This window comes from Onychostruthus taczanowskii, unplaced genomic scaffold (genome assembly GCF_017590055.1).
Source record: "Onychostruthus taczanowskii isolate IOZ18803 unplaced genomic scaffold, ASM1759005v1 scaffold1, whole genome shotgun sequence".
Classification (NCBI taxonomy): Eukaryota; Metazoa; Chordata; class Aves; order Passeriformes; family Passeridae; genus Onychostruthus; species Onychostruthus taczanowskii.
This window is the reverse complement of record NW_024496525.1, coordinates 27,269,742-27,341,830: the sequence shown is the minus strand read 5'-3', so window position 1 is coordinate 27,341,830 and position 72,089 is coordinate 27,269,742. Positions and strand designations below refer to the sequence as shown.

General features: G+C 37.8%; 1 protein-coding gene across 2 annotated transcripts; it reads right to left on the bottom strand.

Annotated features, from left to right (window-relative positions):
* Window positions 1-25,044: 25,044 nt before the first annotated feature.
* VRK1 (VRK serine/threonine kinase 1) lies at window positions 25,045-55,787 on the bottom strand. 2 transcript variants are annotated; one of them, XM_041402020.1, is made up of 13 exons: window positions 55,702-55,787; window positions 50,303-50,461; window positions 48,780-48,835; window positions 44,554-44,623; window positions 44,069-44,156; window positions 42,528-42,636; window positions 42,294-42,386; window positions 41,165-41,297; window positions 39,853-39,973; window positions 38,920-38,978; window positions 37,910-38,088; window positions 33,918-34,011; window positions 25,045-26,736 (listed from the first exon to the last, which is right to left on the bottom strand). In XM_041402020.1, exons 2-13 carry the CDS (start codon window positions 50,454-50,456, stop codon window positions 26,654-26,656), a joined length of 1,239 nt encoding a protein of 412 aa, XP_041257954.1. In that variant the 5' UTR covers window positions 50,457-50,461; window positions 55,702-55,787; the 3' UTR covers window positions 25,045-26,653. The 2 variants fall into 2 exon arrangements, with proteins under 2 accessions (XP_041257954.1, XP_041257962.1); XM_041402028.1 differs by lacking the exon at window positions 55,702-55,787 and adding an exon at window positions 55,183-55,307.
* Window positions 55,788-72,089: the final 16,302 nt, after the last annotated feature.

The window sequence follows — 72,089 nt, the reverse complement described above, 5'->3', positions numbered from 1 at the left end:
TTTCATTTCTGGCCTAGTTTCTGAATTTGAGTGAGCTAAATTGACTAACTCAAACACCAAACACCTGAGCCAAACCCATCCAAACTAAGCAACATATGTACAGTTCTGAGCCAGACTAGTTAGGGTACAGGAGAGTTAAGCTCCACTCCTTGACCATTATGATCTAGTACATTGGCTTAGATGTCCTGAAAATATGCCTTGTGACACAGAAAACTGAAATTACTACAAGGTAATTCCAATGAAAATTTTGGTGAAAGTTATACCTCACCATTCTCAAAAGAAGGAGATCCCACTAAGCCAGCTAAATTGATGAATCAACAGGAGGAAAACCATAAGAAAAAATGGGTTTACCTAGCATAAAGATATGACTTAGCACAACAAAATAAAGAATAATTGTCAAGCTAGGCCGTGGGAGAGGACCAGAGTACAAAAAAAAAAGTGACAACAAAAGCAAAAGTTGCTAGTCATGGTTTAGAGATTCACCTGGTGCTTCCATGCTCACCCACCTCTTATCTGAATGCCTGCAGCCACCTCAATACATTTCATTAACCTCTCTGTGAGGTATCTAAGATCTCCCATGTCTTGCAGATGGTGAATTGAAACAGAGTACTCAAAAAAAAAAAAAAAAAAAAACAGTTCTTCCTGGAATGTGAACTAAAGATCTACCAGGTTCTCTGGTTTTAACAAGTTACTCCTGGTTCTGACGGCAATGATGGAACTTACATCAAAAATCCACACTCACCACACTCCTCATAGACTCATAGAAGCCTTGATTATTCAAGGCATACTGTGTTCCTTCACAATGTTTGTATTATTAAACAAAATATTTAATGTTAAAGATTTTAAGGAAAAAAACTTCAGTTAAGTACATTGAGAAAGCAGCAAATGCACTTCAAGCAGGAAGCTGCCTTTATCATTATAATAATAGTATGGAAGAACTTTATGAAAAAAAAAAATCAAGTGTACAAATTATCCGACATTCATTCCATGACATCCTGAGAGCTATGTTAGTCCTGATAAAAATATCCAGGAGGACAGCACATTGCAGATGGCACTTCATAATGCGTTCACTTAAAAGCAGTCATTCCCTACCTCAGAGAGAGCGCAGCTTGATGAAGGCCATAGGACACTTGGTTCAGCCAGTAAAAGCTGCTTGATGAGGCATCTTTAGTTAGTTAGTTAGTAACTTATTCATTCATTCATCTTATGCAGAAAAATTTGATGAAACTTGAAGAAAAAATCACAGCCTTGCACCTTCTTTGTGAAATTCAGAATCCAGAATCTTGTTCAAATAATGTCTGCTTCTCTGAAAATTACAAGTGTGGAAAATGGGTTAAATTGCCCTAGACTTTCACCTCTGGAAACATGAGCTCAAGCCTTACTTCCTATAGGCTACCATTGGAATGATTGACTATTTGTCAGTGCTACAAAGCCAATAAATTACTGGGCAACTTGATAGGATTGATTGTCAAAAGATGCTCAGGAATGGAATATCCTGTCCAGGATGAGGTGCCTAAGCAAAACCCTATAAGTGACCTTCAGGAACAGTCCATCTCACAGCCCACCCTGCTCTTATCTCCATTCTGCTTTTCAAAAGAAAACCAGTTTGCCTACAATATCATACAGAAGATGATGTTAATAAATACCAAGTACAGAATATAATTTTCTTTGTAAACAAGATGTCAACTCAACACCACAAATGTCATATTTACATTCATCTTGTTAAGATTTACACCATTTAATGTTGGGCTTTAAGAATTACACTATAAATGGAATATAATTTTCATATAAAAGGGACAGTGTATTTTTAAATCAAGCCTGTAGAAACTCAGTCATCAGTGGTTTATGAAACTTGAGTACACTGATGCTTCAGTACTCAATTAATGTCAGGCAATATGGATTTCAATCTGGCTTGAAATATATTTAAACAAATGAAGTAGATACAAATGCTGGCTCTTTGGCCAGCCAGAGCTAAAAATCCATTTTCTACCCCATTTATAATAAGAAGTAATCGGAATGTAATTTATCTAAAGCACAATATGTTTCCCTAATTTTTACATGTAACCATTACTTATAGTTTAAGTAATAGTTATATCCACAGATCTTCATGCGCTTAATTGAAAATGCATGGTATTAAAACATAAGGCTCCATCCTTCAAAAATAAAAGCATTATCCTAAGGAATAATTGAAGTGGGGAGCAGGGCTGGGAAAAGGCAAAGCAAGGAAAACTTAACAAAAATCCTTAAATGAAAACATTTCTTCCCATTTATATTATATTAGGATTGTTTTTGAATAAAATTAGTCTCTCTCAGCCCCATATTTCAGTTTAGATTACAAAATCCTCTCATCTGATTGTCACATTTTACGCTGAAGTCAAATCCTTCTGCAGCAGAGTGACATGTCAAGGGTGACAATGACAAATTGTCACTAAGTAAGGAATAACACACGACAGGGCGCTCGGCCATAATGAGATATATGCATGCCTTGAGAGCGTTTGCAGGCATGAGGCTGAGGGGCGATTGCTCCCACACTCATAATGTTGCTAGGTCTCATTAAGATTTTACATGTGCTGGAATAGATTTCCAGTGATTAAAAGAAAAGAAAATATTTATGAATGAGTAAATCATGGCAGCAAGTTTTGTTTTTATTCATACTTCCCTAGAAGTGTATATGGTTTATAAGGCTGGGTTGAGAAAGGAGAAGGGTCTTTTTTCCCTCCTTTAAATTTTTTATGTTACTGTCCATCGTGGCAACATACAAGTTCCATCCCCTCTAAATTAATAGCAACAGTGAAATCTTTGGCCTAATGGACTTGATGGTGCTCCCTGACACGTATTCATTTGTAGCCATAAACTTTACATGGGCTAGGTGTTGCTCTTCAAATATATAATGATTTTATTAATGTCTCTTTTTGTTGGTGTGGGTTTAGATGTAATACATGGCCATGTCAAAGTTCACAGAAAGGTTTTTAACTTATCCTTTGTGATTTGATTTCTAATGACTTTTTAAACTTAGTACCTCTTAATTAATAATAAGCACAACCAGTAAATCCTGACAAGACTATCATAACATAGAAACTTTTATGAAGGTCAGATCTGTGGTTAAAAGGACATAGGAAGTCACATATTCAGCTCAGTCTGTGTCTCTCATCACCAGAGAAGGAAGATGAGAAGATGTTCTTATGGGGTTTATTGCAATCCTCACGCTACAGATATGTTTGACCCAGGATTCAGGGCAAGATGTAGGATATTGTTTGTGCAGAAAAAAAAAATTAAATCAGATAACAAGAAGTGTCCAGTACTTATGGTCTCCCCACTGTCAAGAGACCTTTCCAGGCTCCATTTTCCTTGATTAAAAAAGGCTGCCATGAAATTTAATTTCTGCACCACCTGTAGAGCACACAGGGCTTTTGGGACTAAGAATAGCCCAAATTCAGATTGCAAAACCTTTTGGTATTAATTTATGAGTAGTTTGTTACCATAAGCAATAGCAGTCAGTGATTTTCTCCCACTCAAGAAGAAAAAACCCCTATTTTTTTCTAAATGTAAAAACCAAAATATCATCCCATTCTCTCCTAAAAAACTATGTTGTCTCATTTTGTTTTAAAAAATCAACCAGCAACTTTGTGGATACATGTCAGATGTCTCAATATTTACAAAACTGAAGTGTTACTCTCAGATTTTACCACTGAAGTAAACAAGTTGTTGATAGTACCTTGTACCTTTTATGGTATCCAATCTATGCAACATTAGGAGCATCTTATTCTAAACAGAACTTCATCTGTCTGAAAGACAGGACAAACTGTCATGACAAACAGTAAAATGGAAGAAAAAGTGACTGCTTTGGAAGAGAGAAAACAAAGTCAGCCCTGGAGTCCAGGTGCTGAGATTGTGTCCCTGCTTTGGTGCCTCACACAAGAGCACAGTCTTGTTAAAACAAACCTTTGTGTCAAATAATTTAATAAGTCACAGTAATATTTATGTATTTCTATAGTATCCCTCACTTAAGAACTTCACAGACCCTTCATAGAAAAAACTTTTTCCATTTTGATACCAGATATGCCTCTTCACAAGTTCTAGGGTAGTTATGACCTCAGCTCAATCCAAGACAGCAGCAAGAAGAAAAACAGATCTCCCAGATGTAAGGAAGTTTTCCAGCATGATGTTCTTCTGGGTATCCCAAACTTGCTTCCCAAATCTCAGTCACAATAATGCAAAAACCAGAACTGACCTTGAAAGCCTTTAAGTTTGGATTTGAAATAGAAAAGAATCTGTGGGTGCTACCGCACTGCTGAGAATGAGGCAAATCTGAGACTTTCCATTTGAGAAAACCGAGCCCATCAGATTGGCCTCAGGCCTTGGATTCAAACCCCTACCCACTTACATCCCTCCTGCTGAGGTATTTTTCTTCCTGCCAAGGAGAGCAGTTTGTGCCCTTACCTCTCACCCAGCATGTCCTCAGCCATACATTGCAGCCTCTAAATAGAAGTGCCAGTCACCAGCCTCAGCTCTCCCATTCAAACAATAAAGTCACAGGCCTCTTGGATCAGGGAGCAACCCCTATGGCTGGAGCTCACAACCTTGGATTCACTGCTCTCACGGCAATAAATGAGTTATGCAAGTACATAAATTTCAATTACTCACTGCTTTGGAAAGGGATTTCTGGATTGTATTATCTGTGGTTATATCCTTGGCAGTGGGGCCACCCAGGCATTTTTCAAACAAGAGCGACACCTGGGTTGTAGCATTCACTGGAATGGGCTGGTTTATGCTTGCAACCCTTAACTGTCCCACAGAAATATGTTTCACAGATGGGATGGTCATTGAAACAAACTGGGAAATGAACATGATGATGGCAGTTTTATGCATTGGCAACTTGTCTGTTTTAATTTTAGACTTTCTTGATGGCTGTGTTGGCCCCTGACAGCCATGGCCCCTGGATATTGCAGAACAGATTTTTGTTTTTTTTAAGTGTACCATTTATACTTATTATATCCTAGCATTTTACAAAATAATGCAATCGCTGCTGCTTTTTATGGAGAAAAATAACAACAACGAGCCTAATTTTCAATTTGCACCCATGAACTCTAATCTGCTTTAATGTATTGACATTGTTGTTTGCATAAGGCCCGTCCCAGAGCAAACACACAAGGAGCAACCCATGTTGAGCACAACAGGTATGGAGACCTGCCCCAGAGACTCTCACAACTGTTAGGGTGTTACACCTTTCTGACCTGCACACCCCTTTTCCTACAAGGGCAATGTCTTCCTCTGCATCATAGGAAGGACAGCAGGCTCTAGAAATTGTCCAGGTCCCTTGAGAAGACACATCAATGTCCAAGAGAAATGTTGTAGGCAGAGTGGATATAGGAAACATGCCCGAATAGGTTTATATGCAGATCTGGGGGATGGTCAGCTTGGGCTCAGAAGTGAAGGGACGGAACTCCCGAGAATTTTCCAGCTTCAGGAGTGTGGTACCTGGTGGATCCTCAAAGAGAAACATTAATGCTAGATGTGGGAGGCCAAGTGCTTCTAGAGGTCCAATCTGCTCACTATTTACCTAAAAAAATCCAAGAATACTAACCTAAGCCTCAGGGAGCTAATTGGACTCAAATGAAAAAAGCTGCAATAGCCAGGGAATTTTGAAACCAAGGAAGGTGTGAATCCGTTCTCAAAAGAATGAGCAGAGAGGAAAATAGAGGGAAAAAGCAAAATTAAATTACAGTAGGAACCTCAAACCGTGTATAGATAGATTATCATATTTTGAACACATTTAGATACCAAAATATACTGACCAAGTGAAGTTTGGTTTTGATTATTTACATTCCTTTATGTTGCCAAGTATAATGAAGGCTTTTTCCTGTTCAAGTAGCAAGTACAGACATGGGTCTTAGTTAAGGTAAGCGCTATAAATGGCTAATCAAAAAGAAAGTGGAAAAGAACAAGATTCTGAAATAAAAATGTTTTGCTTCTTCTGAGTGACTAAAACATGTCTGGAAAGTAGATCCTCGAGTCTTTCCACCTGGTGTTATATTTTTCCACTTCTGTAATCTATGTTAATAGTGTAAAACTTACAAAGAAAAGGCTCACAGAAATGCTCAGCAAGTTTCCAGTGGCTATTTTCTGCACTCACTCCATCCCTGTTCCCCGAATCAAATACATCTACCTGGGAGAGTGGATAAGGAAAAGTCCGATCAGCACAGATGATTTTTCCATATTTAGCAGTCCTATAGCTGAAGCTTGAAGCTGAAAAATTTATGTACTACTGCAGTGCAGAACATTGTGGATGTCTAAAGGAGGCCTGTAGGGCTGTGCTGTGCCTTGTCCCTCCTCTGCCACCAGAACCTGCCTGTCACTCTGCCCAGGCATTGCTGGCTCAGCACAGAAAAGCAGGCAGCAAGGGGAAAAAGGAGCACAGCAAAGGATCCTGCAGAGCAGACAGTGACACATTTGAGCCCTGAAGTTCAGCAGAACTCAGGGAGCTGCAGCATTCCTTGTGACAGACAGGAGGAAGCCCACAGCCTTGTTACAACAGTAGTTTCCACCAGGTCAAGTCCAGGGAACAGTAAAAATGGTATGAAGTGATTTTCCCAGCACCTCCAGCCAAGCTTAAAATTTTGTTTAAATGGGAATTGAGTCCTGAGCCTTCAGACAGAAACCTCTTTGAGCTGAGAGTGAACCAGAAACAGTTCTAGGGTTGTCTCTTTTTTCAGTTTGGATGTGTTACTAACACAGTATAACGCTACAGTCAGCTACACATCATCCCAACTGTAAAAATTAAGAAGAGCTGTTGAATGTCAAGTGATGAAGCACAAAGTGTCACAACTTCAAAAGTCCTGTTTTTCTGGCAATATTTACTTATTCACATGACACATTAACATATGTAATAACTACATAAAAGAACAAATGTCATATGGAGAAGTCAATGTGTACTCATAATATACTGAAGAGTATTAGGAAAACCCTGGATTGTTGTAGTTTCATGATTTATAGACCTGAAAAATAATTCCAATGCTTCAATAGCAGGCTTTCCTCCTGTGACTGTAGAGAACTTTGCACTATCAGGGTTCATGAATATTGCTCCTCTTTTCTGCCTGAACACACCTATATAGAAGAGTTTCCTTTTCACTGAATTTCTGAAGGAGTTATGAGGATGAAAAAAAGTAGAGCTATAAGGAAGAGCTGTTCTTTAGGAAGTTTTTTTGAGCACTTTTAGCTCTAGCTTTGCTAGCAAAGGCTCATCCCATCAGTCCTTAACTTATATAAACCATGCACATTATTAAACCCTGAGGCTGATACAGAATTATTGTGTAAGATTATGACCAGATCTTGAAAGTTCATTTTGTCTCAGTTCGTTCACTGGCATACGCTTAACTGCTTTGCTTGCTTCCAAATTATGTCTAATGTCCATTGCAAGTGTCATATGGCAAACATCAGCCAGTTCTGCAAAAGCTGTTTCTAAACATGTTTGGTTTGATTGTTTTTAAGGCAAGTTCATTTCCTCTGCCAAATTTGAAGAATAGACAGCCTGACATGTATGCAGCATTTCAGCTTCACGGTCAATAGTCTTCATTCATTATTTGGGTGTGAAAATAAAGTGTAAGAAATGAAATGCAGCCACAGGCTTCCCTACATCTGATACTAGTAATCAGTTTCTCCAATGAGAATATTTTGGGGTTGATGCATATGCAAAGAAAATAGAAACACAAAGGAAAATGATGCAAATATTTTAGCCAGGTAAAAAAATAAAACAAAAAATTAAAATTAATTGCAGTATATTTTAGGCTGGTATATCTTAAATCTGAACTCTTTTCTCCTCCAAAAGAATAAAGATTTAAAGATTCATTGTATCTAAGTGACAACAGATACATTTGCCATATTAAACTTCTAAGGAGTGTGGAGATCCTTGGGTAAATAAATCTCCCAATTCTTAAACTAGCAGAACAGTAGCAAAGATGCTGACTATGTGGTATTTGTTAAATAAACGAATACATTTCACAACTGAACTGAGACACTCACTGTTACCCTCAGTCTTGAACTTCGACTTGACCTAATCCCATATCAACTGATAACAGTTTACCATCTGTCCTTGGTCAGCCCAATGGAAGACTTCAAAGGATAGATTTAATAGCATATAGTTTGGCCTTGACATACAGAGTGTATCTGTTCTTACTTAAAGAACAATAAAACCTTGTATTTAATTTCATTTTTTTCTTTTCTTTTCTTTTCTTTTTTTTTTTTTTTTTTTTTTTAACAGATGGAGGGCTGGTGTCTTATTCCATTCTGTCACCCCATCTGGACGCCTTAAATGTGATACTAAGGGAAGCATGGGGTGAGCCTACCAAAAGCTCAATTCAAGTTGAGATACAGTAAGAAAGGAAAGAAAATAGATTGATACCAATCTTGCATCATGGCAAAATAAAGGCATTTAAGGCTGCCACAGGGGAATGTGGAGAAGAAATCAGCACTGACTCCTAAACATAACAAGGCAGGATTGGAGTTCACTTTAACTTTTCAAAGTATGGATGCTTCATCAGCAACACCAAATAGAAAAGGAACATTTTTGTCCACCAATTTATGTGTCACATTGCAAAGCAGCAAACCACAAGCCTAAACATCACAGGAATCATTTCCTGCTTACTATTCCTCCTGAAGCCTCACCACAGGAAAACCTGCCTTGGGGAGTTCAAAGAATATGATTTACTCTCACTGCAAAATTAACTGGTTTGCTGTTGTCTATATGATCTCTTCATTAATAATCTAGAGTTCAAAAGGTGTTTTGTTTCAGGTTTTTTGTGAAACACTCCAATGCTTTAATACAACAACGGCATTTTTTTAACTCAGAGTGGTAGATTTAGGTAACATACTTTAAGGGATGAAGGACCCCTACAATCTGAACTACTATCTGCTTAACATAGGGCAAAGGGCTGAACACAGTAATTCCTACAGAAGAATATATTTTCCTTACTATGAAAACGTAGCAGAGCACTGCATGATTATAAATATCCTACCAGTGCTTCCTGACTCCTTAGTCTGCAAATGCTCTGCACAGACAACTAAGGATGTCTTCTCTTTCCACAACCCTGAAGTATCTACCATATTCAGCTATAAAATAATAAATAGCAAATGGGTTTATTTTTAGTGGTCATTCAGAGTTTATGTTGGGCCTTTACATAGGTGAACCTCAAAGTTCCCTTGAAATGAAGAACAGTGAAAGAAACCTTATCAATGGTGGAACACTTTCATGTTAAAGTGATGTCCCTGATCCTAGAAGCAAGAGCTTCAATCCTAGTTACCTCTAAACTAATACTTTGATCCCAGTATGTAGTATTCCCAGACAAGTATTCCCAGACATTAGGAAAACTTGGTGGAAGAAATTAAGGATGGCAGGATAATACAAAGGCAAATTATTAACAAGTATTAGGAATTTAACTCTGTCCTTTCCTGGTGCCTGTATCCTTCTGTAGATGTGAAAAAACAATATAATCGCCTTTCACACTAGCAAAGGGTGTTGGCTTATTCACCATGGACAAAAATTCATCATAAATTTGTCATGTTAATCAAAGCTTTGACAGACAATGCCAAGTCCAGTGATCAAAGCACTGTAAAAGTATGAACAGATTTCTGCTCAATGAATCTCTGCATAGACCCCTACAAGCATATTTAAGAATATTTTTCACTAAAATAAAAGAAAATAAAGTTTATCCAGCCCAAAAATATTTTTGTGGGGTTTTTGTGACAAAAATAAAACCCTTGTGTTTTATTTGGATTGAAAAGAATTATTTGTGCAACTTGTGGGGTTTTTTTAAGAGAAAATGCAAATCTAAATAGTTTCAAAGCTGCTGATGTCAACTTTCCCTTTTTTCACCTCTGACTATTATTCACAAATTTCAATGTTTAAGGAGATCACTTGGAACAGAGCAGCCCTATTTTCAGTCTCCCAGGACAGCACCCCAGCCCTGAAGCAATATTTGAAGTATTAATATTTCCTATTGACACTGTTCCACGTTGGGAGATAAGCATTTCTTAGATCAAAGACAGAAACTTGAGTGTGTATCTTAAACACAAGACTGTGCAATTACTTTATACAAAATATATCTAGCTTGAAACCTCCAATGTAATCTCAGCTTCAAAATGCACTCTGGCTGGGGAGTTATGTACTCTTTTGACATACAGGAAGGGCTTGATTTAAATCCCTGTCATCAGTTCCTCTGTGAGAGACTACAGGATAACGCTTCTATGGAGAGCAGCCCCAAGGAGACAATTTTTCAGGAAATAATAAATGAACATGCATCTGTGTATGTGCTGCAACTTCTGTGAAGTCAAGAACTGGGAAAGGAGGATTTGAATGTGAAAATATCTGTCCTTTGACACCACCTTGGGCACTCAGCATGAGGCAGACCAGCCAGCACCTAAACACACAAATCTCCAACCCCCAACTGAACCATGTGGGAAGAGTGCCTGCCAGCATTACTACAAAGTGGAAATCTCCAGAAATGGTTTTGTTCATTGGTGCAGGGTGTTTCTCCCTTGTTTCCTCTAATGAACACTTCTGCTCACTAGCAATCCTATCTGCTTTGAGATAAAACCTGCAATGATGCTGGGAGCAGCACCAGTCTGGGCGGGAGGAAGCATTTTAAAGCCCTTTACCAAAGCCTCAGACTCAGTCTGCGTGTCTTCCAAAGGAGTCAGGCCAGGGATCTGTTTGAAGGCACCAATAACATAGCGGTCATGTTTCCTTAATGATCTGTCCTTTCTCAACTGCAGAGGAAAAGCAAGTCAAGTGTGTCCTTATACACCACTTTAGTAAAATGGATGTGCAGTACACACTTCATTACAACCACCACGGGAATTAAAAGTAACTTGAGCAAATGGCCCCAGCTCCATGTAATTATCTTTTGAAGACACTCGAAGACAAAAGGGGAAAAAAAAAAATCACCGAACAAGCTCAAGAACGGCGGAGTTTGGCGAGGGACAGGTGAGCAGCCAAGGCTGACCACGGGCTCAGCGGTTCCCCCTTGACGCCGGCTCTCCGCAGAGTCCCGGGCGGATGGCCGGGACAGCAGGTCCCATGGGACCGGGAGTGCGCAGGGGCTCTCAGAGGAGAAGCCCTTCCACGGATTTGTGCAGGACAAGGCTGAAAGGCGCCGGGCTGTGTGTCTGAGCAATGCTGCCCTCCCATGGCACTTGCTCAGCCGCTCTCTGCTGAACCCACAGCCCTCAAATGACTCAGCGGGCCCGACCCTACCGAAAGGGCAACAGCGGGGTGGGGGTGACGAGCCTCCGGTTACTCTTTCAGGCTCTGAAACACTTTTCCCAGATGACGGATCCAGCTGGCAGTGCCCACACCCAGCCCAGCCCCTCGTAATGGACCACAGCCCTTCCCAGGATTCAGGTCCCTTTTTCTCATCAGTCTCCTGGCTTTGTAGTTCGTTCTCATGTTAACTCTTTCACAGGTAATGTGACAGAGAAGCAAGAAGCTGAGAAGTCTAACTGAGAGCATAAATATTCTTTCAAAAACAAGCCTTCAAATGACAAGTACAAGGCTGTGAGAGGCTCCTGTGGTGGCATCCAGGAGGACTGCAGCCCAATCCCAGGCCTTGGGCAAGCCTAGCACTGAGCCTTCCTTCTTCTGATGGAACAGCGAGACCTCCCTTCCTTGAAGGATGCTTTTCTTTTGAAAATACTTTCTAGGTCCTTTTTCACCTACTTACTTCTTTGTTGCCACAGAGTGGCTGAAAACGCCTGTAGTTCTAAGTGGCTGCAAGTCCTGGCTGTAAAACCTCAATAAGTGCAAAGATTTTTTTTTAAATAAACTCACCACTTGTCTGAAATGGGGCACAGAAGGCTCAAAGCCCAGCAAGTAGTAGTAGTAGTAGTTCAGTAACAGCAGAGGCACCCACGGCTGAAGTGTGTTTATGTGGACAAAAGCGCACAGCTACATTTTTGTGACTGCTCTTTGTGGAGAAGGCAGCTTGAACTGGGAATAGCTCACAGATTTACAAGCAGCTGCAGAACATGAAAGTATAGGAAAAAGAAATTATAAATTGAAGAGATTTAGCATGGCAGGAGAAAATGACAATCCATTGACTCTGCTTAGATCCAGAGTACCCTGGATGACAACTGCATATTTTGTGCACTTAGTGTAGTTGGCTCCATAAGGCAGTCAGAGGCATAGAGATGCTTTTAGCTAAAGGGGAATACTACTTCTCCCTCAAATCCCTGGGAAATCACTTCTTCAGCACAGAAACAGGTCTGCCTTAAGCCACACCAGCCAGCTTTCCAAATCCACTGTGGTCAGAACTCTGCAGTTCTAAAGCAAACCAGTAGCTTCCATGTTATATAAAAGTTACTGACTTTGTGTTTACCATGTTCCTTCTCAGATGCTTCTTGAATCTGGATTGTTTCCAGTGTACATATATAGTTTATATATGTTTATAACTTTATAAAATTTTAAAAGCTTTGGCAGTCTGTCAGCCAGAGTTGTGGTGTAGGTCTAGTGTGTTTATGGAGCACGAGCTGGGAAGTTTCAAGCGTCTTTATGGACTTGCAGGTGGAGGTAAGTCAAAGCTGTATCCCACATTAAGAGGATTTCTTCTGTGTATTTAAAACAAAGTTTTCCTCCAACCACAAATTCCTGAGGTTCACTGTAATCATTCAAATCACCAGATCCCAGGAAGTGCACTCCTCCTGGGGACCTGCAGAGCCTCATAGCTGTCTGACTGGACACACAGGCTGTCATCCCTCAGTGCCACCCCAGGTCTCACAAACCCCTGGCCTTCCTGCAGGCCACACTGCCTTGCACATGATGACAAACCTGAGCTGCAGGCTTGGCTCACCCTCCAACTTCCAGCATGCCTTGTGTGCCATGGCCGTGGTCTTCCTCTTCCAGGCAGGGTGGTCCCTTGCATGACTTAACTCTGGCCTTGCTGTGCATGAATTGTGGCAAAACCCACTGAGGAGTTGAGAATGGAATACCAGAAAGTCCACTACTACCTTTAGATGCAGAATTTATCCTTAGTTTCAGTCTTTCACCCCACATCCTACCCCCAGACTTCCCTGGGCTTCTCTTTATGAGTCCTCCTACTCCCAGGTTTGCTCTGTCCTAAACCACAGGCAGGGATACACCCCAATCCATGAGTACCTGGCAGTTGGATCTTAGAAGTCTATTTCTGAAAAAAATTGATGGCATGATTGCCCCTTTCTATGGGCTACCACACACAGTAATATGTGGCTCCAATGGTTTTACCACCCCACTATGACATTCTCTTGAAACCTGATACACAGCTTTTGATGGTAGGCCACAGCTGGCTTCCAGCAGGCAACCCAACAAGCAGTGGAGATTTTCCATTTAAAGCTATCAAAACACAAGGTAATGTGAAGCGTCAACTTCCTTCTGGGCTGCTGTAGCAACTACTAAGAGGAAGACAGAACACATTTCTGTAATGACCTAATTACACTCAATACAAAAAAGCATGGAATATAATCTTGGAGAGGCTGTCTTCAACAAAAATGGATCTAGGAATGCTGGACTCTGTCATGTGCATTCCTTACATTACCTGAGCATCTGTTTCAAACCATCTCCTGACAAACTCATTTCCCCATCAACATTTCAGAAGATGGACACGCCACTTTTGTCTCCCTTCATTATCCTGAGGAAGTGAAGCACAGCTATTTTTACTAACATTACAAAACACCTTACATTTAACCCAAACTTGTAAAAGCAATGCAGGACTTTTACTGCTCTAATACACTAGGTTGTGCATTGTTATTTCCCTTTCTGAGAAAATGCCCTCTATGAATATATATTTAAAAGTCTTCCTACTAACTTATAACTTGATTGCAATCATGGAATTACTAGAAAAATAAGAAATTGTAAATAATTATTTCAGAAGGGATATATACCTTTTATTTTACTAATGTTGTACTAGAAAATTCCTTTAAAAATAGTATCTACCAGTTTGAAAAGATCGGATCCTCTAAATGCAAAGAAAGTTATGCCTGTTTAGTGTGCCCACTTGTATGAAGTGGAAGGTTTCAGGAAAGTACTGGGAAAGTTCACACAAGATGTTGCAAAAAACTTAAGCAATCAGAATTTGCTTCTGTATATAATTATTTGTTTATAAAATGCAAAGAACTTCTCAGAAGTAGAGTATGAGTTTTATTATTTCTTAAAGAGAGGTGAGAAAGGCTCAAAGACTAATCTAGTCTCAGCAACAGAGACAGGCACTGAACCCAGCAGCAAGTTGACTTCCCTGCTGGAAGCATTAGGAAGTTTCCCTCAGATAAAAAGGCAGAAATGTGCTAACTTTTGCCCTCCACACCACCTACAGTGTACTAGCATTATAATTATGTTGATGATATAACCTATTCAGTCAACCATCTTGTGTCCACATAGGTAATTATATTTTAACTGCTAAAGGGCTTTGGGAAATTGGCAGCCACGTGAATGTTTGGTTGGTGCAGCACATACATTTGCCATCCTAAGGTGATTAATGTAATTCCCAGCCCAGGACTGGCCAGATGGTTGGTTCAGTGCTACCCTTCATATTTAAAAGTGAATGGACAAGAGAAACAATCCAGGACATACACTACTCCTCGTTTGTGACTTAGAAAGGAGTTTAGAGAAGAACCTGTATAGTTTCCACTGCAGATAGATACCTCCTTGAATTTGACTGAATAGGCTGAGGCTGGTTTACTTCACAAGGCCTCCACAGGACATTAACATTAGACCTAAATAATTTAGCTTGACAATTAATCAAGAACAAACATTTTTCAGGGCTTGTATGAACTACCAGGAGATGAAGTGACATGTGCTGTCTGGGAATTTTATATGCAATTTAGTACCTGACTTAGCGTGTGATGCTGAGCAAGCTGAACTGTGTTCCTAGTCCCCTGTTTCCCTTTAAAGGGAAGAGGCTACTTAGTTCCTAGATATGAGCTTCTCCTGCTGATGCTCAGTTCTTGTAGAATAACTTAGCATCTTTGGAAAAAAGATGTACAAAAACATTATCGATCCCAAATGTTTAGCATACTCTGTTGTTGCACCCAATGAAACAATCAAATATAGAACATGTTCCTGCAAAGACAGCATGCAGAAAATTCTCTATTGTCTCTTTCTGCTTTATCAAGCAGCCCACAGAATTCTTTAGAGGCCCTAGTCAATACTATTTAAAACATCAAGACTCATTTTACACTCCACATTCTTTGTAATTTCTCTTTCTCTCAAACAGGTAATATACTACTGGGAAGAATGCCTTCCCTTTATAATTACACCACACAAAGTTTCAGACATGCACATTTCAGGTGAGTGCCTGAAATTTTGAAGGCTTTCATCATCCTTCTAACACAAAGAGACTTTCTGGGGGCCACTGCTTTTGGGAGAAAGGATGTGTGTTTTATTTCCACTCAATGTTACAGTGAAATATAATGTCATGACCACCTCATAGACTTACTGGTAACCCATTTTGTGAAAAATCAAATCCACCTATTGTCTATGCATGACTTTATGATAATGCAACAACCCATACAGGATAGCCCAGCAGCAACTGGTTCCAGCTTGTCCCTGCCAATCATTCAGCTTCCACTGCAGTCACAGGGCTAGCATGTGCATCTTGACAGCCCTGGAAATTACTCTAAACCATTTCATCACATTCCACACCAACACTTATTCTGATTACAAAGTTAATAGCTTGAAATGGACATTCTAGAATTAACCCTATGACCTGCTAGATTGGTTACAAGGAGACAGCAAAATGTGACACAGGCACCAGGCTGAGTGACAATGCCTGGTGATGCCCGAGGCTCCACTACTAGAAGCAATGTTGGAAAATAGAGGTAATTGTAGATTTTTCATTTTTTCTTTGGCCTCCAAAAGTTTGTTTTTCATAATTGTGACTTAATGCATGATATAGATATTCTATAAGAATATATATATCTTATTCCCAAAAAGAAAATATCAGTGATGAAGCATAATGATGCAGCCTGATTGGATACTTGGCTGTTTCTCCACTGTTTGAAGGTAAAAGGGAATTTCTCAGGAAGGTGGAACTCTTGGTTCAGTACAGGTATTTAGAGCTGTTCAACAACTACTTTTGGCCAGTACCTGAATGATTTACATCCAGCCCAGTAATGGATGATATTAAAGTATTATGAGCCAGGGAAATATAACTATTTCTTGGTTAAAAAGGGGGTTTAAACTCTACTTAAGAAAACAAAAGAAGAAAAGTCCCAAGCCCTATTTTAACAAAGGGTTGTACACCCAGCAGGTTTAGTAAGTTCACTGCAATGAGCAACAATATTAGCACTGCAAAGGGGGCAGCAATAGCCAGGGAACAGCAAAAGAAAATGGGACTGTGCTACTTACCCCAGGTGCCCACTGGATTGGCTTAGTTAAAATGTGAATCTATTCTCTGACTGATATCAAGCCCATCTAGAGAAACATGTAAGACAGGAATGAACCAAATGAATCTCATTCTCTAGGACTTAACAGATCTGAATGTGGATTTTAAATGTCTGTACAAGCTAAAAAAGAGATTCTGGTGATGGAAACTTTGCAGAACAAAAATATTCTAACCTGAATCCACACAATATAAAGCATTAAGGACATCTTTTGATCTTTGGAAATTATTTTACAGTTAACTGACTAACAACTCTGAAAATAAAGCCTCTTTTTATTCTCTCTCTTTGGATTTGCAATGGGAAGGATTTAAAGAACTATATTTGATCCATTAGGTTCAAGTACTCACAGTACTGTACATTGTTTTAGTGTACTAAATTTAGTTGACTTCTGTCTCTTTCAATTACCCTTCTAAAAAGGATAGATGAAAAATAATGTCTCTCTTTATATAATTTGGTTTGCTGTTGATTAATTTTCCTCTTCTATTGCTTGCTTATGTTTTGCAGGGTAGGAAGGACAAAATAGCTTAAGGGGATAAAAAGCTCTTTTTCTGAGTTTGAGCTTGTAGATTCTTCCATTTCATATTTTTATCTCATCAATATAATGTCAGGATCATTGATAAGGACAAAAAAGTCTAACAGAGAATGGACTGAATCTTAACCTTGGTAAAACAGACCAACAGTAAGAAATCCTGAAAGTAAAAATTAATTTCTACACATGCTATCCTCATCATTAGTATGAAGAAAAACTTAATACAAGTTTTATATAAATAATCCACTGACTACTCCTCTTTTGGCACAGCAAAGAACTGTAGAGGAATAACATGCCCTAATTCTTAAAAGAACCGTGCTCTGCATCAGAGGTACTCCTCATCATTTCAGAAATAGTTCAATTCCATTTGGTTTCACTTATGTGTATGCCCTCTGTAAGCTATGTACAACTCTTAACACCACTCAACCTCTCAAAAGGAGGTAGAAACCAGGCATGAATTCTGGGGCAGGTCTTGAACTCAGCTGCTGCTTTGCAAAGGATGCAGCAGTGAGAGCCAAAGGGTTTCTGACTGTGATGTCCTCCAACCATCAAATGATAATCAAATTCTTTGATGAGAAGGAAGCAAAAGAAAAGATTAATGTATCTTAGTGATCTGTTAAAATTTCAAAAATAGTAATTGCTGAACTTGACTGCTCTAAAAACCTTTGTTCTGAAAACAGAACTAGGCAGCAATGACTTGCCCTGAATTTCTGCAGAGTCTGAATGATCAAAGATCAGTTGAAGTTTTATTCACCCACATTGTTTCAGTGTTTAGACTGGGCTGATTGTCTACAAAGACAAAAAAATACCCCAGGCCTTCAAAAAGGAAGGAAATGCTCTAATTCAGAGAGAGATAAATTCTTTCTAACCTTCTTTTCTAACTTTTCCTACCTTCTCATTGGACTTATAAAAGTCTCCCTTACTGTATTTGATAGTACTTCATTAATTATCAGGATTAATCTACCACTAAAATTTAATGAAGAAAATCAGCAGTCATCCCGTATGTTTGATTGATTCCTTCAGAGAAACACAAAGTAAGAAATAAGGAATAAGGCCTGGAAGAACTTATGACAGAATGGAAAAACTTTCTAGAGCATCCTGTGGTAATAAATGACAGCAAATAGGGTAATACAAGATGGTATCAAAGGCAGAAGTGATGATTACCAAGTGTACATGGAACTGGGACTTATGATTTCCTGGAGACAGGAAGTGTCTCTAGAGCAGCTTTCCTAAAATCCCTCTTTCCCATCCACCCATCAGATGTTCCCTACCCTTTCTCTTGATGACTGTCTCCTTCAGATATAGGGATGTCACCAGGGGGAGAGAAAGAACAGACCACAGCTGCACCATAGCTAGTACAAACATAGTTAACTGGCAGTGCTCACAAATTCTGTTATAAGGTGTGTAGTTATGCAAGTTTGATAGTCTTTTGTGGGCTGATGGCTTAAATAACTTGCCAGCAGATCATACACTAGAAACATGTCACTGCTTGTGATACAAGAGCAGGTGTGTTCTTGCCCATTACTGGAATGCATCTACTGGGGCAGGGTTTGAAATTTACCAGTTCAGACAAAGATATCATCTTCAGGTTGCAACAAAGGAAACAAAAGAATGGAAATCTCTTAGTGGACATTAATTTTTTTAATTATAGATATTTGTTTAATGAATGCTGTTCCTGTTAAAGTTCCACTTTTTGCACAGGCAGCCATTCCTAAGACAGAAAATTATGTCATTCCCTTTGCCACCAGAGGTTTGGATCTCTGTTTGACTGGTGTTCTACTAGAATGATCAGCTGTTGGGCACATAATATCCCCTGGCACTTGTCTGAAGAAGTCCTGCAGTAGTAATATAACTTGCAATTTTTAGTTGGACGCTCTATTGCTTGCTGCTGACCTATATGGACTATGCATGCATTCAGGCAGGTTTCCTCAGGGGAAAAAAAACTCCCAGGGGAATGTGATATGACTTACACAATTCTTTGTCCATCTTTCATTCTAGATACTTGAGACTTCAATAGATAAGTAGGGTCTCTCCCTTGGGGGGCTATTAATATATTAAGAAACTCAAGCACTCCTGAAAAGCTATACCTAGATGAGACATATGCACAGAAAATTATCATGCCTATGAAGTAAAGGAATACTTCAGTGGCTGAACGTCATACAATTGGATAAAATTATTTTCTAGAAGAAATCCTTGGTACATTTCATTCCCAGTTTGATGATCTTTCAGAAAAACTAATAGGATTGTCAAAGGCAAAATGGAATGTGGAAATGCAGAGAGTGTAGGCTTCTCTGACAAGTCATCAGATGATTCTGTAGGAGAGTAGAGTGAAAATGGATGGAAGGGAGAGAACATCTGTAGAACCTATAAAGATCGAGGAGATGTTAAAGTGGAAAAACGAAATAAAAGGAGAGAATTTAGGGGAGAAAAGAGAGGAAACTCTCATGCACTGTTTGTGTCTCCTTAAAAACTCCATGTAATATTACAGCCCCTGCCAAGCTGCAAAACTCAGGCACAGTGATCTAGTGGGTCCCCTAGTACTGTGCAGGGCTCAGACTTCTGGTCCCAGGGCTCTGAACATTGCAAGAGTGATTGATTAGAACAGTGCAGCAAATGGCACTGTCTGTGCCGAAATGGGGAAGAAATCAGATTGAAAAGGATTGAAAGAGACAGATGACGGAAAGACCCAAGGCAGATGGCTCTGTCTTGCTTTTACCAGGTAGATGTGATGAAGAGGAAGCAGCAAGGCAGCCACGCTTGTAAGCAAGACCCACATCTTGAATCATCAGCCTGGAGAAGGAGAGCCTGTCCAGAACAGCCACTCCATCTCCTCAGCTATAAGCACAATGTTGTACCCTGGCCTACCTCAGTGCCTACCAGTGCCCCAGATTTCCCACATCTCCCCTCATTTTCTGCTCTTCAGGGCAACATGAATTTCATTAAGGTTAATAATTAATCTAATGAGGCTAAATAATTAGTCTAATAAAGCTAACATACTTGTTGAATAATCAAAATACTCCCTTGAAAGGCAGAAGGAAGAAGCATATTGCCATGAAATAAACAAAATAACTAATAAAAGGAAATTAATTTTATCACAGACACTCAACTTCTCACATTCTAGTGCAGCAGGTATTATGCAGAGGGGTAAGAAGACAACCACATCTTCAAAGAGCTTGTAACAGACATTATGAAAAAAAACTGTGAAGAATGCAGCAAAAACACATACACATTTAAATACTTTTTTTTGTACTCCTCCAGCTCCTCATTACCTTGGACACAGTACCCACAGTTAATCAAAGAATGTCAAGTTCAAGTACAATTTCTGTGGTTCATCTCAAGTTACTGGTTTGCAGCATGCAATTTCACTTCTGAATTACTCATTCCTTGTGAGGGTCTCTCTTGCAATTTTGCTCCTACCCCTAATCTTTAAAGATAATTCAGCAGTGTGCTTGACAGCCAAAAATATCATTATCTTCCTAGCAGGCAAAGGATATACTTTCAGAGGAACATAAACTTGATTTTCAGAGATAGTGGTTACCTGCAGCCCTTACTGGCTTCAAATAATATTTTGGGCGCTACTACCTCTGAAAGGTCAGACTTTCAATATAAACAACTGGAATTCACCCCCAAAACAGAATAGTTTCCATGCACTGGAAGAAAATATTCTGGTCAGATTTAGAGAAAATCTGAGGCAGCACTTTCACCCGAAATGGATGACAAATTTCAAAATTGTTTCAAGAGGGCTTTGCCATGAGGGAGGGAAACAAGCAATCAGTGACACAACTCACTGCCACACATAAACCATTTCACATATGAGAATAATAAAGGCAAAAACTGTTGTCAGTCTCCAAAGAGATTTATCAGGTGATACCTGGTCTGGATAAGTGTTAATTTCAAATTCTGTCTCCTTCACATTTGACCTCACCAATTAAAATGCCCAAAGCCTACAAATTACTGATGATGTCTCAGTGACAGAGGAAACCAGTTGTTACACCACACCCAGATATTTTCAGCACTGCACTGTCTTCTAAATGTAGTGCTCTTTGCTGTATATTTTTCACTGTGGCTACCAAGTATTGTTAGAACTGAGTAAGGGACTGCACATTTGCTACTGCAGATCCACTCTCACCAATCCAAAGCAAACAGCTCCACAATGAGAGATTAGTGAGAATGTAAGAATAAAGGCATTATTATTTTTTTATAGATATATCTCTTTTCAGAAAGGAATTCAATTTATTACTTACACTGTTTTTGTTCAGGTTTAGCAGCAGATAGACAAAATTAGCTGGAGGGTTACTTACTTTCAAGTAGATCCAGTGTTCCACTCCTCTCCTGGCAGAAAGAGAAAGTACCTTCAGGTTTTCAAGGCACAGCTCGTGTATTAGTTGTGGTACGAAGTAATTTCTTTTAACATTAAGCTGTGCAATTCACCAATTCCCAGAACTGCATGTTAGAGTTTGCATTCTGAACAAAGCTAAGTACCGTCCCTTCCAGGGCTCTTTTGTCTTTTAAATGCATCCTCCTTGGTTGTATTTCATGTTATTGTGTTCTCACTGCTTCTGTATAAATGAACATATTAATCCTTAATTTTCTGGGCTTCTAGCTCCATTTGCCAAGGAAGAATTTTTCTTCTCTCAGAAGCTGCAGATGCAGATTCCCACTGTGCCAGCTTCTTCCTGTTTGGAGTGGTCTGGCAAAAGGAATTAATTCAGGAAAGTTCATAAAAATGTATATTTTCTTTTCACTTTTACTACACTTCACAGCTGTCTCACTGTGTTCTCATCACTTTTCTTTTTAATATACTTATGAAAGCCCATCACAGCAGCTGAGGTCTGCAAGGTTGGAAAGCTGACCTTCTAAGACAAGGGGTAGAAATATGGAAGACAATCTTTCTCCTATCAAATGACAGCTCCTCCACAACTCCTTTACTCTTAGGGGTACTCCTGAGAAAATGCAAAACCTCAATTTTGACTTGTTGCAGCATTCTCAATGGGGAAGAAAAAGCTTCACATACAGCAGCTTAGGAAGCTGTGAAACTTGAGAGCCATTTCACAATTTCAGGTATTTGTATGCAGAACTAAATGCAAGGGCATTAAAATCTGGCATGGAAGACGACATGGGCAAGATATGCAACAATCTGGAAGAAGACAAGTTTTGGTAGGACAAGATGAAACACAGACTCCAGAAAGTACCAGTGCAATACTGTTTGCCATTTCGTATTTAAAAACATGGCACATCCATGCAGAGAAAAGTAGCTGAATTGTAGCAGCCAGTTAGAGCTGTTGCATGTTTCTAAACCCCAAACTGCTGCTATAGAGGTACCATTCATGGAGATAAAGAACTTAAATGACAGATCAAATTCATGGAATCAACTTTCTAAATCTTCAGCTGCTGAATCTTGATAATATGAGTGAAGAAAACTGAAATGCCTATGAGTTAGCATGCAGTTGCATAAAGCTATCTAAGATCCCAACTAGGACTCCAGGACTTTTCAAAAATGTTGGTCCCACCACATCTGCTTTTTCTCTGCCCTTGAGAAAGGACATAATGAAAATCACTTCTCACAAAGAACAGATTCCTTCTCACTTTTACTACCTCATCTTTGCAAAGAGCCCAGAAGCCCCAAAAACAACATGGGAGGTAAAGAAATTGGTATTTACTCCCACAGAGCTTTCCCAGTCAGTTTGATGTTGCAGTGCCACTACAAGCAATGGGATCTGACTCTTGTTCAGAGCACCAGCTCTGTGTTCTGTTTTACAGCAGAACTGGTAAAACTTGGACACTCTACTTTAGATGTCCCACTACATATGCTGGCAAAAGCAGATATATACTGGTTATTAAGACACAATCTGGAGTCTGCCTCACACCTCCTACAATGAAGCTACTGATACTCACCTATCATCACCTATATAGGGCACTGTAATCCATCCTTGAAACAGCTCATCAGCAACTGGTAGACTCTCTGTTAAAGCCACAGCAGCGTTATTATCTGACGTCTTCCCAAAAGTAAAGATTTTTCTTTAAAGCAAAAAAGTCTGAGAAATGCATTATTAGTCACAGGATGAACCAAAGGCAGTTAATCTCCTGTCTACACCTTAAGAAAGAAAAGAGGAGAAAAAGCTAATTTAAACAAATGCTACTAGGGATAAAAAATTCAGACTGATGCTACATTAAATTACATGGGAGGCTGAGGTATCCAGCCATGATCTTCAGTAAAAAAAGAAAATTATAGGGTCTATCAATTAGAGAAGTGGTGCTCTGAGCCTATGTGCTGGCAGGCTTACAGTTTTTTTAATGTCTGGCAGGATGTTTTACAAACTAAACTCAGCAAGATGACAATTCCACCAGAAGGTGCTTCAGATGGTTTTGCTAATAATTTTGATCAGCTGAAATGGAGAAAAACATCATTACATTTATTTGGCTTTTCCAGAACCTGTCAAATCTGAGCAGAACCATTAATTGCCCTCTTCTACATCTCCCCCTGCCATCTTTCCCACCTTCGTTCAGAAAGGACACACTTCAACTTATTTACTTTTTCTATAAGTATTCTGCATATCAGCCTTTGTTCCCAAAAAAAACTTTGGTCATTCTTTGTGCACTTCCTTTCTAAAAGGAAGTGCCATTTCTTGAGAATATTCATTGAAGGCTGGTAGTACTACTGCTGCAAAGATGTAAGTGCTAACCACCATATATTGGCTTTTGTTTTAATAGCCTTTTAACCAACTTTGTTAATGGACTGAATGCAATTTAGATATGGAACTTGGCTAAAATGTAGCTTCAATTGGCTATTAAAATTTAAGAGCCAACTAAGATAGCTAATTACAAAAAAGCTCCAGTGATAATGCTAAGCAGAATTAGTAACAGCAAATGACAGTCTGTCTAGTCTTATTCCCAAAGGGAAAGAAACTCTTAACTGAGAAGTCAACCAGACAACGTGCAGAAAACCTAATTGCATTACTGGTATTATGGCATCCCAAATCTGGCAGCTCACTGGGACAAAACAGTGAGAAAAGTCTGTCAAACTACTCAGGAAAGCAACTGACCCCCTTCTTAATGCTAGCTGCAGCAAATATTGGGAATTATTATTTTATATTAACTTATTGGAAAACAATCCTGTAAAAATTATCAAACCATCACCATCTAAAAAATATGTTATATCCATTCTGAATTTGACTGTCTCTCCAGATATTTTAGATTAGGGGAAAATATAAACAATCTGTCTGCAAAATATTCAAGCACTAAAAGAAGCATTCTGTGCTTCATTATCAATATCCTCATTACACCATCAGCTGAAGTGCTGACTAGTTCTCCTGTGAAGATTTATCATGTATGGTGGCCACTTTGAAACATAGGTAGCGGAGTCTTTAACATTCCCTTCTCAAGCGTCTCCCTGCTGTGCCTGTAAATGTCAGTCCAGTTTTTTCACGGCTGCACGCACAGATTAGAAACAGCAGGAGAGCTTGGGAGTATGACTACAATACTAGTAAGGACACTTGTCTTCATGGCACTGCTCAAGTGATTCTTGGAATGCAGGACCCTGCTGTTTTCTAATATTTACACACAACTGGAGTCATCAAGAGCAGTAAATGCAGTCTAAAGGCAGCTTGCTTCTTTTGTGTTAGGAGCTTTACTTTCAAACGGGGATGTCAACAAAATCCGACTGCACCCTCCGCCTCTCGACAAGTGCTGTATTTCCCCATCAGCGCTTTGCAAAGCAGAGGGAACACGTGTGTGCAAGCACGCACTGTATGTGATCCATACGGCAGCGCTGCGGGTATGATCACAGCCTTCCCCTCCGCTCCTCCTGCCCGTCCCACGCTTTAAACACTACTGCAGTTACAGCGAGCTGGAGCCTGGGGCTTTGCAGTGCCTTGTGAGCAGAGACAAGCCCTGAAACAATATTCACCTTGAATAAAAAGCACCCTTTTCCTTCACAGAACACCTGCCAGGACATCTTTTTCCGGGAAATTTTTGGGGTGGGAGGAGGTAGGGGTGGCTTATGAAATTCGTACCTCAAAACATTCTTTTCAAATATATGGAAATAACTGTTTGTTCCATTTGGCTTTGGTGGTGTCAAAAGAAAACACACTGCTTGAAAACTTGGAAAGTAATCAAAGGAAGTTTACTGGTAAATAAGTTACTAAAAAAATCAAAATGTCAGACAACTGAAGTACAAAAGAATGACATTAACTTCGAGTATGTGGCAAGGAAGAGAATACAGTATGCCTTCCTGACAATAGCTACTCAGAACAGTGCAACGTACTTTCTGAACAAAATGATTAAACAAAGTCATTAAAATGATAGTTTGATTTGAGGAGTTTTAAACATGAGAGAGGTTTTAGCAATCCTATTTTTACATCTGAAATGAAAAGAATGCTACGCTTAAAGTTGTCAGCCACACTTTGCTAATACCCAGGAAAACAAACCTAACAGTCAACAGAAATGAGAAAGCACCTCTTAAATATGGTATTCCAGTTTTATTTCAAAACAATGGATTCCCTTGTTTCAAACATAACCTCATCATTCATTCATTCAACGTTTCATGCTACAACATATTCATTTAATCTCATGAGTTGCTACTCAGGCATTATACCATCAAGCAAGCTGGACATCCACACGAATACACTCTCACTGGCTCATATGGATTCCTTTTGGTTTGCCAAACTTTTGGTTGCCCTGATAAGAATGATGTTCATGTCTTATTATGTGTATGTTGCAGTAGATATATGAAAAGTAGCAACGCTGAATTCCAGTTGAATTCACACTGGAATTCAACAGTCTATTTTTTGACCTACAACTCTGAATAGAGGACTCAAAGCTAACCAAGGAAGTGCTTGTACAAAAGGATTTGGAAGATTTCATGTTCCTCAAGTATTAAACAGGTAAACCACTATTGCTGTGGGAAGCAGAGAGACAATACTTCACTGGTACTAGATCCTGCATAAAGTTACTCACAATTATATTCTAGTCTTTTCACTAATATAAAAAGGAAACCTGAGGTGGTGGTTGAGAATAGGCATCGGCTTTTGGTTTGATCCTTTCTTTGCCCTGGGCCCTTTGTCTGAAATTCTGGTCTCTTTCTTTCCAGAGAAACTGTGAATAATTGGAAAAGTGATACAAACACAAATACTATGCAAAAAAAGGGGCTAAAATTCAGTACCTGTCTTCCAAAGAATTAAATGCATTTTATACAAACTAGAATGGAAGGACATGATTTTTGCCTTACGCTCTATTTTTAATTCAAACACTTGAAACATATTTAAAAACTATTTATGCTTTTTCAGATTCATCTCAGTGTGCATTTAAGTGACCACCAATATGACTTTACTCAGAACTGTGAAAAATCAGATGCAACACTGCTGTTTCTTATACAGTATCCATAATGAAAACATTAAATAAGGCTTTATCTCTACATTACAAAGCAGGGAAAAAGCACTCTTTTTTAGTTTGCCTTTAAGACATGAATTCATGTATATAAAGAATAAAAATGCATCCCACTTCAGAAGTTGGCAAAATTTTGCATTAGTATTTACATGTATATAAATTATGCAAATATTTTAATAAAACATTTATTCTTCAAAAACAGGTACAAACAGCAGTCCATGTTTTTACAGGATTTATCATTTAAAAAGGAAAGAAAAAGATTCCAGTGCTACCAACAACAACAAAAAAAAAATCGGAAATGAGCCACAGAGCAACTTAATTTGTTGCTCCATATATTATTTACTTCTGGACTCTCTTTCTGGTTGCTGTGGTCTTCTTGGGTTTTGGAGAGGTCATCTTCTGTGTTCTGGCAGCAATTGCATCTGCAATTCAAACAAACCAAAAGACAAACTGTGTGTTAAATAAAATAAAAATAGATAATAAAAAAAAACCCTTCAGTTTTTAAAAGTATAGCTCAAATCAAATCATTCATTGAGCTTTAAGTGGAGATGGGGAACATGCTATGGACAGAGGAGAATCTTTAACTAGTTCTGGACACTGACCTTCACCTAAAAAACATGTTGTTCAGCTCAACTTCTCCAAGAGTATCATCACATACAGTTGAGTCATTTTTTAGCTCATCTTCACCAAATGAATTAGATCCTCTACAAAATCTACACCCCTCCTTCCTCCCCATGTGCCAAATTTTTACTTTTATAATGCTTTCCAGTATTAAGCTATTTTTTGGATCTTGTGCTAAGCTCATCCAGCTCTGGGATCACAATTTAACCCCAGACAGTAACTCCCTACCATGCAGAATTCATTCACTCAATCCCCCTCCCTTCCCAGTGAGAAGTGGAGGAGAATTGGAAAAAGGGGAAAAAAATCCCATGGATTGAAATAGGAACAGTTTAATAATTACAATAAAATAAAACATAATAATTTAAAAAAAAAAAGTAAAAATAAAGAGATTAATTATCACACATGTAAAAAAACCCCAACCCACAAGTGATGCACAATACAAGAGCTCATCACTCACTGATTGATGCCCAGCCTGACCCGCAGCAGTAACTGGCCCCTCCCAGCCAACTCCCCCAATTTATATACTGGCTATAACATTCCATGGTATCGAATATCCCTCTGGCCAGTTTGGATCAGCTGGCCTGGCTGTGCTCCCTCCTGGCTTCTTGTGAAGCTCCTCATTGGCAGAGCACAGGAAACTGGAAAGTCCTTGACTTAGGGTAAGCACTACTCAGCAACAGCCAAAACATCTGTGTTATCCACATTATTCTCACACTGAATCCAAAACACAGCACTTCACCAGCTACTACAAAGAAAATTAACTCTATCCCAGCTGAAACTGGGACACTTAGCAACAAAATTTTGGTCTGGTATTCTCACAGTTTAGTGACCTGTGGCATCTTAGAGCATTCTGAATGGAGTCTACACAAGGGGAGGTAGAAGGCACACAGGTGAAAAAGAAAGGAAGATTTTTGTTTTGCCATGTCAGCTGTTAAATCAGCTCAGCTATCAGTGCAACAGTGCCTACAGATCCAAACTATCACTTGACAATATTTTATTAACAAAGGTAAGGAATAATCCCATCTAAATAAGATTCTAGTAAACCTGGCAGGCAGGTTGTTCAAAAAGACCATACCTAAAAGTAATAATAAAAACCTACCTGCACTCTGATTCTTGCCTGCCTACTACCAGGGAAAAGGAAGAAAACAAAATGTCACTGCTTATTTCTGTGAATCGCATTCAACTGCAGTCACTTTGACAAAAAAATATTACGCATAATAAAAATTTCTACCTTTTTGCATATACGGTAACAATGAAATATTTTTCATCTCCTAGTCACGTAATTTTTTTTTTCTTAAATTCCTCCTTGAAGATAGTATGCCTAACTACTTCAGTTCTTGCTTGTAAAACTATATATATAATTCCACAATCCATGTCAAGTGTTCAGGTAAAGAAAAGCAAAACCAAAGTTCATGGAACTCCTGAAGAAAGAAGCTGCTTGCTTAAGACAACAGCCTTTGAGGAGTGGGAGTCACTGATCATTGAAGCTCAGTGAGTCAGCTTGGGTGAATCAAGGAGGCAGAGAACAATGCAAAACAAAGCTTTACAAAAGAAACCCAGCAGTACTGTGTATAGTTCTGGGCTCTGTCCTACAAAAAAGGTCTGAGAAAAATGGGGAGAAAAAGTGGTTTCCAGTTCTCTAACAAAAACAAGAAGAAAACATGGAATTTAATTAGTTTATCTGAAGAGAGTAAAAAAAGGAAAAAAGGGAGACATAGAATGTGCAAAAGGTCACTGCATAAAATAAGTGTGATTTTCATGTCCACAGTGGCTAGAACAACTACTAAGCTTAAGGGAAATTCATATTAGGTAATAAAAATATTAAAATACTCCCCGTTATTAAATCCTTTGTAATAGTAAGGACAACTAAGTATTACATGTGGTGTTGACCAGGGAAGTTTTAGAATAATCATACAGGTTTTAAGATAAAATATTGGCATCTATCAAGATTGATACCAACATAAATTGATTAGACTGATGTATAGAGCAGATCTCTTCTTGATGTCCCTTCTCATCTTCCAATTCCAGGTACACTGTTTTAGAACTACACAAGTCTTACAACTAAGAAATAAAACTGTGCTCAAGTGAAAAAATTAACGTTTTTATAAAATTACGGAAGTTCCTTTGGTAAAAACAAAGCCACTACTTTCCTGTTTAAATTGCCTTCTTTGATGAAAAGGAGGACAGTGAGAGATTTGGAAACATGAAAACACAACAACTGAGCAGATAAAATCAGGTAGGATTTAGGTGGCTGCTAAGTTATATCATAGGTTAGAATATCTGAAAACAGAGCAAACATCAAATGGGAACTTAGGCCAGGCTGCAGTATTTAATGAGTTAAACACCAACATTCTCCAACCACTTTGGGCACTTTGAATATGGTGCCAATGAAGAGATACTTTTCTTTTAAAGAAGATAAAAGACAAAATCTTCTTTTAAGAAGAGTGTAAGAAGATCAAGTCTTCTTTTAAGAAAACTCTTCCTTCCTTTAAGGAAGAGTCCTCTGACAAGCTCTTTCCCAGTTCAGCCAGGAAACCCCTGCCTAACTGAAAAAACCTGGTGAATAACACTTCCCAGACCAGCATTTTTCAGTGCTCTGAAGCTGCTGAAGAAATTGCACGGGCGACAAATAGTAGTTGTGGTTAGTTGCCTTTTTCTGTTTTCTCAGCAGCACTTTTTCTACAGGAATTCAGAAATACAACTCAGAAAAAAAATGAGGCCAGAAGAATGCAAATATGGACTTGAATTCCAGTAAATATATGACTGTGGGGTGGGGATGAGAGAGAAAAGTCAGTGAAATTGTGAGATGGAGCTTAGCTTTAGCTACTCTGTTCTGCCAAGTACTCCCTTTCCTGCAACAAATAAAGCAAATACTTTTCATATTCTCATAAGGAAAAACATCAGAACATAAGAATCATTATTTATGATTTTATGCCTGTGTATTTCTTACAGATAACATCAAATATATGAATGTTCTTTTAAAAATTTTCATATAAAATTGTTCCAGATGAAACTGAAACTGGTTTACTTCTATTTGCAAAAATTGCTTCACTGAAGATATTTCAAAACACAATTGTACATAAACAGAAATCATTTGTCCCATACAGCATGTGTCTGAAATTAACCTTCCTCTTTGCCACACAGCAATTTGCAGGAAGAAGGCAGTTTAATTCAAAACATTACTTGCAATCCTGCAAAAGGTTAGTTCCCTGTAAAAATCTGAGTCTCTGCAGTATGATTTTTCTTCCCTGTAGAAAAATTTCCCTTGCAAATTTTATATCTGAGTCTGAATTGCAATACTTACTTGTTCAACATACTGCAATTCATCTTCAGGTCACAGAAAAACAACCAAAAAACCAGACAAAACCTTTTTTCTTAAATTACTTACCTCTACATGTAAAGTCATTATACAAAACCTTACACATGGAAAATTTTTGTTACAAGAGGTATTGTTTTAATACTTTTTATTAGCAGCAAACACAAGAAAGTCCCATTAAGTGTTAAAAGGGAGCATAAATTACTTAAATTTTAAATGTGGTTAAGTGCTAGAAATGATCTGAAAATATTGTACAGAAACAAGCCCAAAACATAAAGGTAGATTAAATAAAGAACTGTGTTCCAAGCACACACAGAAGTACACAGTAACACTCCCATATTTTACATGTTGGACACTAATTTTTTCTCTTTATTATAATTAGTGGCACATGTTCAAAGTAATTCTCACTGAATTTGTCACTTGTAAATTGCAGAAAAAGCCCTACTATTCATGAAGAACCACAAAGATAAATTAAATGTAAACCAAATCTATTTTAACCTCCCTATCCATAATATTTAATAATCTTTAACATTAAAAGCACCTCCTACCACACCTTTTCTAATTTAAGTAGCTTTTGAAGGTCCTCAAACAATTCGTTCTTCCTCCTCCTCCAAGTCTGGGGGCTCCCCAGCCCCAGCAGATTTCAATACTGGCAGACTTCCTATGGCCACTGAGCACCTTAGGGTACTCAAAATGCCACATAGCTGATCAGGATCTTTTGGGGACAACTCATCTTTTGGACTGGACAAGACAAACTGCATAGTCAGATGTGGTTAATGCTGATAAGCTGAACAGCAAGAGGCTGCACAGCTCTTGCTATTGCTTTTTGTTGAAACATTTATGAGTTGTTGTTTGAATACCTGAAGAGCAACCACCATTCCACCATATTTGTGCCTCTTAGAAACCAATAATATAGAGTTTCAACAACTTTTAAAGCATTCCTGGATGACTCAACCTCAAATTGTACAACTAAGAGGTATCAGGAAAATATCCATTTTACTGAACTTCAGGATTTTCAGGATTTTTTTTTTTTTAAGTCACAGGAAAAACCATTTAATGGAGAAACAAGTCCATGGTAACACAAAACTAGTCAGATTTGGAAACACAGTTTTAAGTATTTCTATAATAATCAGTCCTTTTCAAACTCTGAAAGCATCAGAATCAGAAACTATTATGATACAGTTACCCTTTCCTTCAACACAGGTTTATGAATCATGTAGTAGTTGGTGAAGTTTTTAATTCCAAATTTGGAGAGAACCAAATGAGTAAGTACATCTATCACATTTCACCTGAAAGCATTTTATGTACTCCCTCTACTTGGTATTCATTAAATTGAGTAGTGTAAAAAGGTGAAATTAGAACCATTTCATCTCTAACTTTATTGAACTAGCAAGTTTTTCTCATTTAAGCTTATGTTGAAAATCTATACTGCCTCCCAAATACCTTCACTTGATCTGAAAAAACCTCATTGTTTAGAAAAAGCTGATGTTACCACCTGGACTGCAATTCTTCAAGTTCTTTTCCATCTCTTTCTATAAGAATTTCAATCTACAATCCCAGGAAAAAGTAGTATAATATAAGAAAAGAAAGTATGTTCTGCGCATGTGCATCAAATCACAACCAGAAAATAGTCAACTGTATTAAGTATTTTGTTAAAAAGTCTTAAATTATATCTAAAATGCTAAAACTGTGTCAGCATCATATAAGCATAAACGCGAAAACTGTGTCAGCATCATCCTATTCCTTTGAAAGAAAGTATAATCCAATTAATACTTTTTCAGCCACTGACAAACCTAGAGAATTTATAATAAACTGAAATCAGTAAGTAAATACATATTCAAAAACCAGAAATAATCATTGGCCTTAACGATTAAAATTCTATAATATGAACAGCTGAAAATGACCAAAGCAGAGTTACCTCCTGGAATAACATTAGCTTTATTCCTTGTACTTTGTGCCCCAAAATTTGAGTAAGTACACCAGGGTAAATCCAAAACTCACCAATATTATTACTGTCTTTGAAAGCTTACAGTTTCCCATTCCCATTCTCCATCAAACTGTTTTTAAACAAGGACATTTGTTTTGGTGTAGACTTCAGTCCTACTGCTTTATTTTTAGACTATTTGACCACAGACAACATCTGGTATTTTACTTAAAATTATAAATCAAAAATTCTTTAGGAAAAATATCTTTGCTATTACTTGAATTCAGTTCACATTTACATAAAGGAACTACAAAGCTGGATCCATAAAGCAGTTTAACTGGACACTCACCACCAGCTTTCCCTATACAGATCTATTGAAGATTTCTCACATTGGATTTTCAATAATCCTACTTTATCTGTCCATGACTTTTTCCATACTGCACTGAAACTATGCCAAATTACACTGAAATAATAGCTTCAGCATTTTCTATCCTTATAGATAATCCTTTCCTTGACTTTAAACATGCTTGCTTTTGGAAGCTTCTGCTGCTAGCCTTTGGCTTTAACACTGTGCAGAGGAATCCTGAGGAGTCAGCATGTTCTAACAGTGAACTGGACAAGACAGGAGCACAAAAGTGAGAATGAGCACAGAATGGCAAAATGCAAATACATTGGTTCAGCTACCAATTTTTATCACCTAGCAATTTCACCAGCTTTGGGCACTACTTAATTGGAGCATAATCCTTTCTTACACAGAAAGTTGAAATATTCTAAGTTATTTAACAAAGTTAATCTAACAAGAAATTACAAAAGATCAAAAGCACTTGAACTGCTAAAGGTTCTATTGGGTATTTTATGTGGCTGGGTTTTGGTAAGCTGAGGGCTAGCTTCTGTGGGGAGAGGCCAGCTGCTCTCCTGTACCTGACACAGCCCTTTCCAGCTGGCTCCACTACAAACTCACTGCAGGCCAAAGCTTCAAAACAAGCCCACTGTAGGCCAAAGCTGAGCCAAATTTGTTTGTGGCACCTCTGTGGAAAGATTTAAGAAAGGACAAAAAACAAATCACTGGACAGGTAGAAAGGGAGTAGCAGTGCAGTGAGAAGAGGGGGAAACAGCAGACAGAACACCAAAGTCAGAGGTGGAAGTGGTATTCCATTGCATAAGAGTGCATATTCCCTGTAGCTCAGGAAGGACCCAGAATGGAGGAGATATCCCCTGCAACTCATGTGAGAGCCCAACCTGGAAAAAATTGATATTTCCTGAAAAAAACTGGACCACCTTCTTTTTTTTTTTTTTTTTTTTTTTCCCCCTGAAAGACTACAACCCAAAACAGAGCCCACACTGGAGCAGGGGGAAAATGTAAGGATGAAGGAGCAGCAGAGACCACAGCACACTTCCCCTCCAGGACCCCTGCACTGAACAAGAGTGGTAGAGTTTAAAGTTAGGCTGAGTTTGGGGGAAAGCAAATGAAAGGTGTTGTTTTAATGTTTGTCGCTATCCAAATTTATTTTAAATTTGCAATATATTTACATTTATTTTCCCCAAGTTGAGTCTGATTTGTCCAAAACAGTAAACAGTAAAAGATTTCTTCATCTTTGTTTTAATTAATAGGTTTTCTCATCCTATTTTCTCCTTCTGTCCCACTGCGGAGGGGAGCAAGTGGCTGTGTGAGGGTCTGGACTTTAGCCAAGGTATCCTGCCACACCAGTACATGTGACTGTCAGAACAATCTTTTGACTTACTAGAAATAGCAGCTTTCTTTTTCTTTGGACTTCCTGAATCATCCATTTTTGCCTCAGTGCTCTCACTGGCTGCAGCTGCTGCCTTTCTTCTTTTCTGAAAAAATAAAAAAATTATGAAAATTAGCAGTTGATCTCAAGAGCAAGAAAGACCATGTAAAGCAGACATGTAAATATCCTCATAAGGTATTGCCTTCTTGTATATTATATATTATAAAATGTCTCCAGTAGTAGAAAAAATGTATTCTTGTATTAACACAAGAATACTGTTACTAATCCATACACAACTTGAAACAGTTCCCCAATCTGCAGATCACTTTAGCAGTTGAAATTTTGATTTAGAAAAACATGAGGTGTTGTGATCATAATCTGGGGTTTTATCTCACACTGAATACATGTTACAAAGGAATAACCTGAAAAACTTAAAGAACACATAACATTTTATCCCAAGTTCATATGAATTGAGTTTTCTAAAAAAATTACACCACATTAAAGTCAAGTTTGTTTGGATCCTTGCTTCTTAAGGCTTTCTTTGCACAGCTCAAAAGAAGCTAATAATCACTGACAGTACTTTTTTTAAATAGCAACCATGGGTTCTGTTCCAAAGAGAGGTATTTGGAAAATCTGGACTCTATTCAAGGTCCATTATCTTAAAACCTCTAAATGGATAGAACTCTTATTATCTGTGTATTACAATTAATCTTACTATTGCAAAGTATTCCTGAAGTAGTTACGGAAAATTATTGTTTTAAAGCCATGATTTTTGCAAAAGATAAAGTGTATTAGACATACACGAAAAGCATGGAACAGCAGAGTTTTACTTTTCCTTCTTCTTAATTTATTTATTTTTTAATTGTGTGAGACTAGAGCTTTATTAACACAGCTTTAAAAGTGGCTACAACTTCACACAGCTCACGGGAGAAGGAGAGAGTGCATTACATCTTTCCTTTCCAAAGTGTTGCTTCATGATTACCATCTAAACCCTGCTGGGCTGAACAGATTGGTTCGATAATTACATACAATAACTGCAGTGGGCAGGTAACCCTCAGCTGGCACAGGGCAGCTCCCCTGTGAGAACTTCCATATGCAAACTGCACTGATGGAGTGCATTAGGTACATCTTTCCTGCCGGTGCACAGGCCTGATTACCGCCAGCCAAGACTCCAAGGTTAGCATGTCAGCAGATTTGTGATGCATTAGGCAGGAATAAACACAGACACTTTTGTTCATTCTGACCAAAATTAAGGAGGACTATTTCAGCACTGTACTGCTTTTATATGAGAGATAATGCATTCCTCCCAATTGTACTAGGAAACATTTTAAATGCTCATCAGAAAAACAGATATTCAATACATATTGCAGAAAAGCAAAATACATTTATCTTGTTTCCAAGCTTATTTAATAAAAAGTGGTTTCTTAATCTTGATGCAGGTGAATTACATAGCAGTAGAAATCAGGCAGCATTCATCTGACAAAAGCAACACCTGCACATTTGAACCTGAACATTAGAAGGAACCACAAATCACTAAGATCTGTATTTTTCCAGGCTACTTCACTCCCAGTATTTCCCATACACTCTTCAGCACTGAACAACAGTAAAACGTGGTCCTTGCTCTAAATAATTTAGTCAAGAGCTTGAAATACTTCCTTCAATACGTGGTACTGCTAGCTTCTTGTTTGTCTAGAACTACTAGAGAATACCACACTCACAAACCAGCGTGTTTACTATACAGGAAAAAAAAAAAGGAAAAACCTTAAGCACATCTGTGGACTATGTTTAATTTATTCATACATCTGGGGAAACTTGAGACATGATATAGAAAATAAAATGCTAACTTTTAATACAGCAGACATCTGTGACTTTTACCCAGATACCAATACTGGAGAATGACTCAGATTCCAGAACAATCATGTTTATATGTAACATATAAATGCCTACCATTGCTCAATTAGCTGATAGCACAGGAGAATCCTACAGTCTAAGAAGGTATTTACACAGAAGCTAGAAATATTATCTCCTAGCTGTGAAACACCGTAACTTCAGAATGTCAAATAACACTGTTTTAAGAAAATGTTACGGTAGATTGTACCAAAATAAATGAAGAATAGGTGTGTTAAGACCTGCCGTGATTAAAAGATAGTAGGGCCAAAATGTCAGATATTTTGTGCTAGAGGTCACAATCTTCTCAAGGGTGGATGCCAGACTGCATTTTTCTTTTTCAGATTAGGCATTAAGCATGTCAAACAAAATCCAGCATGTGATAGAAGATCCTGGCTTTCAGAGGCAAAATGCTACTGATCCATGGCAAATTATATTTATGGAGAGTAGTTTTAATGAAGTTTGGAATTTGGAAGTTATCTTTAAAACACTTAAGTTATCTTCTACCCCAGCCTATACTGCAGCTTTTACAAGGCCTACAAAACGCAACATAGAAGGAAGAATCATCTGTCCTGGTGTTTGGTCAAAAGCAAGAAGGTTATGATGCCCATCAATCTTATTCTGTCCAGACACTCTAGCAGCAGCTGTCATGAAGTAGCATCAAGCCCACTGAAACATGAAGAAGACAGCTGAAAACACTTACTCATGTGGGGCCAGTATCACTCCCTGTTTTATCTAAGTGCTTCTTTTGTGACAACTGAGTAAGCTGACCATGCACATGGTTCTCAAAGTATATTTAAAAAAAATGAACCCAATGAATAGGCTTACTTCTTCTATTTGAGGTCAGGAGGTAAGAACCTATGGAAAAGGATTATCCCACCCTCTGGGAATGGTCTTCACTGACACAGAATAAAAAACCAAGATTTTTCAAGTTTTTATTCCATTGCAAATGTGCACCAGACATCTCTGCTGGACAAGGACGTTACAGGTCACAGATGTTGGCTCTGCAGCAGGCCAACTTACTCAGCAAAAAAAACCAGCCAACCATTAAAGACAGATTATTTTTTCCCCAAATTCCAGGTCTCAAGCCATATCAAACCACAGAGGGACCAGAACTTACGCTATCAAAATCTACTTTTGGAGGGACCTTTACACTCAGTTCAGCAGAAAACATTAGTACAGAGACCACAGCTGTATGATTTTAGCCAAAATACTATTTACTGGGCAAAAAGATCTAAGAAATGCTGAACATGTATCTCCAGAAAACTTTAGAATTCTTCAGGTTTTTTTATTTCCTGCTTTCCCTCATCTTTAGCACACTGCTGATTATGTCAGTAAGCAAGCAACATACTTGTACTATTATCCTGTATTATAATTCTCAGTTCCCTGGCTCATGCTAAAGGAACCAGTAAACTGCCCACCTGCTATTAACAAATGTAAATAAAGAAGTAATAAATTCAGTTTGAAGTAGAAGATGATAATTACTGTCCCATTATGTGACCACCTTTTTATGGGTATAAGCTGCTTTAACATACTTTCTCTAAACCTTAAAGTCTTTAATGCTGTATTCAAAGTGGAATTCAAGTCCAGCATTTAAGGCTTCTTAAATACAAGGAAGAAAACACCCCTAGCCTACCAATACAGTTAAGACTCAAAAAAAAGAGATTAGTGAAATCAATATGTGAATTCCAGAATCAAATATTGCCATAAAGATGCATATTTAAAATTAAGCTTTGAATTAGTCATGGAAAGGAAACTAATATGAAACAAAAACTAGGCTAATCTTACATGTACTTGATCCATCCAGAGTTTTACCAATCGAAAGAAGTAAGTAAATTAACCAAATTAATGTTCAAACATCATTATATCCAGGTATACAAATTTTGTTATCTAAGGTACTATCTACTATGGAAGTACCTCTATAAACATCATTCTGTATTAAGTTTTATTAACAATTAGTTAAGTTTAATTAGAAAAATAATGTGTGCAACTAGGACTTAAACATTTCACTATTTAATTATTTGCTACTGGATTAAGTTATGACACCTACTTCCAATATCATTAACTCTTACTCAACCAAATGCAATAAAAGAGGACATGAATTTTTAGAGTAAAACCTTTTGCACAGGGTTTCTTTGAAAGTCTCCGTTCTCCACCAAGCCAAAGTCAAGCACACCATCATCTTTTTGTCCAATGGCCTTGAGACCTTGCAGAAGTATTTCTCGGAAATGCTGATAAACAGGTTTCTCTTCATAGCTGAGTACCTTCACCTTTTCCATATATTTGGCTATTTCATCTAAAGAAATGGCACTTCCAATTAATTTCTATTTGAAAACATTTTAATAATTCACTTTTACTACAAAAGAGACAGAAATTATGCATGCACTACTTATGCTATTCTTGAAATGGTTATTTATAAACTCATAATAATTATGTCTTTACTACACATTTTAGAAAAAAATTATACCAAGGTTCATTACCCAGTGATGACAGCATCACTGTTTTTTACATGTTTATTGCAATGAAGAAAACAGTCAGTCGTAAAAAACCCTAATAGGCCAATTTTCACCAATGAATGCTTATTTACATAGTATTTCTTATATCTATATTTAAAAATGTGGAAAAGGAAATTCAATGTTATCTCAGAACTTCATCAGTTCAAGACTGAAACATATACTAAATAATACAGGAATCATTAGACCACTGAAAAAACAAACAAGTTACACTTGAATGAGAAAACTCTTCTGATCACCAGGAATAGCTGAAAATAACTAAATAGTAAGATCCCAGGAAAGCGTATTTCTAATACAGTCAGTTAAAACAAAAAAAAAAGTACTCAGCAAATCACCTGTGCCAAATAGGAACAACCTATACTTCAAGACTGCACTACTTCTTAAATTTCCATATCTAAAATTCAGTTGTGAAAAATCAATTTACACATCTCATGTTTGAAATGCTTAACCAGAAATAACAGAGTGTCTGTAGTGTAACTGCAGCCAAAATGAAGAGTCTAGACTTCTCTTCAGCAACAATCAAATTCATGCCACTTTGTTGTTCCTGATTGAAAGGAAGAATTAAAATACGTGAAAGGTTCAGTAAACAAGTATTTTAAAATAGCTCCGCTTACCTGGTTTATTTTTCCCAGGAAAGCATTTGTCCATCAAAATGGAAATATTATCTCTACATCTGAAAAACAAAATTAGTCAAAACTACTGTTTCTTTTGAATTTTCAATCGTGTCCTGTTCTGATAAACTATTTATGTACCCAGTTTGGGCCACTGTCAGATACAGGAAACACTACTGCATAAGCCTCTGTTATGACTTAGTGTAGCCATTTGTAGGTGTGCAGCACATTTCAGAACCTGATGAATGCCAGATGGGTCATCTGAAACAGTTTCTGATTCTCAAAAGCAAGTAGAAGACTGAAGAAAAAGAACTGGTCCATTTTCAACCCTCACACACCAGTGCTAAGGAAGACAAATAACAAATACTTGTTAATGAGACAGAAACTGCTGTGCTGGGACAGCTCTCTTCATATTAAATATGTGAAAAGAGAAGGCTGACCTGGGCTGAGGGGAAGATGAAGGCATGTTGACATTGAGATTGAAGGACAAAATGAAAAATAATTTTAAAATCTCATAACAGTAGTGCTCAAGCTGGAATGATGCTCAAAGACATTTAAGATTCCCCTTTAGCCTTCATTTCTGCCACATACATGAGAGCATGGTGTTAAAGGGACTCACACTCCACACTTCTCTTCCTGTAATGCATGACTGATGGTTACCTGCATCCTGCTAAGAGTGCTTTTGGCTTCACCATGGCAATTCTAAGTGCCAGTACTGTGGTGGAAAAATAAACATCTCAGACACGCAAAAGAAGCCAGCAGAACAGTACAAGTGAAGTATAATTATATGTCAAGGATACAGGAGACATAAAAGGAAAATGGGAGGTATACACAGTAAGAGCTACTCACCAAAAGGGAACATACTCAAAGTACAAAGCATTTCTACAGAAAGACATTTTCATTCTCAAAAGAGAATGAAAACAAACAGTTTCTCACCTGATTTTTGAGTCTCTGACAAAATTTGGATCTTTCAAATTATCTTCCCATGGTAGATGGCCACTAAGCCAATGAATCATACAGTAACCCAAGATCTCCAGATCACCACGTCTTGATGGTGCTAAATATACAAGCACATACAAAAAAACCAACCATAACAGTTAATAAAGCACACACAGCTTAACAGTTTATAAACAAATTTATAAATATGTTAAGACAATGCTAACACTACTTTATCTGTTACATATGTCTTTATTTTAGCATGAAAGCTAGGAAGGAAAAAAATATTGTTCCTACATCTGGAAGGATCACTTCTTTTTCAAGCTCTTTATCAACTTCTTCTATTCAAAGACATGACATGCTGCAGTTATCCCAATTTGGGAAGCTTTTTAAGTACTCAGGTTGTGGAAAAAAATAGAACAAGTTAGTGAAATGATTGACTTTCAGTTCAAAATAGTTTTTACTTCCCTTCAACTATAAAAAGGTAAAAGTGCTGAAGCCCCACCTCCCCCAAAAATCTTCTACAATGCTGAATTATTTGATGTGGCCTGAAAACTGAACAAAGGACCATATGAGATCAGATCCCAAAGCCTTCACAAAAAGCCCCATCTAGAAATAAGCAACCATAAAACATATACAGTGACCACAGACTACACTGGAAATATAAATCGGCAGACCAAGTTGTCTTTGGTTATGTTCAGCTTTAACTATCCTCAAGTATATAATAATTTTCAACAACTGTTATTTTTGCAGAAAACACTCTTATGCTAATAAAGCAATATTTAAGAAGAAAAAGAAGTTAATATTCACTATAAATCCTCAATGATTAATCAGACATAAACCTGTCCTTTACATATTCAACCTTTTCTCACTGCTTGTTTTTCGATGTTCAGCAACTATAGGCATAATTAATTAAGTTTTTTTGAGTTAAAATGAAAAATATCTTCACATTGATAACAGCAACTACTTTTCTCCTAAAACCAGGACCTATTTTTCTATCAAAATCTCACAAGCACTATTCCATTTCTACTTGGTAAATAAAAAGTAATACGCTGAACCTCTTATCTTTATAAATTAAGAAGCTCTTAAGAAAGTTACATTAAAAATACAATTAGTAAAAGTTAGTAAATAGAAAAAAAGAAAAATGCCAGCATAGCACAGAAAGAACAAAAAAAAAAAAAAAAAAAAAAAGAAAAAGCATTTTTTTAGAATCAGAAACCTGATTTGTTTATTTGTTGCACTGAGTTTTTTAAAGTCTTTTATTTACAAAAAAGGATATGCAAATGCCTCTTGCAAAGTTTTACATCCTTACCCACACCCTTGTGTGCATCAATACTGGTGTATTCCATAGTTCCATCATGGCACCTTTTAGGATCTTCTTTATATACTTTGTGAACTCCATCAGGACAGTATCGGTAGGCAAGTCCATAATCCACCAAGTACACCTAGTAATTCCCACAAAGCATTTGAAGGTTAAAGAACTATAAACACAAAAAATACACAAATAATAAATGCAACTCCCAACCATTCTCATAACTCCTTTGAAAATATTAAGAATGGCAAGTTGTTCAACTGTGAATGATTCTCAGTACTTTATTAATCTTAACACATATGATTTCAAAACAATGTGTCAGTTAGGTTTCATTGTTTTCCACAAAGCAGTCTGATCTGGAAGTCATTTCTTGCTGCTACAGAAGGCAAGTACAGTACAATAGTTATTACCAGTAAAATTAGATTTTAAAATTACAAACAAACCCAAGTAACAAGCAAAAAAAAAAAGAAGTAATGTCCATAGAGTTATAGCACATTCACTGTGCTACCCTCTTTAAAGTCACTTGACCCATTTGAACAATACTGCATACTACTACTTCTCACTAACAACATAATTACTCTAAGAGAACAGAAATTACTTACTATTTTACATCTTTCACATTTGAGCAAGGATAAATCCATAATCTGAAACTCTAATATGCATTGTTTGAATAGTAAAGAGAGTTTAAAATGCAGAAAAATGAAAGACTTCCATAAATCAAGCGGAACAATCAACACTTTAAAGACCAATTTTTCCAAGTAACAGAACACTTATCTGATGGATTTCTTGAACAAAGCAAAGAGGTAACAATGCAGACAGGCAAACATAATTTACCAGTGTGCTACATAATTTTAGGCTTCCACCTGCAAATACCTATTTGTGCGTCAATTTTCTTTTAATCTTGAGAATTTCTCTAGAATACTATTTAGGCCAAATAGTCAAATGATAACTGTCCAGCAAAAAGCATTAAAAAAATCATAGAATATTAACTAGATATAAATGTCAAGCAGAAATAATGTTACCATATACATTCTTAAAAATTAGCTTCTGCTAGATTTCACAGGTTCAAAACACTTTCATTGTTGTCAAATAGGTTTAAAACATGAGGAGTAAAATCCATCATAAATACCTGATTAGGGTTCTTGTAACTCAGAAGGAGGTTTGAGGCCTTGATGTCTCCATGCACATATTCATGCTCATGGACATATTCCAGAATATCAAGCTAACAAAACAAAAGTCATGTAAATGCAGTACCCAGGTCTGCCCACCAGAGGACCTGGACTCAGCACAAAAGTGGGACTGAACTGAGACATTTACACAGGGAAGACAGATTGAGAAAACAAAATGTATTTTTTAAACTTACTATTCTCAGGCCTAATTGTAGTACAGTTTTATGGGAAAACTGCTTTGCATTCTCTTCATACATCTTCTGAAGATCTCTGCCAAATCGGTCCATTATCATAAATCGATAGCTAAATTCAAAGAGAAAAAAAATAATCAAAGCCAAAAAACCACCAAAGATACTGAATCATACTTAGGGAAAATTTTTTATTTGCATGTTAACTGTACTAACTAGTGATTGAAAAGAGTGAAACTAGTGATTTCTCTCTCAAAAGAAACTGTGGGAAATACTTGAAATACAGCATTTTTTAACACTGTACATCAATTCTTACCTTTTTCACATCAGCTACTCAAATGTTCATCTATCAAAACAACTGCTCTATATTCTAGTTATGCAACAAAATAACAAGTACTCACAGAGGAAAGCATCCCTATTGTAACTCACTATAGGCAAAACCAAGCACCATCTACTTACAAAAATACATTTCTTGGATTGTATAAATGGCTAACTGATTTAACATGTTCACTTACAATGTTCCTTAACTGAAGTCTATTAAAAACTTTTTTTGACCTGTTGTTAACAACAAAAACCTCTCACTTGCCAGAGGCATTTTGATATTCATTGCTATAGCCAAACTGGTTCTAGAACTATGAGAGTTCGTACTGGTTATATTAAAAAAATTCAGGCACTAAACACTGAATACAAGTCACTTGTATTTGCAGGCTTAAAAAAATGCTACATTTACTTTTGCTATCAAAATGAATTTTGTTTTTACATTAGGTTAGTTTTACAGTTGAGGATCTACTGAAACACTAATATTTCTGACATACTAAGGCATCCCCACTGACTGCTCTATGCAGTGAGCACACAAAGCAGCCTGACCTACTGTAAGCTGCCAGAAAACTACTAAAACTCCTCTGCAGCACAGCTGTTTAGAGAAGGGTCACTAGGAAACACGGACTATTACATAAGCAGGCATTAGCATTAAAGACTAAGTAACAAAAACCTTTCCTGGCATGGAAGAATACTAAAAACAATCCCTAGACTTAAAACAAATTTAACATGAGACTAGCAATTATTCCAGCTCACATATTAAGCCAGAAAAAGCTCCATCCTTATGGAAAATAGAAGAGATTTTAGAGAACACTAAGTCCGTAATATTTGTGAGTGAAAATACACTTTAAGTGCACACAACAAGAACTTTAGTCATATCATTCCAGGACTTGTACATTAGAAATTGACTTTGTTTTAATTACAATATAAAAAGCTTCTAAACCACATATACATAAAGAGCATCATTGTTTTACAGCAATGCTCACAACAAATGAAATCTCAATTATAAACACTGTAACAAACACAAACAGGAGTAACAAACAGAATACAAACAAAATGTATCTACTTACATAGTTCCTAAACATACCTTGCCATGTACATGAAAATTTGTAGCAGAAGTTAACAACATGAACATAAGCAGAAAATACACCTTGTAAAGTAACTTAGGCTAAAAGAGATGTTTGTGGATGAAATAACTTCCAGTATATGTCAACAAAAGATATAGTCACCTGTTTCCATTTCTTTCATGCAAGCCAGAACCCCAATATCTTGGTACACCTAAATATTTCAGTTTATGGGACTTAGTCCACTTCTGAACTGAAAATACAAATAAAGTTAAGTTCATGAATTTGCATGAGTAGAGACTTACATAAAAAGGGAGTAGTCACATCACTTACAGATTCTGCATACCTGTGAGCTGCTTATTTCATGGAAATGTATATGCAAAGTATACAGGAAAATTAATCTCATATACATTGTAAGGACAAGGATGCAACTCAAGTTTAAATTTAGACAATACAACCAACAGAACTACAAAGAACTTCTTACAAAAATCCTCTAATTTACTGTATATCTACATTCCATTTCAATAATTTAAAAATTATTTTGAAAATTACCTAAAGAGATTCTCAAGGTTCAACCTTACTTTACTTCTACAGGCTCTATTTTCATAAATGGTTGTAGGTCATTAAAAATATTTTAATAGACTGCTTACTTTCATCTGGCTTAGCAGCTCGCATGTAGAACTTTAACTCAGTAAAAAGAGGTCCATTCTGGCTGGGTTCCTTTAAGACAATTTAAAATTCATTAAAAACTGCTGTGTTAATGCCTAATAATTATTATAAGCTGAAGCATTCACCCTATAAAAACATACTCTCCCTCAAATGCTCTACCTGATGCTGATAAACTCATTATAATATCTTCTTATTATAAAAGAAATTTAGCCCTAAAATCTGTATTTATTATAAATGGCTTGACATTAATGGTATCAAAAAAGTACTGTCCCACAGCAAAAGACTAAAGAATAAGAAATTAACTGAAATGTATAGAAATATTAACTATTATTGGCAGAAGTTTAGCAGAGAACATTAAACAATGTTATCTCAGATTCTCCAGATCATAGCTAGATTGCATGTAGTAGCCTTTAATGATGTTAAAATAACACCTGAAATGAGTCAATGAAAAAAATCTTAACAAAAGTTAAATTCTTATTGAACATAAGGCACTTTGTTCCCTTCATACATTAGTTCAGTAAGATAAAAATAACAGAGGATTTCAAAATTTCTCTAAATTATTAGAACTACACCTATTTCAATTTCAGAAATAGCTTGTACTTAGCACATTTCAGTTCCATTTTCAAGGGACAAAACTATGGGAACCATGTATTACAAGTAAAGTTCGAGAGAGAAATTCCTATGAAAACACTAAAGACTTGAAATACTGCAAGAACAGCAGACGGGCAAGTATCTTGATTCTACATTTCCAGAACACGGAAAAGAAAAAAGTTTAAAAAAAATTATCTCAATTCTTGTAATTTTTGAGTAATTGATTTTGAGATGAGCTTAAGCAATTTATTTTTGTCTAGTTACTCATAGATATCCAAATTCATTCTATCTCTGTGAAAATACCCGTTTTGGAATATCTAACAAAGCGCATGCAACTACTGGCAGAGGAACTCAAGTATAATACAATCACATGACATTAGATACACACCAATCTTAAATGGGATTAATTTTAACTTTTAAATACAGATGTAGCGATTCAGCCAATTGCTACAGGGCAGAGTGTAACACGGAGCTGAGAGAGGCTCAGTGCTGCGCAGTCTCCCTGGAGCAATGCAGAGCAGAAAGCGCCCTGACCGCGGGCTCTGCTGGAACACGGGACGCGCTGGGAGCAGATACCCCCGGCCTGGGCACTCGATTGCAAAGCCACTGCCTGTCTCCACCTCACCTTCTCCAGCAGCACTGCCCTGACAAACAGGGGAGCCAAGGCAGCTTTCTGGCCTCTCCTTGTGAGGAGGAACCAGAAAAAAACCCAAAACCAAAGATCAGACAGTTTGTGTGATCAACACACAGAAACTTTGGTACCTGCAAATTTACTTTCACAGTTAGTTTATTTATTCACAATGGACAACAAATTAGCAATACAGAGATTATATATGCACAGAAGAAGGGTAAAATAAATTGATTTTTCTATTGCAGTTATTTCAAACACACACATTACTTGACCTATTCACTTGATCGTGTGTAGCATTATCTATTAATACCCTAACTTATTAGACTATTAATTCTTATACGTAATTTTAATTTAATTTACATGGATTTCAACAATGTTGTTCTCCTACTAAAATACAGCCAAAAAAAAAGTAGGCATTAGAAGTTCTTACATTATTTATCCATAAATAAATTATTCCAAAAATATTTATGCCTCAGTGCTGAAAATGTACCTCTTTCTCTGGTCAGAAAGAAAAATCTGCTATCTTTTCATACTTGGAGAATGGGTAAATGATTCAACTATAGACTAGATCTTTACGTGGACTATGAAGGTGTTTTCCCACAATACCATTAATTCTACCTACACATAAATAAATACATGTATGATGCTAAAAAAGCTTACACAGCATCCAATATTTGCCATAGTCGTCCAGAAGGCATGCAAACACAAATTTCTACAGCTTTATGCCCAGGGTCATTCTAAATACATGACTTATAAAACTGAAATTAAATTCTTATTCAAAAAGATAACATAATGAAAGATTACAGAGTACATGTCAAAACTGAACAAACTTCAAGTAGTGATTTAAGAATTCTGATCTTTTTCAGTCAGCAATGTAATGAAGTGTAATTAAACCCTGCATCCACTCCTGAACAATGACATCTGAAAAGTCCACGTTAAAAAGCATTTCTTTTTTAATAAAAACTGTGATTCATTTCATACTGCTCAGACATCAATACTATGAGGATATGTCAAAGACTAAGCCAATTTCCATCCTGCTTTAATAGCTTAATTTGAAGAACGTTACTATAGAAGCACATATTTTGTTAAACACTAATAATTGTTCAAAGCTGTTAAGCACTTTGCTTCAGCTGATGGAAAAACTAGAATCCACCCAGGCATCAGAAAATGGGCTCTTATCCGAAGTTGTGTTATCCCAGACTGTAGAGACATAATATGTTATGGGTCATTTGTGAAGCCAGCACAAAGACTGGGGCTACTCTTTATTGCCATAAAGACAAAATTATGAAAGTCAAATTAAAATTGAGTAGTCATCTGGGATATTAGCAATGAAGGTATTTACAAAATGCTGCAAAAAAGTGAATCTAGCACAGGAGCAACCCAAAAGCTGGGGCAACTCTTACATTAAGAGCCCAACGTGGAGAGAAGATGGAAGGCTTTCAAGCTCAGGAAATGAGGGTAATAGCAATTACACACAGCATAAAGTAATGCATATCTGATGGCTCTCCCAGCAAGTCAAACCAGATTCTTCCATGGAAATTAAATGGTGCTCTGCTTCCTGATCAGTCCAAACTCAGCAGGAGCCAGTAATTAGAAGCCACTGCCTCTCCCAGGCAAGCCACTGCTGCTATCTGCCTCTGAAACAGATGAACAATGGACACCCTCACCCTCAAGAGGACAGGCTGGCCATCACACAACTGCAGGCTGGGGCTCCTGGTGTGTCTGGAATCCCTGCCCACAATCACCTAAGGCAGGAGCAGCAGATCGATGTTGAGAGTGTGACAGTCTGACATTTGCTTAGCAAGCACTGCTTTTTTCAGCAAGGGAAAACATTTCAGAGGGAGGGTCATCACAAACTGTACCTTGGGGTGTCTGAACAGATCAAAACCAGTATTCTAGAATTTCCCTTTAGTCAGCAGATGTAAATACCAAGATTAAAGGTACATAGTAACTAAAATGTATTTTACTCTAATTTAACCTAACCTTATAGTTCAGGAACAAATGTTAAAAGCACTAACATATACACAAAGTGTTTGGCTACTGCAGCAAGGTATTTCAGAACCATCATATAGCTTAATAAATAAAATGTTAAAACAGTGCAGTTCTGAACTGCACTGAAAAACTAATCTTTTACACTGTGAAGTTCTTGTACAGTTCTCTGGTATTTACTTTCATTGCAGGAACAGAATCACCACCAAGAAAATTAAGGGCCTGGATCTACTATGACTATTCCCATATTCCCTTGTTTTTTTATTAAGACTTTTTAAGATCTTACCATATCTATACAAAATACTCTGGCAAAATTTAAGAAAAAATACTTTATACCTTAGGAAGAGAAATAGCCATATAAAAGTAAATAACTCTTTTTTTTTACTAAAACCATAAGAAAATTTCAAGTAATTAGAAGAATTTGATTATTTGCTACAATGGGCCAAAAATAAACTATCAACAATGCTTTTTCTTCTCTCTAATGATTAGGTTTAAAAATTATTTTTTAATAATTAGCATTATTTTAGTTCAATAGAAATAAGAACATGTATGTGGTTTACGAAAAAACATTTTTATGAAAAAACTTTTTGGAGACCACAGGAATTAAAGTTTTGCTGTTTCTAGTCACAATCCATCTGTCAGTTTATCAATATCCAGTGGTGAGCAACAGTTCAGAGACCCACTGCTGAACCACAGAAATTCTCCAAAAGCTGGACAGATTTCATTAATTTGGTGATATTTGTGTTGTTCATAGGAAGCAAATGAAACAGAATCTGATCCATTTCATGGATCCTTTTCAACTCCACTGATGTTCTATTATGATGTTCCTCATACACAGGAGTCCAAATTCTCAGCAGCATTCCTTTGTAGCCCCACGCTTTTATTTTAAACAGCACTTTGCAATTCCATTATTTTCAGAAGATATTTCAAATTACACATTCTATTCTAGAACAAATATTATCAAGTTGTGAAGTAAAGATTCGAATGCTCTCTTACCACTTTCGCAACATAAGGGGCATCACTGCCAACCGACTTTGAGGAATTAACATCAGCTGTTAAAAAGGAAGCTTTTATTAATAGCAGGAAACTGTCACACAGCATACACTCACTTGTTATGCAGGATGGACAAACATACAACAAAGTAACTAGGTGCTGACATAAACATAGAGCAGTACCTTAGCCTTACCTGTAAGAGAATGACAGTATATGTGTAGGCTACTTTATACAGATATTGCATTCTCCCTTGTTTTTGAGGAGTACAGACTGTTTATTAAATTAAGGCATTCTTTTTTTTTTTTAATCCAGTAACTTGTTCCTATTCAGTAGTGATTCTTTTGCTTTCTAGGACTATTATAAACATACACATTTGTCAACATAAAGAAGAAAAATAAATTCCATGCTGCCATGTCACGTATCCAAAAGTGACCTTCTGTTGCTACTAAGTTGCTGGTATTTGTGACAGAAGATACAGATATGAAGAACATCAAGTTAGGCAAGTACAAAGTGCAAGAACAGTCAGGGTCACAGCTTTGTGCAAATGATGGGGAAGCAGAGAGCAAGCTTTGGCTTGAACGAAGCAGGAATTTGAGTGAGTTGGAACTCCAGTAAATTTAGTAGTTCATTGAGTGAGGCTGAGTAAGAAGTTGAAAGCTTCTTTGGCAAAAAGCCACCCACTGGTCCTGTTTTTTCTCCTTAACCCACTTATGCTGCAGTCTGTTCATTTTAAAAGCAGGACAGATTTTTTTCCTGTTTTCCAACTCAGTATGAATCCAGCACAACCTTTTCCCCAAGATGAGGAAGACTATATTATAATGTTCACATTAACTTTCATCCCTTCAGAACTGCTGAAAAATGTCTAGGGGCAATGAAGCAGAAAAGTCTCAAGACCTCTCTTATCTGTTCATCTGTCCAAGTGAAAGAGCTACTAAGTATGGAACACTATTTCACTTTTAGAAGTTTTCCTTGCAACATAATTGCAAAACAAGTCCTGAACTGAGGCTCTAAACTGTAAAGTTCAACACTTTGATTTGTTTTTAGCACTGGTTACATTAAAAAAAAAAAGTCTATGGCATGCCAGAAGTTCACAAGGCAATGAAAAAATAAAAGCAATATCAAAGTTAAAACCAGTCCAAGTATTGGCTGACCAGTAGCCTCCAGATATATGCACTGACAGTTTCAGTTCAGAATTCATCATTAATGCAAAAATCCAGTCTTTCAGTCAGACCAAAATTCAAACTGAAATAAATACTGAACTGTCCTTTCCATTGCTAAAAAGTAATAAAGATTTTGATTTTTAAAAAGAATGAACTACCACTGGAAACTCATAAAACTAGTGGTTAAAGGGACCATTTGTCTATTTCCATAATTTTTTTCCAACACCATGACCCCAGCGAAGGTTCTAGCAGAAAACATCATGTAAAGACACTATTCTATTTCTAACTTAGGGTCAACTTTTGTTTTGAAAAGGGATAAAGATCTACTCTTGATTTTAAAGAATTATCAAAGATAGCTATACTTACCAAGGTACAGGCGTCCAAAGCCTCCCTCCCCTACAGGGACACCTAACTTCCATTCTTTTCTTGATGTGTCTGCTAGAACCTCCCCCAGACCAAACAATTCAGCAAGTTTTGTTTTTGAAGGGGCTCTTTTTCCAGCTGTTTTCTTATTTGGCATTTTCCCTAGAGAAAGTGAAGGGAAGGAAAAATAATTTTTAAAAAATAGGTTACATGTTGATCCAACTTATTTTACATAGAAATCTGTTAGAAATACAAAAAAGAATGGGTTGTTTAAACCCTAATTTGTTACTACAAAGATGCTTGAAAAGAAATTCAGTAAGCAGTTTCATTGGCATGAATTAAAAGTGAGAAACAACTAATTTTTCCAGGCATCACAAAAAAATTTGACAGCAAAAATCTTCACAGGAGAAACTTATTATAAGACCTTGTATAATACATGCTAAAAAGATCTCAGAATCTATCACATTCAATCACTCATAAAAAATCACAGGTCTAAACTTAGAAAAAAGTAAATTTATGAAATAAAGCTCATCAGTTTTCCTAGAGTTAAACTTGCACATTGAAAAACCACAAGTCTTCAGCAGTAACATGAGGAATTCCTCTTAGCTGTAAAAAACCACATACTACAGAGACCGGTAATGAGAATCATCACACCAGCACCATGACTGAACTGTGTATTGCAATTGCTGTATTTTGCCAAGTGTAACTTAATAATTGTATTGTTTTAAGTGTATTTTATATCACTCTCCTAAATCAGAAATCTCACATAGCATCCACTATCTTCAAATAAGTAAATTTGATACTAAATATTACATCCTTTATACAGGGAACATCTAAAAGAACCTAGTCAGAGAGTAATGGACTCTGGCAGCAAGCAGTCTCCAGACATCACAGTCACTCAATACATGCATAAATACAGAAAAGAAGGTGCATCATTCCAGGCCAAAGTTCTTCCTTTTTAGGGTCCTTGTTAATTTGTGAAGAATCTTTGTGTCATGGAACCACATCTGAATACATTACTTGTATCTAAATGAGAAACTTCAACAAAACACTTTTATGAAACACTCACATCACAGGAAGATATTGGTATTTACCAATACCTACGTTGCACAAGCTTTATCATTATCACAAAACAGGATGTTTTAATTCTGCATTACTTTTCCATATTTCCACTTCTATACAATAACATTCTTCCTTATCAAGAGACATCTTACACATAAATTTTAAGACTAGCTTTACCCACATCATTATCCATAGTCTCTTCAAGAAACTGCTCTCTACATCCCTTTGTCTTTCTTTTTTTTTTTAATCTTCAAGGTGATACATAGTTTACTGTCTTGGAGGAAGATCCTTCCTCCAGATTTTCTACAGGAGAAAAATGAGACTTTCAAGCACCAAAGACAATTCCAGCCAGCTCAGATAAGACCATACCAATGAGAAAGAAATGGTGTCAAAGTGTCAGAAGGAACAGAGTGGTAGAAAAGCCCACGTGTTGATATCACTTAAAAGAGCAGGCCAGGAAGATCACTACAGACCTTTAAGCAGCTTCACAGGCCATCTAAATCAGGAAATGGATTAAAACAAAGGGCAGACTGAAATTATTAGAAGTGCTAATGAAATAAACCAGAAGTCTGGAGCCCCAAAGCTGACTCAGATAAGGCAAGAAAGTGCAAAAATCAGCAGCATTGCCCAGTGACTCAGATGTGGGACAAGATCACACACACTGTCATCTACAGGATACCAAAATGTACCCAAAATGAGCATACTTGTCCTCAGGCTAAGAAATCACTTATTGTCAATATAAGAACCATGCAGAGGCCTTGAAGGACTTCACCCTCTTGATCTCTGAGTTACTACAAATAATTGGAGCAAGACTTGGACAGAGGCACTTAGATGCCTGAATGCTGGACAGATTGTTGCTCACAAAAGAAAATTTGTAGCCTCTCTTACAATAAGGCTAGCAAGCCTGTGAAACAAACCTATTGATACACTCTGCATCTTTGACATTCACAGTGAGACTCCCGATAGCAGCCTTGCTTAAAAAGGAATTAAATTTACTTAAAATAGCTCCTCAAGAGCATCAAAGGAAGAGCTGGTGCTTCCCTCTTCTTCCACACCCCCGCTTATTTTGTTTAACATGGTCAATAATTGTATGCCTGAAGGTATTTATTTAAAAAAAAAAAAAATTGTTAACGACAACTTCCCTTTATCCATAAAAGCAAAAATTCAAAATGGACATAAGTTTGAACGTCCCCAGCTGGGAACCCTGCCCTTAACAAATACACTAGATACACATACATGGTTTCTTGGCTGTCTGTATTCATACCCATCTGTTAACATGGCACTGTGCCTACTTACAAGTTGGTCAAACTATCAGCAGGCCATAGGTGCCAAACACTGATCGCTTGCAATGGGCAGCATGCACAATACTAAGCACTCAATCTCTTGCAAAAAAGCTGTTACCCAAGGAAATATTTAAGCAATGGCTGTACGGGCTTTCACATTTATTTGGAAAAATCCATTCAAATATCTTCTATTGATTGACACTAAAGACATCTGGACACAGCAGAAATTTTCTACATGAAAAGACAGAACTAGAAAAAAAAAAACACGATAAAAAAAACTTTTAAAAGACAATTAAAATTGAGTACAAATTCTATCATTCTATATGCTTTCCAAATCATAATACATTAAACACAAGGGGTTTGTCAGGAAACCTATGCACCACCAAACCTGACATAGAGCTGTCTACTGTACACTGCAGAACTGGAATAAAACCATATACTTCTCCCTAAAATCACTTCTAAAAATTTACCACCATCCCTCCAAAAAGAAAAAAAAAAACACCTTAAACTTTCCTCTCAATACTTCTTTCCATCAACAAAGGAAATATTTTCTATCCACAGGTATTGTAAAGTTTAATTCATTAGTTCCTGCAATCATGCTAAAGTCCTTGGAAGCACTGCCATGGATGTCAAGTACTGTACTATCATTCAAGTGTCAGACCTGACCCTACTTAGCAAAGGTGCCTGACAAGAACAATATTCAAGGTGCACGATTGTAAACAGCAGCATTTTATGTTGCTACAATGTGCTCAAAACAAAGATTTTCCTACTAAGAAGTATGAATAACAGAAGTCTATTTGTCTAAACTCTCTCCAGAAGCCTCTTAGTACTACAAAGGCTTCTACCTAATAAAACATCTTGGAAGAAACAGAATACACTGTACTTGAGATAGCACTACTGATGCAAAATTGTCTGCATATCAGTGGTGTTATCTTTACAAATGTTGCCTGCTACGACTGCTACTTAAGCGATACTTGAACTCCTAGAATAAATATGAATAGCCACTTCTCAATTCTTGTTGCCATTCATTATCAACAAAACTCTGAAATGAATACAAAACAAATTTATTTTGAAGGAATTTCTGCTATGTGTCAAGTTATACTGGTTGCTTCCTGATCTTCCTCTTTCATTCTCTGGAAATTTTAATTTTTACAGTTGTTTATGTTAGTAGGATGTATTTTCATTGTCAGCCCGAAGAAGGCATGCTGGTGACCTATGCTCCTAGAGGAGCAGGTAGTTCCAGCAAGACCTGAAATCTGTATATCATTAAAACTGCTCATTAGTCAAAGCAAGAAATCCATGTCTGCCTAAAAAAAAAAAACAAAAAAAATCAACACAAGGAGAAAACAAAACTAAAATTTTGCTCAAGGAGTAGGGAAGAAAGAACATGACACTTAAAGACTCCTGAAAACTGTAGAGCTGTTTCACAAAAAATAACTGATGTGCTGGTGACTTGTCACACCAGGTGAGGTAAACAGTGAACAAAGACTTTCTTGAATAAATCAAACATTCTGTGACTGGCTGATCACTATCTGTGAAAACCTCCCCCATCTAAGTTCCTGATTAAGATACTGGACAGTTAATGGCACTCACACAAGAAGAAGCACTACAGTTCTCTCCCAAGAAATAAAAAAAAAAATATTTTTAGACAAAATTAATAAATGCCATTAATGGACAGCTACTGAGAAATATGTAACCACAACAGCACCACAGTTGACCAAGGAAATGCCTTTTTCTCCTTTTTCTGCTAAACAAACCAAGATGACTTAATATTTCAGAATGCAGCTTGTTCAGAGGTAGGGAACAGTCATTTACAAGTGGAATGACTGTGCTACTAATTTCAAATTGTTTTCTCAATAACACATGACTTTTTTAAGTTTAAGGTTATTTAAGGTTCTGTTGAAAACAGTTGTTGCAATAAAAACCGGTGAGCATTGTAAGGTACCAAATAATGTCACTCCAAATCACCTGACCTCCACACAAACTGCAAATACCTGATACATGTGAGTGAGACACTTAAAGGTTTTTTGATAATTTAGCACACTGTATAGAAATCGTCAGCTCTGAAATTCATCAGATTCACTCCTCACTTATCCTCACAATCCTACCTCACTTAGGGATTATCCCCAAGAATTTAGTGGGCAGCTGGTTCCTACAGATGATGGCACAATCCCTTTAACACAGTAATAGTTATATGAAGCTTCACAACAGCTTTTGTATTTTTCTTAGCCATAAAAAGGGTCCATGGATTCCCTATAAATTAATAAAAGCCTATAGTTCTTAGAGTGCTTAAGCACAAATTGAAAACCAAAGAGAACAACAGAGTTCACCCTGTCTGCAACTGCTGAAGTCTCAAACAAGGAAGGCAAACAGCAAAAAAAAGGAAGTGAAGAAAAACCACAACCAATGACAGAAACCAGCTTAGCCCAATTCTTACACACCAGGCCTTCCCTGACCCTAAAATCGCAGACTTTTACGATTTGTAGGTCTTTATTAAAAAAAAAAAAAACAAAAAAAATTAAAAAAAAAAAAGTTTACTTTAAAGCAAAACTCAGGAATGCCTCCCAGCCAAGGTGATGCCACACCGAGACAATGCCGAAGGTGACGAACCTCTAAAGTGGCGCACAGCATAGCTTTTACTCAGCTCCTCCGCCTGGCTTTAGTGCTAAAAAACTCCAAAAAAACAGGAAGTAAAACAACTTAGGCCGCTGCCAGCGAAGGCAGCTTTGGAGCCACAGCCGGGAAAGGCGGATCCCCAGACCCCACGGGGGAAACTGTGGGAGCTCGGCCCCACTGCCCCCCTTCCCTCTCTGGCCGGGAGAGGGAAGGGAAGGGAAGGCGCCTTCCCTGCCCTTGGGGAGGAACCAGGCTCGGGCGGGCCCCCGCGGTACTACCGGCCTCCTCCGCGAGGGAAGCGGGGAAAACCGCCCGCAATCCGCCAGCAGGGCCGGGGATGCTCGGTACAGCGAAACAGATGCGAAACAGTGCCCCAAAATTCGCCTCCTAAAAAAAATCCCCAAACATCTGCACCCCAGAGCAGCCGCTGGCTCCAAGTACCTCCTGCGCCAGCGGGCCCGGCGCCGCTCCTTCCTCCCGGTCCGAAATTCCCGCACTGCCCGCGGCCCCCGGCGGCCCGCCCGCCCCGGCGCCACCTCCCAGCATCGCCCGCGCCCATTGGTCCGCAGAGCGCGGCCCTCCGCCTCCGTCCCTCCCTGGTCGCGGTACCTGCTGGGAAGTATAGTCCGTAGCTTCAGCAAGTGTCCGCAGGAGGGTCAGACACGGACTACACTTCCCAACAGGCACCGCGGCCCGAGATGGGCCAAGAGCTGAAGTCTTTGAGGGTGTTGGAGGCGGTTGGGTTGGAGAGGACCTTGGAAAGCCGTGTGCAGCGCACAGCCGCGCCTGAGTGCCGCCTCCTCGCGTGTGTGGAGCACTGCCAGGGCCGGTGACTCCACCACTCCCTGGGCAGCCTGTTCCAGTGCTTCACAGCTCTTTTCAGTGAAACAGTTTTGAGAGTTAGAAGAAACCTTGGTTTCTGAGGCTGCAATAAGTTTGGGAAGGCCTTTGTCAAGCTGATACCGCAGGATCAGTTAGGTTAGAAAAGATCATCGAGTCCAGCCTATGGACAACACCAGGTGAACTAGACCAGGGCACTAAACCCAGCTTTTCCTTGAACACCTCCAGGGACGGTGATTTCTCCTCCTTCCATTGCCAGGTGCAAATGTCCGCGTGTCTGCACCTGACTCTGCCGAGCTGTGAAGTGAGAGGGAGGAGCAGAAGATGAAAGACATGGCAAACCAGGCAATTTAGGGCATGAGGCAGGAAAATAAAACGACAATGATTTTGTTTTGTGAATTTACTGGGTGTTTCAAGCTGTTAAAAAGGCCTTAGAAAATCATGGCCACTGTCTTGACATGCTGCAGTCTGAGAGGTATTAAATAGTACCAATCTATTATCTTTGTTCAAACAAAGAACTATCATTCTGTGGTATCTTCATCATGACAGTATTTACAAAGATTTCCTTAACCACCTGGGCTACATGAAGAATACTAGAAATGTATTTTTGAAATATTAGGTGCTACTAGAGATGTTCAAGAATCTGAACTGTTCTGCATGTTCTGGGGAAATATGTTCATAGGAAAGACCAAAAGTTTGTTTGAACTGAGAGAAGAACACTACCAGACATGATAGCATTTCACTTGCAGTACCTCTTTACTACTGAATTACTGAGATCATGAAACCATTTTAAGACGCTGATAGAGAAAATTAAATGAGAAATGTATTAAACATTCCAGTCCTACATGTGAATCACGTTTTCATTTAATAGAAGGTAGTTTCAAGTTCTAAAGTAAATTATGTTCTTCACATTTCTATTCTTCCAAAAATTATAGAATTAAATGTCTTCTAATTCCAGTATGTGTTCTCTTTCTGCAATCTTCTTTCTTTTTCTACTTTGCAAAATGAGAAGAAAAATTCATATACATTGCAGAAACACCATGTCATACTACACAAAATGCATTAAAACCACAAAAAGTAATTTAAAAAAATTAATTAATTAAAAAACAATTCCCAAATGAGTGAGGAGACTGTACCACCCCAGCTGCTCTATAAAAGAGTACACATGCACTACACTCAGCTGTCCTAACTGGAGGTTGAAGACCACAGATGGGAGTAGAGATTATGGTTACTGAATCAAAAAATAATCACAGTATTGTCTTCAAATTGCAGACCTCCTGAATGGCTAGACCACAGAAGATTTTGCTAAAAACCTTGTGGTCAGAGTACATAAACAGGCTGAAAAAGAGCAGTGGTATGATCACTTCCCGAGGAGCGAGTTTTTGATTCAGAACCTTTTGTTGCCACACACCCACTGTGCCCCTACTCTGGTGTACAAGGAATTACACTTCCCATCATATCCCCTTGTTGTCATGCAGTGGGAATATACTGACACTAAGGGAAAAATGTGTTCACTGTAAACTTACTTCTTGTCCTCCCATTCACATTTCACACTATTTTCCTCAGAGGAAAGAAGTTATATAAATTAAATTAAGGTTTAAATTAAGGCGGTGGCTTTTTTGATCTAATGTGCTTTTATTAAGCTTTAAAAGAGTAATCACTATTCTCTAAGAATATCAGTATGGCACTCCTCAGAGTTGTCTTGTTTATCCATTAATATACATTTCAAGATAATGTAAAATTATCTACCCAGTAACCTCAGAGCCTGTGTGTATTTTAGGAGACCAAGACAACATCTGATTGTGTCTGGGTGCTGTTAAAGGTAGATAGGAATGAAACTGGTTTTGCCAATCTTTCCAGGTGTCTTTACAAATTAGACTAATTTTCGTATTTTTGGGAAGAAATAAAAATTTTTGTTTATTAATTCTTCAGAATGCAGTGAATAAGAAACTGTTACTTTGAATACTTAATCAATTTGATGAGACTTTTTATTTACTCAGTGAAGTTACTACATATCTGTCAAAAAAGTTCCCCATGAGATATCATCTTAGTTTTCCTCACCAAATAAAGGTACAATATTGGCTTTTGTTTGGGTCCATTTCCTAAAGAACTTAATAAAGAATCACTTCAGCAAAATAAATATTTACCCCTCATTACAAATGAAGAATCAGACACAGAGGGGCTGAGTAAAGTTTGTTTAGCTTGAAGTGATAAAGGAAATTTGTTACAAATCTCAAAGACCTGGTTTACTTGTCTCTTAATTCTATATTATTAATTAAAAAGACATTATTGATGGTACTTTTCAAAACATTTTAAATTCAAAATTAAGATGCTGAGGCAGGAAAATACTTTTAAATCTTGCAACTCTTTTAAAATATCATCTGTATTCATTTCCTGAGTAGTTAATTTGTTAAAGAGAGGAATGGAATATGGGGTAGAAGAGATCCAGTCTCTACAGAGTACCCAATAATTCAACAGCAAGGGGATGAAGTATTAGAAGAATTGATGAAAACACTCATGATGAAAATTGGTGAAAGAAAAGCTACAGAGTAAGATCCATTGGAAGTTTCACTTTTTTCCTGGCAGTTTTGTGATGCTAACAGACACATGATTTGAAGCTCTTAAAGGAAATAATTTTAAATAAGTTGAAGCTTCTAAGATGAGAGCTTGCTTGAAGTGCATTAAATTAATCCAAATTAAAGGACTTTTATGAGTTTCTAAAGCATTTCTATGTTTTCTTTGGTCAAGGTCCAAACTCATATGCATAGGCAGTTTTCCTCTACTTAAATGACTGAATTGTCTTCACTGTGAAGTGTCTCCCCCCATCCCAGTTAGAGTGATATTTATAGGTATAAATGCATTTTATCTGGGGGCACTGTATATCCTACACTGCAGATTCACTCACATGCACACAAACAGCAGTGCATAGGATCCAACTGTAATGATGCAAAGAACTTCTGTTTATCATCAAACATTTCATATATTCCATTACATGTGAAAGAATTATTATCTGTCCTGTTGCAGTGCAATGCTTTTTCCTGTAATGGAATTTTACTCTGCAAATTTATTTTGGTATTAAAAGGTTCCACTTTATAATGTCTATGGTTCAATCAGTGATCTAAAAGGCACTTAAATACTTTGAACAAGATACATAAAACGCTTTTATTGCAAAGCTTTGCTGTATCTACCAATTTTACCATTGATCTCTTTCCATGTAAGGCAGTTCTGGAAGCTGCCCATGCTGTATAAAATCACATGGTGGCTTTTGATCTCCAGCTGGTGATTAAAGCACATTATGGAGGTTTGAAATTTTCTTGTGGTCATTAGCATACCTCCAAACACTTCTCTGCTAAATAGTAGTGTTGCCATTATATACTATTTAAATAAGAAAGCAGAATTCTATAAACTTATTATTTGCTATTTTTTGTAGCTCAGAGGACATAGATCTCTTGAATGAGGTGAGCCTATACTTAGCTGTGGACTTCCTGATCAAATAGTGATTTCTTAAGGTGATTTGGCTCCAGCAAAAAGCACGAAAGAATGAGGTTATATTTTTTAAAACCCTCTTTTGATGCAAAGAGGGAGAGCTCTGTGCCTTGTACTCCCTATCTACAGTTCCCTATTTCCCACTGCTTAAAGACATCACTATCACTTCCAAGGTCACCAAGCTGTCATATGTTTTCTTCAGTGGATTTTTAAACAATGCAGTATTAACTCTTTTGCTTGAAAATAAAAGAAATAGCATCCTTCTGCACACTTTTTGAAAATGTATTTGTGTGTTGGGAAAAATAAAGGATCACCCTGTACTTGTTAGTTCCTCTAGCAATCCCTTCAATTCTTTTCACAGAAAATAAATGACTATGCTAGCTTTATATATATTTTTATCTTTCACTTTATTATATTAGATTGCATCTTATTTGTCTATTTTTACCAACTATACCTTGACAAGAAGCAAAGTTTATTGAATGTTACCCAGATACAGAGGAAAACGTAGCACATGTTCAAAGATATTACAGTCAGTAAATACCAAATAAATTCAAAAGCCTTGTTAGTTGTTCTACCCTGTCTCCTCACTCCCCAAAATAGAACAAATATAGGTAACCTGGTTTCTGACAAGTCAGTGGTTACAGACGGTTAAAAGGGAATAAAATCTGGGTCGAGGGAAAAATATTGGCCTGGAATGGATTTTGCAGCTGTAAGGGAGACATTTGAAAGGACAGTAAAACTTGTGGAAAAGATGTGCAGGCAAAATATCAAGGTTAGCAGGTATCAGCAGACATATGAAGGAGCACAGTTTTGAGTCAATTATACTGTGTGGCACCTTGAATTATTTAAATCTAGGAAATAATAATTTCTATCTCTACATTTATCCATCAGTTTCATGAGAGACAGCACTAGAAATTTATCATTTAGGTAATATTTTTACTTATAGACTACATGCTGAAACACCTAAGATCTTTTATAAGATTTGGAGACAGCAGTTTTTGTCTGAGGAGTATGTTTTTCAGAGAGAGAGAAAAAAAAAAGGTAATGAAAATCAGCACATTTCATCCTTTTTTAAAATCAAAAGTTAATCCATATTCATATAAATAGGGGTTTTTGTGAATTAATTGTCTCCTACAAACTTTCTGTGAGGAAGTAAAAGGGGCAGAAATCATTGACTGTTTCCTTGGAAGGAGAAGTAATACAATGAAAATTAAAAATAAACCACTGCAATTCATTATAATTCATACTTGTCTGTCTTCTGGCAAGCTTTATTACACAGAAATAGCTGTCTGGAGAAGAAAAAGTACTTACAGAGCTGCTGTTCTGTACTTGAGCATAGCATGGAATCCTTCCTCTCATGCCACTGCACTGCATAGTGTTGGTGTCCATGACCATGCTAATCTACATCATATTTACGTGGCATGTAACAAAATACAAGATTTGCATAAGAACTTGTTTTCCCCAATCTCTAATGGCACTAAGAAACTCTAAAAAAGCGCTACCACTAGGTGTCTCATTGGTTTCAATGCACTACAACCTAAGAGCAAGAAATGCTCCACAAAATTTAACAAAAATACAGTTGATTACCACTGACATTCCCTCCTTTGTTACACCAGCACACCCTGAATTTAGTCACATGCATTATTGTAACCAAGCTGTCAATCAGATTTTGGAATATTTCAATTTTTGACAGAATTGCAGCAGAATCCCTACAGCCCGTCTAGAACATGGGTATGGCAAGATTGATATTGTGTTACAAAATGTGATCTGACCAAAAAAAAAAAAAGATGCTTCTGTGCAAAAATTAAAGAAACACTGAACTGCTAATGCATCTACCCTGGAAATGTGTTACATAAGGTAGATTGTCAAGAGTCAATATAACTGCCTGCCCATTCACTGTTCTTGTGCTTTAAATGTTTAAATGTTGTCTGTGTCATTTTTATTTTTGCTTACAAATATATAGCTTTAATTTTCTTAATTGGAACCAACTGTACAGAGAACTTTTTTGCTCTTAGGCTTACAGCAAAAGATTTATAGGAACAATCAGGAGAAAGGGGATGCCAAGGAGAGCCTTGAGCTGATGTTGATATTCCTCTGAGACAACCCCATCTATGATGAGCCACAAAGCCAGTGGGCCATTTCATTGGCTTTTGTAAACAGCTCATTGATGAGACATTTAGAGTATATATTGATACCTTTTTCAAGAATTTCATATTCCTATTTTTTGATGCATAGTGGAGAAGGTCATTGTTGTTGTTAATATTTCAAAACATGAGAGATGCAAGTAGAGGTGGAAGGCTCCTTAGATGGAGATCCATCTGTCAGCAATTGCAAGGGCTCCCCTGAACACATATGTTACAAACTTCAGCCTGGCTCAGGTGAGCATTAGGCAGATAGAGTCTCTCTCGCTTTTGGGACAGCAGTTTGTGTTTTAACCAAGAAGGTAATTTTTACCATCTGATGACTATTTCATGTCCTCTGTGAATGCGTTTGCAGACCCCAGCATCATTTTATGTAGACAGATGTCCCCCTTCACGAAAACAACTGTCACAATTGGCAGTGGTTGTCACACATGCTGGCAGCAGCACAGGCTCAGGATGAATGGAAAGGAGACAGGAGAGCATCCTCTGGCTGCAGGGAGCCAGGTGAGGATGGTGGATGTTTGCAGCCCCACTGACAGTGCTACATTTCAGTGTGCAGGACTGTTAGTGCAGAAAGCTTCTGTGTGACCAGTGCTCTTTGCTTTAAAGGCCACTTGTTTGGATATTTGTAGACAGGTATTCCACTAGAATATCTTGATGCAAATGTGTGTAGATAGCTTAGGACAGCTTCTTGTCTGATGATAAATTAATAATTGCTTTCTTTCTGATGGTAGGTGGGGGAAATTGCAAACACATTTTTCACTGAAGAGTTATGCAAGGCTTTAAGAAGCTGCCGAAACACACATGTAGCTTCACACACAATCTCAGCACTTTTCCAACTTCGACTTCAGGAGACACTCTGTAACTCTGCTCCTTCTTTCCATCTTCTTTCTGTCCTCAGGGTCTCATTTGCTTATTTTCCATATCACAGGCACTGGCCCTGTTATTCAGAGAACTACTGTTTTACTTGAGTATTATCTCACCTCCTAAGACCTCTGTTTTTAAGATCTGTTTTTTCAAGTTGAGTTGCCGTATTTTCATGCAGACATCTGCTGAAAGCATTGAATTAATTAATATAGTAGTAGCAACTAGGAAAACATGATAATCAGTTTTGTCCTCTGCCACAGTGAAATTACCAGGGCAGAGAAAAATTGTGTAGAATCTGATGGGCTCTCTGTTTTATTATTTGTTACTGGGACAATAGGTTAAATTTCTGCCTTTTACTTCCATTCCTCCACCTCTTTTCCCTTCAAATGCTTGAACCTGACTCCATCCACACATACGAAAGATGACCTTGCGTATCTCATGGTGGAGGTGGTGAGTTCCACATTCCCTGCTGACTGGCTGCTTTTTGACAGGAGATTCTAAGCTTTGTCCCTCTCCAGCTGCCTATAGCTCATATTTGATGGAAGTATACTAGGAAGAAAGTGTTTACCATCTATTGTTGAAACAGCTAATTTTTTCAGTAATGACGTGGCTTTGAAGATATTTAAATGGTATGAAATCTACATCAATGATATAAATAGAGAAGCCAGTTCAGCAGTTTTTGTAACACTGTATACTGACAGTATTCTAAACTGTCCACTAAACATTTTTCATTCTCCCTGGAATATCAACATACTGACTGCAATATTTTTACCAATGTTCTTTTACTTGCTAATAATCAAATTGAAGCCATCAACCTTTTCATTTAGAACTACTTGCTCCAAAAAGTAAGCACAGCCATTTGAAACAATTTTGTAGCTATGTCAGATAGAATGTAAGTTTTAAATTGTTGAATTGTAAGACTGCCACCTCGTAAACATATTATAATGTATATTGGTCTATTCTGGTGAACAGCTGAATAATAATGTACTTTAAAAACAGTTTGAAATGCATCTTCTAAGATATAAAGCAGAGAGGATGACTAATATGAGAACATGGCATTTCACAGCAAACTTAATGAAAGCCTGTGAAAACTACAATATCTCATCACCACACTGGCTACATTGGCTGCAATACAGTCAATACTGTATTGACTGCTAGAAAGGCTATAAGTATAAAGCATTCCATCTCTCCTGATGAAAGTAACTTAGCTGGGTCAAGATTGATGGGTAAAAGAGTAAATATTCCAGCTTCATGAATTTTATATAACTTATTCTTGAATATTTCTTAGGATTGTGTCCCGTCTCCTTGACCAAAGTAAACTTTGCTTTTCCTTCATTTTCAAAGAGCCTTTTGAGAATGATCATTAAAGTAGGAGCATATTTTTAATACATAATTTATCTGCAGAGCCCCAAAATAGAGCCTGCTTTGCCTGCATTTCTACTTGTAAAAACTTGAGAGGGTACAACTGCTTTTAAAAGGAGTAGATTGCCTGATGAGGTGTTTTACCTTTTTTATTAAGTTATTTGTTTAAAGTTGAAAATGTTTCCTGAGTGCTTGCTATTTACTTGGCTTTATAGTGTTTGTGTGTGAGACATCATCCTAGCAGAGGGACAGTTCTGCCTGGCTCAGGCATGAAATCATTGCTGGTGTTTGCTCGATCCTGAATGCAGACAGAACTAAATTATCCCAAAGTGCACATGCTGTCTCTCTCTTCTGCTTGTGTAGATGTTATTCAAGTGCTTGTTTGGGGATGAAAAGCTCCCTTCCTGTAGTCAGCTATCATGGAGTATTCAACATAAACATAGATGCTACATTGCCCCTCACTCTTAATCAAGACCCCATGGTATGGCACACAGCAGTCACACCCCAGGCATCAAAAAAAAAAAAACAAACCCACAACTGTTCCAGAATCTTAAAAAAACCCAAACAATATAACCTGTATAACCAGAAACAATATAGTCCTATATAACCAGCTAAAGATACACTTGCTGCCACTTCAGCACTGATATCTTTGTTGTCGTTTAGATTAAGCTCAAAATGTAATTAATTGTTTAGTGACCAATTTTTGTGTCATATGAAAGAGAGAAAGGCTGTGTTTGGCAATGTTCAGAATGCGATGCAAGAAAAATTTCTCGTATAAGAAAACTGAAAGGGAAAATCATATGCATGGAAGTTTGCCATTTCTGTATGCAATTGGTCAAATAGGATACATAACCTTTTCCTGCAAATGTTGTTTGTCACATCTCTGAATTGCCAGAGCATCTGCTGGAAATAAAAAAACTATTATGTCATTCTAGAATCACAAAGGTGAATGGAAGGAAGAGGTGTGCATGTGTAGGTGTGTACCTTCCTAGGGATATCGTGAAAAAACATTTGTACCTGGTCTTTAGAGCAAGCCATTTGTGAACAATTAAATCACATTACAGGTATAATATACTGGGTAGAAGTGTTTGAAGTTTTATTACTGATTAAGATTCTAATTTATTAGGTTTAATAATCTTTAGTTACTAAACACTCAAAAAATGGAAAGCATAAAAGACTGACAGGACATAGGGATAATTTTCTTCATAGAATGACATATTTAACTCACAGCCTCAAGGTTGTTGGTTTATTTTTCCCCCAATGGAAAGCTAAGCATAAGGTAAGGAATGCAGATTATTCTGAAGCATCTGAAAAGTTCCTTGTAAAACACCATTTTTAGATGAAAGATTTGGTGTGGTTTTTTTTTTTTTTTTCAAATTAACAGCATAGCGTAATGCAAATCAACCTATTTGCCCTTATGTGGTCATTTTTACCAGGGCAATATGATCCTAGATTGAACATGAATCATTAAAGGTGTGGTCTAATAGTTTTTTATTCACCTTTGATGCATTGTGAATTTATGTTTCATATCAATAATGAGCTGCAAAACCTTTCAGGGTACTAATAAACAAAATAGAGCATTGAAATAGTCTTGTGCCCTATTAACAGAGGAAATAACACCAAAAAACCAAAACTATCATGAGAAATATACACACAGAAATATTCAGAAAACTCATAGGAGATGTTCCAAGAAAGAACCAGAAGGGACATTTGCCTAGGAATAAAAGAAGCCTGGGGATTTAACAGATGAGTGACAGAGATGACAGCAGGTAGGAGTGGGCAGCTGAGGGGTTTGGTCTGGTGGCAAGGAGAAAAGAATTGCACCTGGTGTTCTGGGCACAAAAGTTGTTGGGAAATAGACAAAGCACAAAGAGGGCAGAGAGTCCAGACAGAAGAGGGCAAGGAAAACAAAACTGGAGTTACTGGAGAGAAGACGTGGCCAACTGGAAAACCTTTTCAAATCAGCACAGATTGTAAAGCGAAGGACAAGCAGAGGCAGGAGGAGGAAAAAGAAAACATGACTCTTGCAAAGATCTCCACTACTCTAGTAAGTAAGATTTTTCCAGCTGAGGAAAGAGGGAAACTGAAGCAGACAAGGCAGCAGGTAGAAGACACTTGCCAACTTCAAGTTTCCTAGCCAAGTTTGTTTAGTATGGTCACACATGCTACTCTTGGCACCTGCCAAGCTGACCATTTATAATGGTTCAGAATTTTACTTTTTCCCTTTTCACTGCTTGAAATGATCCTGGGTCACTTGAATCTAAATGTAGTTTAGAATGTTATTTGATGAGTATCTGGAAAAATGTGAATTGTATAAGTAAAATTAGGTATGTATTAAGGAGCAGCTTTTTGCCTGCCACAATGCAGCTCTGCCAATGCACTTCAGGCTTGACTTGCAATACCCTGCATAAAAATCAGTGCTGTCTCTCTTCAGAGCAGTGACTCAGTCATGCTGAACTATGCCACCTCTGTGGCAGAATATAGTCTATTGTATCTGTTTTATAACCTTTATGACTCAGAATCCAACACAGTTATCACAAAAAACAGAGCAGTTTCAAAAGTGTATTTGTAATGCAGACAATTTAATACATCATCATTCAAAGAGCAGTTGAAATTTCAGGCTGGTATAGCAAACTATATCTTAAATAAAGACTTGCATTATTAGCAAGCTGCATCATGTTTTTCAAGATTCATAGCAGAGGACAGGAAAGGGTGAGTTTGGTTTCTTTTTCCAGACATCATTGCTAACCAAAACACATAAGACTGGACAACTCAGGGACCTGAAACACGGGTAGTTTTACTTTCTAATCTTGTGCTGGATTTGAGCTATTAACCTGTATCAAGACTGGTGAAAAAACAGTGATTGCCAACTTATGTAAGCAACTGCAAAGAGTTTGTTTCAGTATATTTCCTAGAGAAAAACAGGGTACAGATAACAAAAATAGCCCTATCTACTCATTTTGAAGTCAGTATTGCAGATTGAAGAGCAGCAAACCGTTAGAGTTTGTCTAAGCAGGGAACTATTCTGAAGTGTGTCTCTCTGGTTTCATGTCACACACAGACACCTGCTCCAACATACAACTAACTTGGTTCCTGTTTAAGCCAGTGGTAAGGAGCAGCCATAATGTTTTTAACAAAATCCCTGAATATGCAAATTTTGAGCCACTAAGTTAGTGTTTACCTACTTGATTCCTTAGTATCAAAAAGCAAACTCAGCTGCCAAAAGCTATTTTTGCTCTCCACGGAGAAAAATTCATATCCACCTTTTACAGGAGGTTTTGAAAATGATATTACAGAATTGTAGATAAAGGAAACTTCACAGTTCACAATAACATGGCCATCATGGCTGCTTTGATCTTCATAGCTTTAGCAAAATATATTCAGATCCTTCTTGAGAAGTAGTTTCTTCACAAACTGAATAACTGAGTTTAACTTATACTGCTAACAGAGATTTCTTTTGTGACACATTGAGCCATCCAGTGGCACAGGCTGAAAAGACTACTGCATGTACTTGTTACTGCATTTCTCCAGTGCCTTTTTCTATATCAGAGATGTATCAGGGATTACAAAAAAACAAACAGAAAAAAACAAAGCAACACCCCCTCCCAAAAAAAAAAACCAAACAAGCAAACAAACACCAAAAAAAAAGCAACAAGAGAATATCAAATCTCTGTTTAGTGATAACTGCAAAGACCTAAAGGTAATGAGCATTTCTATTCTTTTAAGGTCAGACAGAAGTAGTTTCTTGATATTGATTTAATAGAGAAGGGAGATAGGGAAAAAAGAAAGGAGCAATGAAAAATTTCAAAAAGGAAGTTTAAAATTACAGGTTGAGGCTGCACTTTACTTCTTTACACGTCCTTTACACTTCTTTACACATCTATGCTTTTCCAAGTAGAATAGTTAAAATTAGATCTCAGTCTTTGATCACCTGCATATTTTTGTCATACCAGTTTGAGTTCATTAATTTATCCCATATCACCGCACTTTTTTCAATGCCAGAATCTTGTGATTGAAAAACAATACTTTAGTATTTGAAATAGGTAGAGATAAGTATCTGTACACAGCAGAGGACCAACCATTGAGGGCTTAAATGAACAAATAATTAAACATAGTGTGAATTTTATTTTTTTTTAAGATTGTAAGAAATTAAATGCTGAATAATGGTGCTATAGCTGTAGTTGATAAAGCTTGGCTTAGTGTGGGCAATGAAGAAGGATCATTAACAAATAAAATAGGGAGCACCTCAGGGGACACGCCTACAGACAGTCTGTCACCCACTGGTTTTAACATTTCATTTCAAAATTTAATTAGATATCAATTTCTGAATGCCTAAATGAAAGCAGCCTCTTTCCATTGCACCAGCATGCATCAGCTTTTAGTGATAAATTTAACATGTAACAACATTCCTCTTCCTAAATTTTTAGGGGAAATAATAACAATAGAAGAATAGCCAGAAATTACACTCTGGGTTCTAGCAACCAACAATCCATCCAACAAAAGTAAACGATTTTAATACCAATATGTAACTCATTACTGATGCACTGGAAGCAGTAGCAAGGCCTTATAAAAATATATAAGAAGCAATATTGTTTCTCACTAACTTCAGAAAGGGTAGGACTGGTGTCCCTGGTTAATAAGGAAATGCTTCATAGATCACAAAAGCTATGTGAGTCTTCTATCATTCTAGTAAAATTTATGACATGTAAGTAAGAACTATTGTAGACTTCATGGGACTCCCTACTGTGAAATAGATCATTGCAGAATCTGGCTGTAGCTACTTTTACATGTCACAAAGAATGAAAAGTGTTCTATTCTGGAAACAAACTAAGCACTAGTCAGTGTTTCCCTTTGTAAAGTGAGCAAGTCAGTTCAATGTCCAGATGATGGAGCAGGTGTACTCCGTGTCACAATGTAGAGTCTTGATGTCTGCTTTCTTACTGAAACAATCAGTGTTTGGAAGAGACCAGTAGCACAGATCACATCAGGATTTCAAGTTTTTGTCTGCCAAAAAATAACATAGCTACGTTTTTTTGAAGTAATTGTTGGCTAGTCGGAAATATGAACTGTTGTGCAAATGTGAGAGCTGCCTTCATTACTGCTGTCATTGCATTTTTCACTGGGGGTTTTTTGGACCAGCAGTTCCTATGCTTCACAAATAACACAGTTGTAGTAGGCTTAGCTGTGTTCTGCAGCAGGTGGGCAGGATGAGACTGTAAACCATCTGTCCATTCATCTATCTTAGACACATATCTCCCTATTTCAATTATACTCAGAAATTATTTCATTAGATGACTGATAAAATCATCTCCATTTATACATGGGGAATGAAAGGCCCGGGGTGCTTCCATGTTTCCTTCAGACTGGGGCTCAAGTCTGTAGTGTCCATTCCTTTTGCAATAGTGCTCCTCTCGCTGGACAGTCTTCCTTCATCCTCTACAGAATCTTTCCCTATCTGAGGCTCCCTATTTACTTCTTTGTGCGGGCTGTAAAGAGAGAGTGAGTTTACAGAGTTTGCCTCTTCACGTTAATTCACTTTATTCTGGATATTCAGCATATAAGGTATTCATAGATACCCTAATGTAAATGGACTGATCCAGTCTCCAAGTTTCATAGCTGCACTATTCCCATTTCTGTGTAATCCTGCCACTACCCTGACTATTGCAGTGAACTACACTGAAATAGCATACAGTATCCTGGGGTGATGTTAACTGTGGACTGTGTCAATCTAAAGTGAAGCATCAGGGGGTTCATGTTCCCTCCAGCATGGGAAAGGACAATTTTACACAGGGTTGTTGAGCTCCTGTCAAAGAGCAGATAGCTGTGCCAGCAGTGGGAGGAGTGGCTGCATGGAGCAGATCCAAGGGCGGGCAAATGCTCCCTGGGGCTGCAGAATCTGAGACTGGGGCTGAGGCACCCTTGTACTGCAAGGGCAGGTGGCTCAAACAGCCCTGAAGGCTGTGCCTGTGCAGCCATGTAGTCCTCCCATGCCTCAGCAGAAGAGCATTTCTAAGGGCTAAGAATCTTTTTATTATTATTATTTTAAATTATCACCAATATTCATGACCTGGTTTGAAAGCAGGCAACACCTGGGCAAAAGGAGAATCTTTTCAGCAACGCTTACTGTCAAGTACATAATCATACAAAGAATTGCAAAAATTCCACATGGAGCCAAACATGTGTGGACAAGGTCTTACCGGGAGGGCATCCTGTCTGCAGGCAGCTGACTGTGCAATCGGAACAGGAGCAGTCAGCTGAGAAGCTGCACCTCCTCTGATTAGTTTTGCCCAATATGACCCTGTTCCTGAGCAGATCAGCAGTGCACGTTGTGTCTCTGCCTTTCCCATAGACACTGTTGATGTGCTAATGTGAGGAACAGGGATGTCTTATTTGCTAGAAACCTTGCAAACAGAGAAATGATTAAACTGCAGAGGATAGGCACTAAGCTCAGCCCCACAACCCTGTTAATTGCTTAATATGGTATCGTGTGTAACAGATTCTCTCTGCCATGGTAAGGGGCTCTTTGTTGGGCACTTAGCCCAGTAGCAAACACAAGCTGGTTCAGCTTTGCAGGGCCCATGGTACAGTGCAGGGGGGCTTCAAAGTCTTCCGAGAGATTGCTTCCAAAGTTTCTGCCTGTTTCTGAACCAGGGGGAGGTTTCTGATGGGAATTCCTGTGGCTGGAAGGGGCTACATGTTCTCAAACGGACAGTGGACAGCAATAGCCCACTCATGCTCTGCAGCAGCAGTTGTGGTTGCAGCATTGAATTGATCTCTAAACTGTGAGACACTGAGGGTGCAAATCCTACCACTGGCAGCACCTGGGGCCACTTTAAGGCCTCTGTTTTACTTAAACCTGAGCAACCTGCTAATGCACGGTAAGAGCTGTCACCTGGCCTTAGACTATTACTACATTTCCTCGATGTTTTCCTTAGGCATTGCCCAGACCTCTCACTATACATGCAGAAATTGAGGTACCCTCACGCCGTGTGAAACCCCTTTATTCTGGCGCAAGAACAACAGAGCTTTGTTGTTCTTCAAAGCGGCATAAACACATCACGTTAGTGAGAAGCCAACAAAGTGACTCCCGGGCCGACAGTGCATCCGGAGCTGCTTTCCCTGAGAGCCAGTGGGGCTCTCCGCGAGGTGCGAGCCCCCCACGGCCCCGCACAGCGCAGAGAGCGCACGGGAGGAGCGCTGGGAGGAAGAGGAGGGTGCGCGCCCCGAGCCTGCCGCAGCCTGGCCGGCAGGGCTGAAGCCGCGGCTGCGCTGCTGCAAACACCGCATCCTCCTGCTGGGAGCGTGCTGCTTCTGCTGCCAGGCTTGGGACTGAAGCGAAATGAAATTCAACTCTCTTCCTAGCGAACGGGAAGGTGAGGCAAACTTCGAGCTGGGTGTCATGCACAGCTCTTGCTGGCGGATGTGTTACGCACAGGCACACACAGGCAAAGTCACACTCACCTGGGGGTCACGCAGCAGTAACAGAGACACTCCATCTGCTTACCAAGAAAGCCAACATAGTGTTAAAAAGCAGCCAGGATGCTCAGACCAGATTGGACTTTAGACAGGAAATTATCTTTTCAAATTTTGGTTGAACGATAAGAAGCTTTTAAAACTAAAGAAATGAATGATGTATGCAAAGCTGTACTTGAAATGATTCTGGTGTTGCAAATTGCCGTGCTCTTACTGTGGAGCTGATGAAAATAAATGAAGCTCTGCGTTGCTGGGCTTTTTCCTCCCCCTTCTAATAAATGAAATGAAAAAGCCCCATTATTGAGCCACCTGCTTCAAATTCCTAATTGTGGTAACTGAATTCTGAAATTATTTGTTAGCTGTGTAATATCACACGCATTAAAAATACTGAGAGGCTATTAAGTTCTTTAAAACCCAGCACTGGATAAAAAGGTGCAGCTATCTTCAGATTTTTATTTCCATGAAATAACTTTTCCAGTAGAGAAATATGTTCAAATCCTACAAGTGCATCCTGAAAAAATCCCTGTTAATTTACCAGTTAGAGAAGCTGCAAAGTAAAGACCCAGGAGAGGTCCATTGGCATATTTAAATATTTTTTAAATAGTGCTGTACACCATGCTGTTCGTATTTTTCTAGCATATAAATATAAATGTTTCAGAA

Bases quoted from the DNA above. Each gene is read 5' to 3' on its own strand.
- VRK1 (XM_041402020.1), bottom strand. From the start codon at position 50,456: ATGCCAAATAAGAAAACAGCTGGAAAAAGAGCCCCTTCAAAAACAAAA. The intron at 42,637-44,068 runs GTGACTATATCT...CTTTGAATTTAG, and splicing joins CATGAAAGAAATGGAAACAG to CTATCGATTTATGATAATGG. The intron at 38,979-39,852 runs GTGAGAAACTGT...TTTGTTTTTCAG, and splicing joins GTCAGAGACTCAAAAATCAG to ATGTAGAGATAATATTTCCA.